This window comes from Poromitra crassiceps (assembly GCF_964638095.1).
Source record: "Poromitra crassiceps genome assembly, chromosome: 22".
Lineage (NCBI taxonomy): Eukaryota > Metazoa > Chordata > Actinopteri > Beryciformes > Melamphaidae > Poromitra > Poromitra crassiceps.
In genome coordinates, this window is record NC_139647.1 from 24,165,831 (window position 1) to 24,233,502 (window position 67,672).

The following is a 67,672-nucleotide window of genomic DNA, read 5'->3' on the forward strand; positions in this document are numbered from 1 at the left end:
CAACCATTCATGTTTTTCACACGCTGGTACAGGGAGAAAAGCAGGAAGTGACGTTCACTTTGGCCAGAAAAGGGTCTCTAGAAAAAGGTTAGAAATAAAATGTTGAGGTGACAGTCGTGTGTGTGTGTGTGTGTGTGTGTGTGTGTGTGTGTGTGTGTGTGTGTGTGTGTGTGTGTGTGTGTGTGTGTGTGTGTGTGTGTGTGTGTGTGTGTGCGTGCGCGCGCGCGTGTGTGTGTGCGTGCGTGTGTGTGTGTGTGTGCGTGCGCGCGCGCATGTGGTTGCAGATGAACCACTGTCTGTGGAAGACTATGCTGAGACCTCTAAGATGAATGGACCCACAGAGGACTGTGATGAACCTCAGTCCACCCCGACCCAGAACTGTGGAAATAAGGTAGTGCTATCACGTTTCATTGGGGGTGGGACAAAATATCGATATATCGATACATCGTGCGATACATCATGGCACGGTTATTGTGAGGTCATGCTGTGTGAACTGAAGGATGATGTTTCAAATACTGATGTTTCGATCTCAAATACAATAATCGCCTTCCCTGTGACTTTTAAGTTATTTATTTTGACTGACAGCGTGATTTCACTTAAATATCACTTAAAAGACTTTACTGGACATTTTACTTGGACATTATCCCACATTATCCCATGGCCACTATCCTAACCCCCTCCACCATATGTCATTTTAAAAGACTTTTACTTTGCACAGATTTCATGTTTGCTCCATCTTCATACACTGTAGGGGAGAGTGGGGTGAGTTGTGCCAGTGGGGAAGATGTGCCATCCCTTGTATCTAGAAAACCATAGAAGAAATTGGTCATGTGACCACACATTTTTGAAGAGGCATCCATTTTACTCACTCTGCAAAGAAGGGAGGCAGATGGCACAAGAGCTAAGCACATTTAAGTTAAAAAAACTGTTTTTTGCCTCTCAAAGTAATTTTTTTATGATCAAGGTTTATTGATTGTTGTGTCTGAACAATTATAGACAAGCTTGAAAACATTTCACGCATGTGTTAGTGTTTTAGTAAGCTACAATATGAGGCTATACTGTTAGCATGATGTTAGCTCCAAACCAGCTATATGATACAAGTTTGTTAAAATGGTGGGGATGGGGTGATTTGTGCCAAAAGGCCTGGGTTAAGTTGTGCCAGTGCAGTTGTAGTTGATTTAGTGAAATTTTATTTCATTTTGTTCTTAAATGTTTAAATAGACCTTGTTGAAGAATATTGCAGTATTGGCAAGTGTAGCCTGGCTCTGTGATAGTTGATTTTGTTCATTTTGAACATCATTTTTATTTCTGAAAATGTTAAATATGTAGGTCAACTGCTGCTACCGTTTAGCCTTGTTTAACCCTGTTATAGTACACTGGACTTTAGTGTTATCTTTATTTTGTCTTGCTTTGATATAGCATTACAGTATATGAGATGAAAATGTTCTGTTTTACTTCAGTAATCAATGGCACAATTTACCCCAACGTATTCTCTCCAAAGGCACAACTTACCCCGCACCGGGGGCAAGTTGTGCCAAGAGACCACTTTTTTAAGAATAGCCATATTTTTTTAACAGTTTATTTAAGATCCAAAGGGAGTGGTGCACAACATCCTGAAATATATTTACATATTGTAGTTGGAGGCATTACTGTCATGCCCTCACTTTAAAGACACCTCAAGTAAAAAGTGGCACAACTCACCCCACTCTCCCCTACTGCACGGAGACTAATTCCTCGTTTGTAATATTACTTACTATGGCTATTAAAATTAATCTTGAATCTGCCCCCAGGACATCTGTGACGCGGCGTTCTCAGTGGCTCCGTTCAGTGACTGCGTGGAGCGTCTGGATGTGGAAGCCTTCAGCAAAGCCTGCATGGCTCATCTGTGCCACTGTGAGAATGAGTTTTGCCTCTGCAAAAACGTCTCCGCGTTCTCCAGGCAGTGTGGCCACGCCGGCGGCACGCCCACACAGTGGAGGAGCCCGTCTTTCTGCTGTAAGGCCGTTAATGCCTAAGAAATAGAGAGCACACCCTTTTCTGCCTTTTCTTGATCAATGACTATGTATTCGGTAGGGCTGGGTATTGGCAAGGACCTCACGATACGATACGTATCACGATACATAGGTCGCGATACGATTGTGTCACGATACATTGCGATACAATACATATTGCGATATATTGCAATACTGTACATAATGCTGAAAATTTAAAAATAGAGGTAAAAATACAACATGCTGTGCACCACCCAGGTAGTGTAATAATATGTACATCACTTTATATTGATAACTTAGTGGACAAATTGAGTCAAAACTACAGTGTTGAGTGTCTTACTGAACGCACTGAAATAAAAAGTATTCTGATTGTGTCACTGAACACACGGCTGTGCAAAAAAATCGATATGGCGATATATCACAATATCTTTCTGAAATATCGATACAGTATTGCGGAAAAAAGTATCCCGATATATTGCCGTATCGATTTTATTGCACAGCCCTAGTATTCGGTAACGTGTCTGTGACTGGCGATGCTACAATAAAAAATTAATGATAAAAAATATTATGTTGTCGAATTAAAACCGTCTATAGTTGCCGTTGCTGTACACGTTGATGCAGATTTTGTAGTGCTGTTAGATTCTTGTGTCACTAAGAATTCAAACATTTTGTCTCTGCAGCCCGGAAATGTTCCCACAACATGGAGTTGTTTGAGTGTGGCAGCTCGTGTCCCAACACCTGCTCCAACCCCCAGGCCAGCCAGACGTGTGACAGTCACTGCATCGACGGCTGCAGCTGCCCTGCTGGTACACACACACATACACGCACGCACACGCACACGCACACACACACACACACACACACACACACACCCACACAAATTCCACTTACAATGCAGCCACAGTTGTTTTTCATTTCGTTCGACCACTGTGTTGTGGTACTGCTGCCGTGCCATGGCAGCAGTGACTCTGAGTATATTAGAAACAAAGTGGATTGCTCCATCAGATCTGGAGGTTATCCATTGTGACCTCAGGTGCCATCATCTTCCCTCTGCTCCTCAGGAACCGTCTTTAATGACATCGACGACAGTGGCTGTGTTCCGCTGACACAGTGTCCATGTGTCCACGATGACCAAGTCTACAGCTCTGGAGAGTCCTACTCCAGCAACTGTCGATCCTGGTAAGCCAAGAGAGTAACTCGTACTTGCTACTGGTTACTGCTAAAAAAAATAAGTAGAGTAAAATACAAAGTAATCTAGTAGATTACTAGTAGAGGCAAGAATCCTGAAACTCTACTAACAGAGAGTTTCAGGATTCTTGCCTCTTCTGGGCGTCATGTCCTCAAGCCTCACTTATAGACGACAAACATTAAAGGTTTTGCCTGAGGAACTTTCCTTCACCCCCGCTCCCCCATGTTTTAGTTAGCTTATGTGTTGGCCTATTTCCCACGGATTATCTCCCTAAATATATACTGTACACACACATACAGTATATACAAAGAGGTTACTACAGCAAAATAAATTAGTACTTATTTCCAACTATAATTGCTACGTACTTAAAGGATGGCTTTACCGGTAATCAACCGACTTTGTATCATTAATAATCTCAGTAATATAAGCACATGTGCAGTGTTTACCTTCTCTCTCTGTGTTTTCCTCACGGAGATCTCCCATTTCCTCCTCTGGCAAAGCGCTCCGTTGCGACGCGTTTTACGTCACAACGCATCACAATGGAGCTGCGGAAGTTCTGCTGGAGAGGCAGAATCTGCTCCGAGGGCGGCTGTTATTGTTTATTTTAAATTTTTTAAATATGCGCACATCCATGGAGAATTGCATGGAGAGCCTTAACGAGCCCTAATGACTTGCAGCTGGTGGGGGCGGGGTTTCTGCAGATACAGCAGGAGCAGGAGCAAATTCACCATGAGGTAGAGAGAAGGCAAAACACTGGCCATGTGCTTATTTTACCTCGATTATATGAGATACAAAGTGGGTTGATTAGCGGTAAAGCCATCCTTTAAAGGGACAGCTCACCCTAAAATCCAAAATACATATTTTCCCTCTCACCTGTAGTGCTATTTATTTAGCCATCGAGATTGTTTTGTGTTAGTTGCCAGAGTTTTGGAGATATCGGCCCTAGAGATGTCTGCCTTCTCTCCAATACAATGGAACTGGATGGCACTCGGCTTGTGGTGCTCAAATGGCAAAAAACGACATTTGAAAAACTCAACAGCAATGTCTCCAGAAGTCATGACTTATCCAAGCGAATCCAGCAGTTTCATGTAGGAACAATTTTCTTTCGACCTAACTACTACCGCTGGCTGCTGCTCTATCTGCTGCTAGCTGCAGTTTCATGTAAGAACTATCTAGTATCTAGCAGGTGTACTTTGGTGTGTTTGCCTGGTGTCAGTTTGTCTGTCAGCAGATAAAGTGTGCGTGTCCCCACAGTGTGTGTGACGGCGGCCAGTGGAACTGCAAGGAGGGGAAGTGTGCAGGAACCTGCTCTGTGGAGGGAGGAGCCCACGTCAACACCTTTGATGGTAAAACCTACACCTTCCATGGAGACTGCTCCTACGTCCTGGCCAAGGTAGGATACCACAGACACACACACCACTGCTGTAACACCACATCACTGCTGTTTAGTTTAGTTTAGGTGTGGTATAATGAGCATATATCACGGCCTGTCGTGATCTAGTGAGGTCTCCAGACCATATTTCAAGCAGAAGGCCACTCACGCATAATCCGATCATCCCCTGATGACAGTCAAGTTCTAGCATAACGTGGTCAGTCAAAAGTCCTAGTATGACGTCTGCTATGACGTCAAATATGACGTCAGTTAATCCTCATATATATAGCAAGGGTTCTACGTCACCTCTCTCTCTCTGGCCGATCATAGCAGCAGCAGCTCACGGCAGTCCATCCCCCTTGAAGCAGGCCTCCGAAGCGTTGTTTTGCTCCACATCTGCAGACCGAATCAGCATCCTCAAGCCTTCTCCACCCGTGGATATTCACCGCAGATTTCAACGCTCCCCACTCCATTCCGGTATGTCGAGTTCCGAGTCAGAGCTGTCCATGGATATCGACGACAGCTTAGACATCGCTTCCCTGTTCCGGACTGGCCACGGAGCGTACCTGCTTTCCGAGGCTTCTGATGAAGACGCTGGCGAAGCGGCTGGACCACAGGCTGCTTCTGATGAAGACGCTGGTGAAGCGGCTGGACCACAGGCTGCTAGCATAGCCCCGACGAGAAGGCCCAGCGCGCGTTCCCGTGGCACGGGGCGCGCCACTGCGACGGCCCGTGGACGCCCAAGAACGCGTGTGAGCGTGCCGGAAGGAGAGGCCGCTCGGCGCGGACGCGCGAGAGGCCGCGGGCGAAGACCAGTAGAGGCAGCCGCCCCGAGAGCTGGGAGCCGCCGGGGAAACGCAGGCCGCGGGGCCGCCGCGAGACGCCTCGTCCGTCCTGGTCGCACTGACCTCCAGGCCGCCGCCCCGGAAGCGGAAGCGGCCCCATTCGTAGCTCCGCCGAGCCGACAGGGGTCGTCAAGAGCCATCCTGCTGTTCCTGCTAGATGCGAGCAGAGCAGTAGAAGCCCGTCTGAGCGCCCTGGAAACCCCCCCCCCCATTCCCCCCAGGTTCGCAGCAGCCCAGCTGGCGCAGCAGCCGATCCTACCCCCGCCCATGCAGCAAGCCGATGTGCTCCTCACCACCACCCAACCCGCCCAGATGAACACTCTGGCGTCCGCCATGCCTGCCATCCCATTCGGTATGTCTTTTGTTTCTCCCTGTTCCAATATTTCGCCCAGGCTAAGGTCCAACATTTTAAAGGGCAGAGACATTAACTTAGTTAGCATACTCCTGCCATCTCCCGAGTGTAAAAGGAAGGCCACGGGTGACCCAGAGGGCCCTGTTTATTTAAAGTCGTCCGACCCCCGCCTGCCCAAAGACCTTTCCCTATGTGACTTCCTGAACACGTTTGGCGTCTACCGTGACGTGATCTGCGAAGTGTACCCAGAGCGCCGCCATGAGCTAGACAAATATCTAGCGCTAATAGGGGACCTCTACTCCAGCCACGGTAAACTATTTTACCAATATCATAAAGCATTCTCCGCTAAAGCCGCCCTGATGATCACTCGGGCAAATAGGCGGCTTGACTGGTCCATCATGGAGATGCAAATATTCACGTCACTGGTTAGCGGGCGGCCGGCGAACACCTGCTACTCATGCGGCGAACCGGGGCACTCCGCACAATTCTGCCCAAAGGCGGCCTTCCAGTCCGGCGCCGCCCCCTCCCAGGCGCCCGGCACCAGCAGGTCCTCCCAGGCAGGCAACCAGGTGCGTAACCACGGCGTCAAAACGCTCTGCAAATATTTCAACGAGAACGTGTGCACGGTCTCTAACTGTTCCTTCCTGCACTCATGTAGCTTCTGCGGGGACGCCCACCCCCGCTCCACCTGCCCGCGAAGGAACCGCCCCCCAAAGCTGAACCTCAAGAGGGAGAGAGCGGGCTTTCGGCAATACTAAAACTCCACCTCTCCACCCCCATCGACGTCCCAGCCCTAACACAGGAGCTCGGCCCCCCTGTTCCTCATCGCACCCTGTCACCACATGACAAGATCCTGGTTCACCCTGCACCTCAAGCAGACGCTCCAGCAATGCAACCTCCCAACAAAGAACTACTCCAGCCACTCCTTCAGGATCGGAGCGGCCACCTCGGCCGCTGAGCAAGGAGTGTCCTCCGCCTCCCTCCAGCAAATGGGACGCTGGTCCTCATCGGCATTCTCCAGCTACATCCGCCCGGAGCAGGCGGCCATACTGGCGGCCCAAAGAACCCTCCTCCCTTAAATCGGTGAGCATGGCAACAAACAATGTCCCGGACTTCCGTGCCGATAAAAATGTCTCGTTGGTGGTGGCTCCCCGAAAGCACGGCGCCCAGCAAGGCGCAGTAAACTCCCCGGCTCATTTTTGGGGGGGGATAGAGAAAGAGAGAGCAGAAAGTCAGGGCAGTTGCGCCAAGGCAGCCAAGTAGGCCACGCCGGGAAGCGCCAAGCTAAATTTTAATGTACCAAGATCGAAGGCCCGACCGAGTTGGGAGCGCCAGCCGCAAATAGCTGTAAGTCGCTAAAAAGGTCGAAGGCCGGAAAGTACAATCGCGAAGCGCCAAGGCGGCCAGGTAGGCCAAGCTGGGAAGCGCTATCGCGAGGTGCCCGACCGAGTTGGGAGCGCCAGCCACAAATAGCTGTAAGTCGCTAAAAAGGTCGAAGGCAGGAAAAGCAAGATCGAAGGCCCGACCAAGTTGGGAGCGCCAGCCGCAAATAGCTGTAAGTCGCTAAAAAGGTCGAAGGCCGGAAAGTACGATCGCGAAGCGCCAAGGCGGCCAGGTAGGCCAAGCCGGGAAGCGCTGTCGCGAGGTGCCCGACCGAGTTGGGAGCGCCAGCCGCAAATAGCTGTAAGTCGCTAAAAAGGTCGAAGGCCGGAAAAGTGCAATCAACTACTGGCGCCTGCAGATCTCAATTAACCTCCGGTAATCAGATCTTCCTTTTGGGGGATCTCCTAGCCTATGCAGGTGCCCTCCTCTTGCCTCAAGAGCAGCGCCACTGGCCAATGGAGTCAAGCGCCAAAGCATTTGCCATGCATACCGATTGCTAAATAAAGTTTGTCTAATCCTACCAACTGGCCTCTCCTGATTGAATTGCTTAATTATACCACATCACTGTTGTTATACCACCTACTGTACATAACGTTGTTATTATGTGACATACGGACCACATGGCACCACATGCAAACCACTGTTACACAAGCCCAAAGTCCAGCTACTCCAAGACCACCGACCACACTGGAGGGTAAAAAATTCCCGAGCCATTTGGATTATTTTTCCAACAAAACTCCATTTGAGAATAGTAAGGACCCTCCAACTTTTGGCCGGTGACCTTAAAGTGACTGGCAGAGCAGGGCGGACCATCTTAACAGCCGACATGACTAGTATTTAGATGGTGTCTTGGGTTTATTTCCCACAAAGTCTTGGTCTCTGTTAATTGACATCAGAGGAAGCTCCACATACAACATTAATCCATGATGGTGTGTCGTCTGTGACAAATAAAGGCGGGGGTTTGTTCGTCTGCGTCCGGTTTTATTCATTCATTCATTCATTCATTCATTTGATTTCATGATGACACTGACGCTGTGTCCCCATGTGTGTTGCAGCAATGCCAAGGCTCGCTCTTCACTGTGCTGGGAGACGTGGTGAAGTGTGGTGTGGCTGACAGCCAGACCTGCCTCAGAGCTGTCACCCTGTCCCTGGACAGCAAGTCTGTGGTACGACACACACACATACACACACACGCACACACACACACACACACACACACACACATACACACGCACACGCACACCACACACACACACACATACACACACACACACACACATACACACACACGCACACGCACACGCACACGCACACGCACACACACGCATACGCACACGCACACGCACACACACACACACACACACATACACACACATGCACTGAATCTGATTTTGTGATTGACAACTTACCAGATGCTATAGTAATACTGTAGTAATGGGTAACACTTCATAATACTGTAACACAAAAAATGGGTAGTTACTGAGGAACGAGTAAGGAACGAACCATTAGTTCATAAATAGTTAATGATTAGTTAATGAGTAGTTGATAGGTAGTTCCTTAATGGTAGTTACTTAAGAACTGACCATTAGTTACCATGTTAACGAACCAGTAAGTAATGATTACTTCCCTAAAAAAACCTTTTTTTTATTTGTTTTCATTCACTAGTTCATTAATAGTTAATCGGTAGTTCCTTAAAGATCCTTAATGGTAGTTACTTAAGAACTGACCATTAGTTCCCATGGTAGTTACTTAAAGGATGGGTTTTCCGTGGGGAATATGAATATATATTAAATCTCACGCCCCTAAGGTTTTCGAATCCGTTGAAATTTTTGAAATTGGAGGTTTACTCACAGAGATATCAACCGAAATCCACTCTGTGTGTGGGGGGGGGGGGTGGTGGGGGGGAGGTGCGGGTGCGGGGACTCGAAATACTACATTTCCCACAATGCACTGGGCTCGCGTGGCCTTCGTTTTTATTAGTGTCCTCTAGAGAGAGAGTGGCGTCAGCGGAGGACCAAAATGCAAGAATCATTAGCCAATGAACAGCCAGGAATGGGTCTCGCGCTACTTTTGCATGCTAAAATAAAGCCGATAATGTACAATTTGATTAATTTCAAGGGATGAAAAACCCTTTCAAAGTACAACACTGCCTATTTTGTTGCAACTCGACAGTGCTGCTTTTTTGACTCAAGAGTTCCACTTTCTACTTCCTGGAAAAAAACTGGTCCATTGGGGTGAATGGAGATGTCGGAACTCTTCTAATATACGGCTCTGGTTTTTATGCCCACCCCTCAGGCATTTGGCTGATATCAAACTCCAGTAGGTGGCGGTAATGCACATATATGTTTGCCAACCGCCATAAAACTCAAAGAAGAAGAAGAAGAAGGCTTCGACAATAAAATATACAAAGAACAAGAAATAAATCGAAAATAAAATTGCCTCCAAATTGCACCAAATGTAAACGGTAGTATATATGTCGGGAGATGTCTTCATAAAAAAAAATTCATGCAATTTAAGGCATTTTCGTAGGAGTTACGCGCATCTGATGTTGTAACTATTTTCTGTAAAAATGTGTAAAAACGGGTACATTGCTCAGCGTTGATTTCGTTACTTCAACCCACCTACTACTAGATGTAAAATTTGACGAGCTTTCCAATGCCGCCAGTCCCGTGTCGATTAGTGCTTCCGTTCCCGAGATAATGGTCTCTTTGCAAGGAACTATGGGAAGCTAATATTAGCTACAGCAGGCTAGGCGGTTGAAAAGATGGCTGCCTTTTGGTTTTTGTCAAGGCCTCTGAAGGGGCGTGGAGGACCTCTAGAGGCGGGACCATGGCCAACAACAGTTGTAGTTCATAGGTGCACGACTTCCGCAAGGCGGACTTAGGCCAGATGACGCGAAACGCGTCGGCTGGCCCAAAAAATATGTGAGAGATGCTTGATATCTCTGGGAGTGAAGCTCCAATTTCAAGAATTTCAACGGATTCGAAAACCTTAGGGGCGTGAGATTTAATATATATTCATATTCCCCACGGAAAACCCATCCTTTAAGAATTGACCATTAGTTACCATGTTAACGAACCAGTAAGTAATGATTACTTCCTTAATTTTTTTTTAAATATTTCACTAGTTGTTAAGTAATGGTAAAGTAAGCAGGAAGTAATGGTGTATTCCTTAGTAACTACTCAGTAAGATGTACTGCTTTACTTGAGGGGGCACAAACATGTTAACTAATGGTAAAGTAAGCAGGAAGTAACGGTGTATTTTTATTTTTATTTTTTTTTGGAAGTAACGGTGTATTCCTTACTAACAACTCGGTAAGATGTACTGCTTTACTTGAGGGGGCCCAAACATGGGAACTAATGGTAAAGTAAGCAGGAAGTAATGGTGCATTCCTTACTAACAACTCGGTATATACTATAGGAATACACCATTACTTCCTGCTTACTTTACCATTACTTAACATGTTTGTGCCCCCTCAAGTAAAGCAGTACATCTTACTGAGTAGTTACTAAGGAATACACCATTACTTCCTGCTTACTTTACCATTACTTAACAACTAGTGAAATATTTAAAAAAAATTAAGGAAGTAATCATTACTTACTGGTTCGTTAACATGGTAACTAATGGTCAGTTCTTAAAGGAGAATTTCGGTTTTTTCGAACCTGGAGCCATCTCCTGCCATTAATTATGATTTGTCCACTCACCAGGCGATCCCCGCGGCGTATCTGGGCGTCCTAGCGTTGTTTTGATATCAATAGCGTCCAAGTCAGTCGTAAAGTGGAGTTGATTTGGGGCCAAGTGTGAGCCTCTATTTCCTGCATCTAAATTTAGCTATTTTTCTTCCCTTTTTCGCCAAATATCGCCGTAATCTGATCCGTCAACATCCAGCCGAGTGTTATTTCACCCCAGGCTGTTTCCTGGAGTGCACAGGGATCAAATTACCTCAAACGTGATCTAGGTCACCAAGTCTCGTGAAGTCCCGCGATACTTTCCTGTCGACTGGCCAAATACAGGCAGGACGCTTTGCGGTCGTGGTTTTAGCGTAACCTATGTGGGGTTTGGCGTAACCTATGTGGGGTTTGGCATAACCTTCGTTATTTCGAAAGGCTACCACTTGGCCCCAAATCAACTCCATTTTACGACTGACTTGGACGATATTGATCTCAAAACAACGCTAGGACGCCCAGAAACGCTGCAGACATCGCTAGGTGAGTGGCCAAATCATAATTAATGCCAGGAAATGGCTCCAGGTTAAAAAAAAACGAAATTCTCCTTTAAGTAACTACCATGGGAACTAATGGTCAGTTCTTAAGTAACTACCATTAAGGATCTTTAAGGAACTACCGATTAACTATTAATGAACTAGTGAATGAAAACAAATGAAAAAAAGTTTTTTTTAGGGAAGTAATCATTACTTACTGGTTCGTTAACATGGTAACTAATGGTCAGTTCTTAAGTAACTACCATTAAGGAACTACCTTCTCAAATACACTACTGCCGCATGCGCTAGGACGTGTCATCAGTGATGTTATCTGGGGTCGTAAGGTGTTTCGGGTCTGTCAACATCATACACCCTCGCCCAGTAGACCCAGCCGAGGCCAATTAAGACCCCGACTCACGTCCCAGAAGCCGCTACGGATCAGCCTTACTACTCTATCTGCAACGTTGCCCGCGGGAGGGGTAAAAGAGAGAACCCAATCCGCTGCAATAGAGCTAGTGCTACGCCGCAGTATTGGCCCTTCGGTGCATGGAGGATCTAGGCTCTGTGGGTTTCTCCCGGCCGTGCTCCTCCTTCGTCTCACCAGACCCCCCTCATGTCAAAGGCAATCCAGAGGCTGAAGGGATGCCTCAAGGACGCCTCAAGAGGGCCTGTGCGCTGCACGTCATTTACCTGCGTCGAGCACCTCGCTCTAGCCTGGAGGACCCCAGGCCGCGCCGATCTTGCGCAGATTTTCAGGAGGCTAATCCGTAGCGTTTGTGGATTTCTCCCTCACGAGAGAGCCAAGATGGGGTGCTAATCCCATCCCGTACCGGGTTGCCGTCTCTCCGGCCGTCAACTGTCTCTCCAGCTCGTCACCAAACTATACTTGGTTGTCACCTAGTCTTTCCTAAGTGTCACTGGCCAGAGGCAAGCCAGGATTCTACATTCTCAAATACACTACTGCCGCATGCGCTAGGACGTGTCATCAGTGATGTTATCTGGGGTCGTAAGGTGTTTCGGGTCTGTCAACATCATACACCCTCGCCCAGTAGACCCAGCCGAGGCCAATTAAGACCCCGACTCACGTCCCAGAAGCCGCTACGGATCAGCCTTACTACTCTATCTGCAACGTTGCCCGCGGGAGGGGTAAAAGAGAACCCAATCCGCTGCACCTATCAACTACTCATTAACTAATCATTAACTATTCATGAACTAATGGTTCGTTCCTTACTCGTTCCTCAGTAACTACCCATTTTTTGTGTTACAGTATTATGAAGTGTTACCTAGTAAGGTAGTAGTATTAGTTCATCCTTGGCCCATGACCAACCTTTCTACAAAGTAGGGATGTGACGGTTAACCGTTAACCGTTTAACCGTCGAGAACGTCTCTGACCGGTTAACCATATTAATTTGAATACAACGTGTTGCCAATCTAGCTATCTTTTTCCTCCTTTGTGGGAAGCAATGTTAACCTAAGTATATTAAAACATGGCACAAGGGTTAAAACAAAAGCCTTGAATTATTTGCAAATACTGTTTGACCCAGGTTTGCTGTGATCTCAACGTTGTCTTTCCACATAACAGGTTCTCAAAGTCCAGGCGAGAGGGCGGGCGGGAGGGCAAGTCTATGTGAACCAGATTATTTCTCAGCTTCCGCTGTTCACACGTGAGTTGTTCTACCATGCCTCTTGTATCCCATCTAGTTTGAGTTAGTATCGAAGCTCACAGTTAACAACTGAATAGTACTGCACACATACTGTATGAGAGAGTACGGGAACTACGGGGAATAATTCTTCATAATGTAGAACTTGTTCATAAGACAGGATGGAAATGCCTGTAGGTATAAAGCTGGCATTATACGGGAAATTGCGATAATGTTGATAGGGTGATTATGGACTTTTGAAGTATCTTCTAACTGTTGCAGCGGAGCTAAGCGCCTTCCAACCATCCTCCTTCTACATCGTCATCACCACCAAGGTGGGCCTCCAGCTGATGGTGCAGCTGTCTCCTATGATGCAGGTCTTCATCACAGCTGCCCCTGCTCTTCAGGGAACCACCTGTGGTATGATGCCTCCACAACTTCTAGAAGAAGTCTAGAAAATGTTTCTTCTATGTTTTCCTGTGTGGCTTAAACACCTGTCCTCTCATCATGGAGTGGACAAATAAAGGAGGTGCCATTTACATTGAAATGGTTTAGGATAGTGTGTTTTTGATTATAATGTATGTATGTTTCCCATCGTGTATGTAAGGATGTTTCAGTAGTATATACAGATGTTGCCTGTTTCCAGGGGCACTATTGCTGCGGAGTAGTGTAATGAATTACTTTCTCCAGGGAGTAATTAAGTAAAGTAAATCATTACTTTTTTAAGTAATGTGTAATATAACAACCCCTAACACTGCTCTCGGGTGCCTCCCTCTCACCGACAGGTCTCTGTGGGAACTTTAACGACATGGTGACTGATGACTTCAAAGCCATGAATGGGCTGGTGGAGGGCACTGCTGTGGCCTTCGCAAACACCTGGAAAACCAGGGCCAGTTGCCCTGACGTCAAGGCGAACTTGGCACACCCCTGTAGCCAGAGTGTGTGGAAAGGTAAAACTGCACCTTCTCTGATACAATATGACTTGTTAAATATAGGAAAAATAGAATACCTTATTGTCACAACATAATAAATCACACCATACAATACTGCACCACACAATATTAACATATATCACACCATATAGCGTCACGGTATCCTATTTCGGACAGCCATGACAAAAAAAAAAATCACAAACATGTATACCAATATATTTCATCGCGGAGGTTTCTCATCAATTAGGAAATGCTCCATCTGTGTTTTTTGTTTGTTTTATATAATTTTTACCTCAACTTGTAAGTGATTTTCTTCCAGTCCCTGCAAATGGATGGCAGCACACCCATTTTTCCAATTCCGGACACTTACATTCGTCCATGTCGTTATATTCATATACTCAATATTAACGCTTTATTAACCCTTCCTGTACATTTACAATGTTATAGAATATATACTTATAAGACGTACAGGCTATGCACTCAAAGCTCTTACTTTTCCATTTATCAGAGAATACCGATTATCCACACAAAGTGATTGTCGCTGGGATTTAAACTGGCATTTAAGGCTCCAAAGGCTTTAAAGTGCGTAACTTAATGTTTTATAATACTTAAATGTGTAGAGATATTCTTGAAATTTGATACATTAGCTAGCGAAATATGTATGAATTTATGTCACTTGGCTTTCGGTTGGGAACTCCATATAGAAATGCGAATAAACACAGAGAATGTCTGCAATAGGATGCTGTCCAATTCTGTTATACACCACACCAAGATTCAAGATTCAAGATTCAAGTTTATTATTTGTCCCCGAAGGGCAATTTGTGTGCAGCAGATATAAAAGCATAGCGACGTAAGCATAACCACGTTTTCTAACAACTGTGTTTTGTATGTGTTTGTGTCTCAGAGCGTTTTGCCAAGCGCTGGTGCGGCAAACTGACAAGACCTAAAGGAGCGTTCGCTCCCTGCCACTCCGTCATCAGCCCCACTGTATACAAAGATGTAAGCACACACAGTATGTACACTCACAAACACACATGCTTAATATACACACACACACACCTGTTTGATGTCACCTGCCTCCTTGTGTCTCATCACAGAACTGCATGTACGACACCTGTAACTGTGTGAAGAATCAGATCTGCACGTGTGCTGCCGTCTCTGCCTACGTCCGTGCCTGCTCAGCTGCTGGCGTCCAGCTTAACGGCTGGAGGAAGGAAGGAAGGCTCTGTAGTGAGTAGCACACTGTAAACAACTATGTGTGGTGAGAAGCACACTGTAAACAACTATGTGTGGTGAGAAGCACACTGTAAACAACTATCTGTGGTGAGAAGTACACTGTAAACAACTATGTGTGGTGAGAAGCACACTGTAAACAACTATCTGTGGTGAGAAGCACACTGTAAACAACTATGTGTGGTGAGAAGCACACTGTAAACAACTACCTGTGGTGAGAAACACACTGTAAACAACTATGTGTGGTGAGATGCACACTGTAAACAACACACTGTAAACAACTATGTGTGGTGAGATGCACACTGTAAACAACTATGTGTGGTGAGAAGCACACTGTGAGAAGCACACTGTAAACAACTATGTGTGGTGAGAAGCACACTGTAAACAACTATGTGTGGTGATAAGCACACTGTAAACAACTATCTGTGGTGAGAAGCACACTGTAAACAACTATGTGTGGTGAGAAGCACACTGTAAACAACTATGTGTGGTGAGAAGCACACTGTAAACAACTATGTGTGGTGAGAAGCACACTGTAAACAACTATCTGTGGTGAGATGCACACTGTAAACAACTATGTGTGGTGAGAAGCACACTGTAAACAACTATGTGTGGTGAGAAGCACACTGTAAACAACTATGTGTGGTGAGAAGCACACTGTAAACAACTATCTGTGGTGAGAAGCACACTGTAAACAACTATTGGCCCAATTCCACAGCAGCTAGTGGCGCGGTCCCACTCCGCTCGACTCGACTTTTGGTTTCATCCCACCGTCAAAAACCGGCCCAGCTCGGTTTGATTTGAGGCCGAGTCGTGCTACTTTTGGTCCCTGCCTCGTCGGGGTACTTCGGGCTGGCGAGTAGGTCCCAAATGGTGACGTAAAACTCTGATGGCTACTGATTGGTCAGAGAGAATCGTGTTTACTCTGTCTACTGACTGTCAATGCAATGCTGGCGGCTGCATACCAGTTTAGTGGGCTTACCTTATCTTCTGTTATGTATATTTCCATCAGTATTTTGTGTCGCTGCCTTCACCTCCGGTGAAATAAAATCGTGGCGGGTGTTCAATTGTCTGAGAAAAAAGTCTGCTGCTCGCTCAGGGAGCTCTGTAGCTGAGTGGAGGCTGCAGTGCTCCGCTAGGCCGCAGCGGGTGTTTGGAAGCCCCGGTCTTGCCTGGTGAGAGGCTGCGGGGTAGAGGCTTCACTCTGTTGCACCTCTCCCGTCCCCACACAGCGCAGCGCATGCCTGTGATATCTTTCTCTTGGCCGATTGTCACATTTGCCCATGTACACTGTAGGTCATTTAGAGGCACCAGTATTTCATAAACAGTTTAAAAGTTCTGTGGATGGATTTAATTGTAACGTTATGTTATAGCCGAAGGACAGATATGCGGTCGCTATTTTTAGACGACCAGCTGTGGGCGGGGGGGGGGGGGGGGGGATGATCCGCGGTGGAAGCAAAACGTCCATAGGGCTGATACGATTAGAGCCGAGTGGTGACGAGCTGTACAGGGCAGTAAAATGTGGTGGAAATGAGCCATATGTGTGGTGAGAAGCACACTGTAAACAACTATGTGTGGTGAGAAGCACACTGTAAACAACTATCTGTGGTGAGAAGCACACTGTAAACAACTATGTGTGGTGAGAAGCACACTGTAAACAACTATGTGTGGTGAGAAGCACACTGTAAACAACTATCTGTGGTGATAAGCACACTGTAAACAACTATGTGTGGGAGAAGCACACTGTAAACAACTATGTGTGGTGAGAAGCACACTGTAAACAACTATGTGTGGTGAGAAGCACACTGTAAACAACTATCTGTGGTGAGAAGCACACTGTAAACAACTATGTGTGGTGAGAAGCACACTGTAAACAACTATGTGTGGTGAGAAGCACACTGTAAACAACTATGTGTGGTGAGAAGCACACTGTAAACAACTATCTGTGGTGAGATGCACACTGTAAACAACTATCTGTGGTGAGAAGCACACTGTAAACAACTATGTGTGGTGAGAAGCACACTGTAAACAACTATGTGTGGTGAGAAGCACACTGTAAACAACTATGTGTGGTGAGAAGCACACTGTAAACAACTATCAGTGGTGAGAAGCACACTGTAAACAACTATGTGTGGTGAGATGCACACTGTAAACAACACACTGTAAACAACTATGTGTGGTGAGAAGCACACTGTAAACAACTATGTGTGGTGAGAAGCACACTGTAAACAACTATGTGTGGTGAGAAGCACACTGTAAACAACTATGTGTGGTGAGAAGCACACTGTAAACAGCACACTGTAAACAACTATCTGTGGTGAGATGTCGTTCATTTTCAACATGGAAAATGGTCCTATCCCTACCTGTACCCTACCCCTGACCCTAAACCACCCACACACCCCTAGCCACTCCCCCTACCCACCCCTCGAACCTCAACTCTCTACGACCTACCTGTCCCTAGCTACGGCCCCTTTTCCCTAGTCCCACCCCCTTCCCTCACCACGCCCCTCCCACGACCCATATCCCCCAAGCCACTGCCCCTATCCACCCCTTGAACTCCGACTCTCTATGATGTTCCTATCCCTAGCTACAGCTACAACTTGATTGGCTGTCTCGCTGTCTTTCCTTCTTGAATTGGTCGATTTCAAATTGGCCCCTCCTCTCGTCACTGTGGTCCGCCGCCAGGTATGCCAGCATGCTTTGCAAGGCGATGAACAAGGTATCCAATACAAAATGACTTCCAGCGTCTGTACAAAATGGTAAAAAAAATAGGGTCTGTAACTAATTAGTCCCAACACTGACCCCTAAATCTCACACACTTGACAAACTCACTTCTCGTCTCGTCCACCAGGCTATTACGCGAAGTACTGCCCAACAGACACTGTGTACAGCTACGACATGACGTCGTGTGGGCGGAGCTGTCGCTCCCTGAGCCAGGCAGACTACGCCTGCCAGGCCAGCTTCACCCCTGTGGACGGCTGTGGCTGTGCCGAGGGAACCTACATGAACGAGGAGGGCCATTGCGTGGCCAGCGCCAAGTGTCCCTGCTACGATAAGGACACCATCATCCCTGCCGGAGAGACTGTCACCAACGAAGGCTCCACTTGGTAAGCACAGAGTCACCGCAAGATTGGCGCATTTATGTCCTTGCACACCAGGGGCGTTTTTGTGTGCGCGATTAATTCGCACGTCAATAATATTTTTCGAACCTATATCCAGCCAATGTAACCGTGCATACCAACAGCGAAATTCCAGTGAGCAAAAGTGCGGTACATATTTTTTCCGATATGAAAATTTGCCTCCGAAAAGTACATCATTTGTTGCTGTGATTGAGAGGTGGGTCAAAATTCACCTCACAATTTTGTGCTGTTTATTCAGGTAGCTCTTGGTGTGTAATAGCCTTTATGGGGTCAGGACTTACATTATAATAATCAAATACAAATAGCATTCTATCACAATTTATCAATGATCAAGTCTGGTCAGACTTTGATGGCGGCCGAACCACCATTTTACGGCCTCCCGTTTCCCAATATAGGTTGCTACGGCTACGATGATGATGCTTACTGTGTTCATGTCCTCTCCTCTTTTCATAGCATCTGCAGACAAGGAGTTCTCAAGTGCAGGACAAGACCAGGTAGGTTTCCAAATAGAAATAGGCCTCAAGTCAGGTTATGGCTCCATCACCATACAGAGGCTAGCGTTGCTGCGGTCTCCAGTTTAGCTAGCAAGTTGTGCAGTCAGCTGCTTTTTCTCAGCAACCTGAGTACCTGAGCAGCAAACTGGTTTTGCCATTGAAATCACCGTGAATTCTTTTGGCCAAGAAAGAAAGAAAAATCTGTCTGGAGCCGCAAAACATAATTGAACCTTATCATGAAGGCAACACAGACTATTAAGTCTAAATTAGCCTATCAACATTACTAATACTGTAGGTCTAAACGAGCATGACTCATCACAGGCAATTGAGTATGCTGGAGCTGAATTGGTATCCTAAATTTACTGACTGTTGCAATGTTCATGGCCCTGTCTTTGACCCCCGTCTCAAAAAATGTAATTATTATTCTAGGCCTGTTTTACAATTATGACATATTTTAGGTTACTACAATAATTAGGTACTCTTGATTTTGATAATTAATTAGGCCTACTTTTATGAATTTCAACCAAATTATGGGAAATTCTGCGCTATTCCATGTTTTTATTACCAAATTCCATGATTCTGTCCGTTTCTTCTGCATTGTGGAAATCATATGGCCCTACAATATGAAGGCAGTGATATTTATGGTATTTCATGCTTCTCAACCTTCCTCTGTTATTTCTCCATCCAGTCACACCCTCCTGTGCTGCTCCTATGGTTTACTTTGACTGTTCCACTGCCGATCCTGGTACCACTGGGACAGAGTGTCAGAAGAGCTGCAGTACTATGGACATGGCTTGTGTAAGTATAACAGAGCACACACAATGACACAAGATTATGGCTCGACCGATATGGGTTTTTCAATGGCCGACGCTGATATCGAGAAAGCAGGGCAGGCGATCGCTGATATACAATATTGGGTTTTTCTTTTCTTTTTCTTCACGTGATAAAATGCAACAATTCAATAATAACAAATGAGACACAAACTTGCTGAACTCAAATGAACATTTATTTAACAGTAATGCTGTCTGCATTGTGAAACAAATGTATCAACTACATAAATGTCCACAAATAATCAAAAAACTAAACTCTGTAAAAGAAAAAGAAAACATATGAATGAAAAAAAAAAACATTTAGTGCACTTAACAACAGCATTTATCAGTAGATAACTCTTTGTTTCTGAGAGAGAATGAAATGTGTCAATACACACATTAAAAAGATAAATAAATAAATACACAGGTAGAAGGTTATTGTGGATTTGGTGCAGGGGCTTTAACCCTAACACACACAGGCACATGCACAGACCCTGTTTGACTCATGTCCTTCCTTCCCATGTGTGCTGCAGATCAGTACAGCGTGCACCTCTGGCTGCATGTGCCCTGCTGGCCTGGTGTCAAATGGGACAGGAGGCTGCGTCAAGGAGTCCAGCTGTCCCTGTCTGCACAACGGCCTGCTCTACCATCCTGGAGAGACACTCACTGTGTTCTGCAACACCTGGTCTGTACACTACCTCTGTCCACTGTTGTAGTCAAGTCAGTATATGGGCCCTATCTTATGCCCGGTGCAAGGGCGAGCATTGTCATTGCTAGTTTCTAGCACTGAAATTCTCCCCTCTTTTGTTAAAGTCGAACTGAACCTGTTCGTCACGTGCATAATGAGTCCGTTTCAGACTGAAAACATAGTTTGTCTAAGATGACAGGTTGAGAGGCGGGTCATAGTATCACGTCGATGATTTTATTTGACAATTCTGGGGACTGGATTGGGCTTTGGCCAATCCTGGCGTGTTCCGCCTCCAAATAGAGTGGGATTCAGTGTGTCGTGGCGCTCCCCTCGGGAAGAGCCTTTTGACGGGAGGAGTGGAGCTCAGCGACCCGCAGGCAGCCAGCTGCCTTCGTGTTGCCGAGCGGAGAGTGCAGCACGTCGGCCTGGAATCTCCGAAGTGCGACACCTGACAACCAAGCTCTCGGATGCGCGCGCCATTATCGCTGCTGTAACGATAGGATATCCCTGGAATGCGCGTTTTAATGAGCCAGTTACATTTCTTTGCATTCTTAGAGATTATAGTTTTTGTTTTTTGTTCATGTTTCTAACAGTTGGCCAAGTTAGTAGTTAGTTTATGAGATAGGAATTCTGCCAGATGACAGGCACTAGGCGCCATTTTCGACTTCATTTGGAAGAGAAAATTATCCTGAAAAAGAAGATTTGATTGACAGCTGCATGTCGTGATATGTATGATAGGTTGAAATGGGGTAGAAATTTGATAGTACTAGGTGACGTCAGCAAACTGTACATTACTGTTATCAATGAAATCTTGAAAAATGAACTTTTGATGTGAAAAAGTGTGAAAAACTAAAGAAATTAGATTGTTGTGATTTTGTTTGCATACATTATTAAATAGGTGCACTGCATACCCAGGTATTTGAACTAAAAGAAAAGAAAAGTCATTTTTGGGTTCAGCTCGACTTTAACAAGTCCAAGCCCCTATCTCCAACTTCCAAGTCCGAATGCATGAATGCTGACGTCCAAGTCCAAGTCCGAGTCACGAGACCTGAAAATGACTTTCCAGGACTCTGACACGAGTCCGACTCAACTTGACTACAAGACTGCCTCAGTCACACCACACATACACACCAGCTTAACCACATGGACGTGCGCAGAAAAACACTCAGATTATATTTTATATTATCATGTTACATTACAAACATTTTGCAGATATTGCATAGTTTTGGCTGCTGTAAGTGTAATTCTGACAGCGTACTTGGATCAGATCAGATCAGATCACACTAGCAAAAGCATTCAATTAAATATGTTTTGAAATCATTCTTTAGCAAATGAAAATGTGCAAAAAGTTAAAAGTGCAATGTTTAAGATTTTGCCAGAATTTAAGTTCATAAGTTCAATTCAAACAACATTGAGAAACAACGGTTTCTAACTTTAAGTGTTCCGGAGATCTACTGAAATTAGCATTAGCACCAATTAGCCCCTAGTCCTTTCCTGTAATACCTCAAGAGGCACTAGTGAGCCACTGTAGCTTCGAGTCTGCCCTCAGTCCAGGAAGAGGAAGTAGAGCTGGGGAGACCTGGAAAAAGACTCCCGAGGCAAATGTTTTGCTACCATGTAATAAACTACCAAATCTACTTGACTAGAAAGCAAATATCCAAATATTACACATTGCACCTTTTAAAGAGTTAAAAATGTTTTTTTGTTTGAAAGTGTGTGTATGGTCTGTGTCTACGCAGCTATTGCAGTGACAGGAAATTCACATGCACCACCAATGAATGTGATGGGACTTGTGTCATCTATGGCGATGGACATTACATCACATTTGACGATAAGAGGTTTGACTTCAGTGGCCAGTGTGAATACACCCTCCTCCAGGTAAGGTCCTAGCTAGCCTCAGACGCAATTCTCCCCTCGCCTGGCGGCTACGCTGGAAAAGCTTCCTCTCAACTTAAACTTGTGGAATCCCGTGTCAGGCATTAAACTGACCTTATTTCTGCATTCTGAAGGTTTCGGTAGGGTCAGATGGAACAAACTTAACATATCGGAATCCTAGTTGCTTAAGAGGTTAGCAGTTATTGTTTTAAAATGCTAAGTTTGACGAAATCCGGCTAGTTGCTTTTCCAGCTTAGCCATCATGCGAGCTGAGAAGTTGCTAGGGCAACCCATCTCCATAATGTACAGAAAGAAGGATGGACAGACAGATGGGTAGGAATGGTGTCAAATATGTACTGTGTGTGTGTGTGTGTGTGTGTGTGTGTGTGTGTGTGTGTGTGTGTGTGTGTGTGTGTGTGTGTGTGTGTGTGTGTGTGTGTGTGTGTGTGTGTGTGCGCGCACGTGTGTGCGTCCTTCAGAGTGGTCAGTGAGAACATTCCCTGTGGAACCACAGGAACCACCTGCTCACAGGCCATCAAGATCTTCCTGGGGGTCAGTGCAGTAAACACAACACACTTACACTGTAGACACCTGGCTGTTTATACATTAGGTCAATGTAGCAATATAAAATTGTAGGAGAATTGAAAAACAGTTTAAAATCACACTAAACAACTAATTTGTTGTCATCCTTTTCTTGTGAGAATCTGATCCAGTTGACATGATTGGTTCAGAAACACACTTAAAATATGTTAATGTTCAATGGATTCTTCCAGGGTAATGAGTTCCAGCTCAAAGACGACGGCTTCCAGGTGGTAAAGGGCAGCAGCAAGGTCCTCCCCCCTCAGGTCCGAAAGATGGGCAACTCCCTGGTGGTGACGATCAGGCCGGGACTTGTGCTCATGTGGGACAAGAAAACCAGCCTGTTCATCAAACTCAGTGCAAAGTACCAGGTAAACAACTGGACCAGGTAATTCTAGTCTGAACAACATGCCAACATTTTGGCATATTCCTGATAGTAAGATGAGAAGATATACAGTATGTCCTTCTCTTCTCTGTGATCAGTGGTCTAGTGCCAATAGACCAATTGATATACAGTAGCAGTGAATTCTATATCTGGTTTATTCTTCCTTAGGGTCAAGTCTGTGGTCTGTGTGGAAACTATGATGGCAATAGTAAGAATGACTTCACCACGCGCTCCCTTGAGACGGTGGTCGATGTTCTCGGCTTTGGTAACAGCTGGAAGGCTTCAGCTAGCTGCCCCAATGCCCAGTTGGTCAGTAACCCGTGTATCTCCAACCCCTACCGGTCAGCCTGGTCCCAGAAGCAGTGCAACATCATCAACAGCATCACCTTCCAGACCTGTCATTCACAGGTAACTATGGCAATAACCACACACACACACACACACACACACACACACACACACACACACACACACACACACACACACACACACACACACACACAATAAAATAAGATAGAAAATAGATAGAAAATAAGATATTTACAAGATGTAAATACAAGCATTTCAGATGCCCCGCTTTATTCGTTTTCAAGTTGCAGTTCAAAACAAATGATCGTTCAGGCAAGGTAATCAAATCAGACTCATCAGGGTGACTTAAAAATAATATTTAAAGCATAAGGTCCAGGTTGCGAACCTGAAACCCTCGTTTTGGTAGGCACTAGGCAGGGAATCTACCGCTACACTACCCGGACGCCCGGCATCTTATTTTTTTTGCTCTCGTCTTTTATCAATGAAATAAACAATTCATCGTTGTGTGTTTAAGGTGGACCCTGGTCCATACTATGATTCCTGTGTGAGAGACTCGTGTGCGTGTGACACCGGTGGAGACTGTGAGTGTTTCTGCACTGCTGTGGCTGCCTACGCCAAAGCCTGCAATGAAGCTGGAGCCTGTGTCAGCTGGAGAACTCCAAGGATCTGCCGTGAGTTTTAATGCAAAAGGAGAGCTTTAAGCCAGAAGATGGCTAGAACACGGTTGAAAACCACCGCTAATAATATGTAGCTCCACTGTTGGGTGTCCCTGCTAGTGGTTAGTTATTAAGTTTAACATTAGTTTAACATTGTTTGTAGTGTAGGGCGATGGTTCTCAAAGTGGGGTCCGGGGACCCCCAGGGGTCCTTGAGGCGGTAGCAAAAAGTGGAATAATTTATTTTCACTATAATGCCATCCATAAGTAACACAATGACAGACTATGTTGGTCATGGGCTTCATACACTTTCTGTAATAAAACATCTAAAAGCAAAATATCTCATCAGATGGGGGACCCTGGGACATAATCTTGGAGGTCCATGGTGTTATTTGTGTCAGTTTAGTGGTCCTTGGAAAAAGTTTGAGAACCACTGGTCAAGGGTTCGACTAGCCAGCTAGCCGGTTAGCCGGACACTTAGCAATAGTGCTTGTCTGAGTGAACGTTAGCATAATGCAACCATAACTTCTCGGTGAGGTTGAAGCACATACCTCTGTTCAGCGCTCATAGTTCCCCCGGGTGGTGGTTGTCCGCCCCCTTGGTACAGCTTTCAGGGCCGCGACAGTACGGTCGGTACTGGTGGTGTTGTTTGATTTTAACTTCACAACGTGAGGAGGGTGGTTACTTAAGCAATATAGCATGAGAGCAAGTGTGTTGTGGAGAATATATCCCGCTGATAAGCTGTTATCCCACGAGGCCGCAGGCCGCAGGCCGAGTGGGATAACATCAGCGGGATATATTCCACAACACCACGCAGCTCGAGTGCTATATTGCTTTTATAAAACGGTTTCCAAGTATAATAATATAATAATAATAATACTATAAGTCCGACTGGCATCGTATTCTGATAGAGTCAGTTGAAACACTACTGTAAGGCGGGACCTCTAGCAAGAAGATAGACGTGCGGGTGATTTGATTGGATCGTTCTGGAGACTGAAGTTGACATTGGCCAATCCTGGCGCTTGCTGAGAAGCTGAGAGCTTTCTGGAAAGCCCGACAGGCAGCTCGAGCCGCAGCGCTGCATTCTCAGGGCTTGCTGAGAAGCTGAGTGCTTTCTGCAAAGCCCGACACCAACTAACGTTACGGGGTTAAATGCGGGGTTAACAGCCTTTTTTTTGCAAAGAAGACATTAGCCTGCATCTATTCTTGTACAAAACATAATTTTCTGCAAAGTATTAGTAAAGTTATAAGCGAAGATCGATTCACAAGGATCTGACAGCTGTCTCCGCCATTTGTTTTTTTTTACATTGTCATTGTAACCAAAGCCTTTTAGTAAGAGAGTTGCGTGGCCATGGGTTATGAGTTGCGTGGCCATGGGTTATTGGAGTGGGTTACGGGATTTATACGATGGCTGTGAACCAATCAGATTGCTTGATTTGAGAGAGCCGTTTTATAATTAATGATAACCTAATGGACTCACAAAAGGAAATAAACAATACGGATTATCTAGTTGAGTTGGTCATAGTCTTTGGTTAGGGGTTCTGGTTTCCTTTGCATCCTCGTGGCATGCAAGCAAGATATGGTGCCGCGTCTATGTGCCGACAGGCCGCAGTGCCGACAGGTCGCAGTGCCGACAGGTCGCAATGCCGATAGCCCACAAGCAGAACCAGCTGAGCGAGGCGGCGTGCAGCGTGTCGGTGGAGCTAACCTCTCCCAGCCCCCACGCCAAACCTAACCTCCCCCCATGCCTAAACCTAACCTCCCCCAGACCCTAACCCAAAACCTAACCTCTCCCAGCCCCCACGCCAAACCTAACCTCCCCCCATGCCATGCCTAAACCTAACCTCCCCCAGACCCTAACCCAAAACCTAACCTCTCCCACCCCCACGCCTAAACCTAAGGTCGGCATTGCGGGTGGTCGGCATAGCGGGTGGTCGGCATAGCGGGTGGACCCCGCAAGATATGCAGCGCCACCCAACTCTCTCACTTCCTACTTCCTACTGGAAATAACCCCCGACCATGCGGTCGGGCACGCCCTCAAGTCAGGTACATAGCCAATCATCCGCTCAAACATGTGACAAACATGGCTACTAACCAAACCGACCGTGACACTGTTACTGCTAGATTCAGTAGAATACCATTGTGTCTGTCTGTACCCTAATCATAGCAAGGGGTAACATGTTGGCTACTTATTTTGTCTCTCGCAGCTATGTTCTGTGACTACTACAACACCCCCGATGGCTGTGAGTGGCACTACAAGCCTTGTGGAGCTCGGTGTATGAAGACATACATACACTATAGACTTTCGCAAGTCAAGCCACCACAACCACTCCCCCCTGTTTATCAACGGGGAGGCAGTGGAGATCGTCACGAGCTGTCTTGGAGCGCCAACACAACCGCCATGATTGGCAAAGCACAGCAACGCCTCTTCTACTTAAGGAAACTTAAGCGTGAAAACCTCCCACAGAGGCTCCTAGTGAACTTCTATCGATGTGCCGTCGAGAGCGTGCTGACATACTGTCTGTCAGTGTGGTTCTCCAGCTGCACCAAAGCAGACCAGCACGCTCTGCAGCGTGTCATCAAAACGGCGGGCAAAATCATTGGGACTTCCCTCCCGGACATCCACTCCCTCTACTCCTCCCGCTGCCTGCGCCGTGCCCTCAGTATCATCAAGGACTCATCTCACCCGGCTCATCATCTGTTCGTCCTCCTGCCCTCAGGTAGGAGATACAGGTCCATCCGCTCTAAAACTTCCAGGATGCTTAACAGCTTTTTCCCACAAGCTGTCAGCCTGCTGAACACTACCCCTCGAAACATAACACAACCCCCCCCCCCCCCCCCCCTTGCTCACGAACTCTGTACAACATTCTGGACTCACTGTTTACATGCACTTCTGAACAGTCACTAACTCTGATGCCTTTATAGAATAATGTATTTATTTATTGTATGTATTTATTATTTGGGCCGATGCACTTTACCTGGTGTTGCACTGTACGTCTCAGGGAGATGCTTGTCTATATCTCGTTGTTGGAGCAATTTAACAATGACAATAAATATACTTGAACTTGAACTTGAACATGCAGGAGCCCATCAGGAAACTGTTCTAACCTCATCACAGCACTGGAAGGTAGAGTCTTAAAGGATGGCTTTACCAATAATCAACCGACTTTGTATCATTCATAATCTCGGTAATATAAGCACATGGTCAGTGTTTACTTTCTTTCTCTGTGTTCCTGTATTGCATTGTGGGTATTGTAGTCCCTACTGTTACAGTTACTGAGGTTGTTGATAATGTTCTGATGGTGTTACAGGCTGCTATCCCCAGTGCCCTCCTACCAAACCTTACTTTGATGAAGACACCATGAAATGTGTTGCCAGGGACCAGTGTGGTTGCTATGACAATCAAGGCAACCATTATAGTGTCGGAGAGAAGGTTCCATCAGAAAACTGTAACGACTGGTAGGTCTCACACAAACAACTCATCTGACTATCCTTGCTCTTCTGCGTAAGCACCTCGATAAGCCTGATGTGTGTCTCCCTGGAGATGGAGGTCTCTCCCGACCCGCTGTGTCAAAAGCAGCTGAATCTCAGCACTCTGCAACGGCCTTCTGGGGCGAGTGGCAAATGCCAAATGACAGCGCATGCGCGAGTAACATCTCAGTCTCCTCTATGATTGGATATCCCTTTATGATGGGATATGGTCATTTCTGAGCCCTAAGCACCGCCCACTTCAACCCCAGCCTCAGTAAACAGCGAAAACGGGGAAATAGCAATATTTAGGATTTGGGTTGAAACAAATATCTCCTACTTTTTAGTCTTACAATTAGTCACCTAAGACCCTCAATTACACAGTTGGAAGGTTTTGGTGCATTTTGTTTGCCAGGGTCTTTAAAATAATTGTGGCCCATTACCTTGCAGGATTTTTGAAGTGAACCTCAATTTCAAATACAATACTCTTCTGTTATTTTCTACTGTCACCCAATTTAACTTCTTAAAGGCCGGCTTTACCGTGAATATATATGAATATATATTAATTCTTAAAAAATCTTAAATTTCGAATCCGTTGAAATTTTTGAAATTGCTTGTTCACAGCCAGAGAAAAAAATAAATGAAAAAAAAAAAAAAAAAATGGGCCAGGTGACGCGTTTCGACGCGTCACCTGGCCCAATTTTTATATTCATATATATTCACGGTAAAGCCGGCCTTTAAGTTCAGGAGGACCACCATGTGTCAAGGGACTACAGTATGATCCAATACCACCCTGATTAGTTTAGTTTGAGCTGTTTGACGTTTTAGTTTTTATTCCCTTATTTGTGTAGGCAAGTCCTGCATAGAAATCAGTGTGGTTGTCAGTATGCTTACTGATTGTGCCAGACATGTAAGCTATTATGATGATGCAGCTTTTTGCATGTTGCCTGTCTATCAATGATCCTCTTTTTTTCTGAAATAATTGCAACACTCATGTGCTGTTCTCCATGCTCAAAATCTGAATTTGATACCACAAAAACAATATTACAAAGACCATTTTCCTTCTATTTCAAAGCTCCTGTACAATGTCTGGAATGAGATGCCAATACAATGTGAACAGTAAGAAGAACATTGATTTCAAACCCATTAACATATACAATCTACTTACATATACCAGTATATCTGCTACTGACAGAAACAATTATACTTTGAATATGCAGAGTGCACATGCTTCGTTAATGGGAAAACCTATCCATATGGGTCGACTATCTACAACACCACGGATGGGGTTGGAACTTGCATCACAGCTGTGTGTGGAGCCAATGGGACCATAACCAGGGACACGTACCCATGCGAACGCACCACAACCCCTGGACCTACTACAACCCCATTCACCACAGTTGCGCCCAGCACAGTTACAGAGATCTTCACGTTCTCCACACCTGGTAATAAAAAGGCCATTTTTTTGGAGAACACTATGGTTAGAGATACAGGTACTCCGGTAGGGAAGGAAAGATGTAAATATGACACAGAACATTTTGAGACTGTTGAATTTTTGTGCCCTGGAAGTTGGAAACATTTTTGAACTTTTCAATTTGAGGTAGACAATGGACCCTATATGGACCCTATATCGCAAAAGCAGTAATTTTGCGTTTGTGCTTGTTTTGCACCTGTTTAACGCCATGCGCAATGCAAATTGGGGGCGTGCATAAGCGCATTTGTATTCTCCCTGCAACGCTATTACATCTATGCCTGGTATAATTGTACTGGACATGCATGGAGTAGGCGTGCCACATGCCAAACAAGGCGTGTCCCCACAAAATGTGGGGACACAGATGGCATTCTCCTATCGTCAGCATGCGCGCAATTACTTTGCACTAAGATCTTTGAAAAGCACCCCGCTGCGCTTGAGCGCATCATAATCTCCGCGCTGTGCAGTGCAGTGCAGAGGAATTCCTTTTGGATACGTCATTACGCATGGACGTGACACGCCAGGACATCTAATTCTGCTCCTAAAATTGGGTATTAACAGATAATTCAGTGAGGCAATCAACTATAATTCACTGAGAAACTTTGATCACATTGCAAAGAGGGGTTAATGGCAAATTAATTGAGAAAACTTGTTGGACATTGTAGCCTCTTAGGCTATTCACCTTCACCTATCCCATAACCCGGAGGGTCGTTGGCACCACAGATGATCTGTTGACAAGCTCTCTCCATCTCTCTCTGTCCTCGACACGCAGCTCTCACTGTTTCACCGAGTTTAGATTTAGTCCACTCTAAATCCTCCCATCTTTTCTCTTGTCTCCGCCGTTTCCCCCCTGCAAACACGTTTCCATTTCCCGGTCAACAAAATAATCCAAATTGCATCAAATCACAGATGTTTTTAACAGGTATATGATGTGATGGTGTTATTGTGAGATAGGCCTATCCAAATTACGCAGGGAGAGAATTACAGCATATTGCATGCCTCAAGCAAACTGTATTACAGCGATTACGGGAATCTGATTTGGTTCGATTGATGTAACGCCCAAGGAATTGCCTGGCCACACCTGTGAATAATTCTGGTGCTTGAGACCGCCCAAATCCCATTTGCGCTGGCATTTTGCAGGGCTTGGCACGCCTGACTTGGCACCTCTCCAATTTGCGCCTGCGGGAGATGGCGTGCCCAATTCCGCCCCCCTGCCGAGAATTGCATCCCCACCATATTCAGGGGCTCTTTCAACTTCAAAAACAGGGAGGTCACATCTACCCAGACAATTATATCATTTTTAAACAGTTACGTTTCTCTATAAATCATTACAATATGCTCCCGTGAGGTGGGGATGCGTTTGGTGGCAGGGGTGCAAAACTCAGCATAACACCTAGACACTTGCGAGAGGCGGACTGCTATCATCCCTGCAGGGACGATAGCATAAGGCAGGCATTAAGGCACACAAACAGGTGTAGCGGATAGCTAAAAAACGGATAGCGCCTGTACCAAGATAGGGCCCAAACTAAGTGTCTATTTTTGTGATAATATGAATATGTTGGTTATTACTAATTAAGGGTTTGATCACAAAATGACACATTTGATTTTATCACAGCTGTTGAAACTACGACCTCACCAACTGTTGTTACCACAACTAGTGGACCATCAAAAACCACGAAGGGAACTACAGGCAAACCAGTTGAAACAACCACAGAAGAGGCAACAACAGTTGAAACCGTATCAACAAAGCCACCAAAGTTTAAAACTACTGGCCCAACTACAGCTGCCACTACACCTATTGTTGAAACTACCACTTCAGTACCTGAGGTTTTAACAGAAGGCCCCAAAACAACAGTTGTGACTTCCAAACCGTCTGTTGTTGTTACCACAACTAGTGGACCATCAAAAACCACAAAGGGAACCACTGCCAAACCAGTTGAAACCACAAAGGGAACCACTGCCAAACCAGTTGAAACCACAAAGGGAACCACTGCCAAACCAGTTGAAACCACAAAGGGAACCACTGCAAAACCAGTTGAATCCACAAAGGGAACCACTGCAAAACCAGTTGAAACCACAAAGGGAACCACTGCAAAACCAGTTGAAACCACAAAGGGAACCACTGCCAAACCAGTTGAAACCACAAAGGGAACCACTGCCAAACCAGTTGAAACCACAAAGGGAACCACTGCCAAACCAGTTGAAACCACAAAGGGAACCACTGCCAAACCAGTTGAAACCACAAAGGGAACCACTGCCAAACCAGTTGAAACCACAAAGGGAACCACATTCAAGCCTTCAACCTCTATTGGACCAGGTACTTCACAGCTGCCCACAACAACTGGAGTACTAATTACAACATCCAGCGTATGTACCTGTAACGTCAATGGAACATCATATCATCCTGGTGAGTGATATACCACTTTCTTGTCCAATTCACAAATATGTGTGTGTGTGTGTGTGTGTGTGTGTGTGTGTGTGTGTGTGTGTGTGTGTGTGTGTGTGTGTGTGTGTGTGTGTGTGTGTGTGTGTGTGTGTGTGTGTGTGTGTGTGTGTGTGTTTTGCTATATTGTCATTCATTGTTTTTGTTCATAGTTTAAGAACCAGTCTTCTTTCAATAGCATGCAGAATATCTTTGAAGAGTGCCTTGGTTCAGCTTTTTTTTTTATTACAGCATGCAGAATGTCTTGAATATCAGAGACATTTTGATATCTCTCTTTAGTGTCTCTTTTTTGTTCATATATTCCACATGTCTTTCATTTCCACAGGGGACTTGGTGTATAATGTCACTGATGGTTTAGGGTGGTGTTACAGTGCGTATTGTGGAGTGTCTTGCCAAGTGGAGACACAATCCAAGCCATGTTCCACAACACCCTCATCCCCAACACCCTCACCTACAACTACTGTAGACTGCACCCACGTGGATTCACCCAGAAAGGTACAATATAGGCCTAGATAAAATGTGGTTAGCTTCCAAGAAGGCTGTCAATACTTTATTTTCCTTTTATCTATGTAATGTATTTCAACTACCTAGAGTATTTTGTCTGTATAGGAGAAGAGCTTTGTGTAGCTACTGTTATGCTATGCAGACCCAAATCACTCAAAGTTTGTATATACGTTTGCACGTACTACGGTTCAAATATACTCTTGCATTGCCTGCAACCATCTATTAAAGATTAATTTTGTCAAATATTTAACACGTCTATTCATTTAAATGCTTGTTGGCAACCTGCGAAGCCATTTGAACTACATTGTATACCGTAAAACTTCAATTCAAAGGCAAGTCCCAAATTGCCGCAGGTCCCATATAGATGCGGGGTCTGGCTACATGTTTTGGTAAATAAACGCCTGAGCTATTAATTGAAGTTTTATGGTTTTACAGTACCGCGCGGTACCCCCGCATATTTTCTTCTTCTTTCTTTGTTGCATGGTTGAGTAACTGCTTGTTCATCCTCACCCAGGATGGAGAGTCCTGGCAGGTTAACGACTGCACCACAGCCACGTGCACCAAAGGCCAGGTCATTGAGACGCCTGCTCCCTGTCCCACAGTTCAGCAACCACTCTGTGCTAATGGACGGAAGCTTTTCAAGGTCTTTGATTCGTCTGGATGCTGCTTCCACTATGAATGCGAATGTGAGTTGTTAAATGTAACCTCAGAAGGCAGTTACTGTACTTTTTCCACTTTTGTCTTGGATATTTTGCATTGCCTCAATCAAATTACCTACAGTCTGCAACATATTTTACAAAGTTAGCTATACTATAATCTATGGTACGGTGTGCACCTTTCGACTATTGTACTATTTATACTACATGAATCTTCTCATCCTACAGGTGTGTGTAGCAGCCCGGGTGGATCACGCTACATGACATTTGATGGAAAATCGTACAGTTTCAAGGAGAACTGCTCTTACTATCTGGTCAAAGAGATCATTCCTAAAAACAACCTCACTATTATAGTGAACAACAATTACTGTGACCCCTCAGACAGCACATTCTGTCCCCAGGCTCTCATTATCGACTACCTGTCTTACAAGGTTGTCTTGACTCAGATGAAGACCCTCGGGACATCAGTCAATGTGGTGAGCAGCCATTAAACCTTGTCAACACATACTTTGTTTTAGTGTCAATATCTCACTTTATTATTGATTTGATCATTGATCGGTGAAAGATTAGTGTGTCAGTATAGGTCTATAGTCTGATTTTATTGTGTTTCAATTAGAGGTGTACAGAGACGCTCATTATCTGTATCTGCTCAACCAACAAAATGATCTGTCTCTGTATCTGTGGGCATGGTTTATACGGAAGCCACAGGCAATCCGGCAAATGTTGTATTTTCTTACCGAATATTTATTATTTCCACATCCTCATGCTGTACTCTCTCTCTCTCTCTCTCTCTCTCTCTCTCTCTCTCTCTCTCCCTCTCTCTCTTTAACTAAACTAGGTTTTATGAACTGTCTAAAGGCTTTTGTCTCGCTATGCTCCCGTATCTGACTCGGTGGGGGCCACTACAGAATAATGATCACTTTTCAGTTTTCAATAATGTGTAGTAAATGAAACGAGTGAAATCAAAGTCCTATATTGCAGAACAGAATGGGCCTTTTATCTTGTGGCCATCCACAATGACATAATGTAATGTAATGATATGAATTCATTTGAAGAAACTTAAAGGAACACTCCGCCAATTTTTAACCAGCTTTGTATCATTCCAAAGTCAGTAGTTTATCTGAAACCTGTAAACAGTTTTGTAGACATTCATTTTGTTTGACAGTTATTGAGAGTTGATTTGAGTTAAGTTATGAACCAGTGATGGAATTTGTGCATGAATGACATCACTGGTCCACAACTGCACTCAGATCAACTCTCAATAACTGTCGAACTAAATGAATGCCTGCCAAACTGTTTACAGTTTTCAGATATACTACTGATTTTGCAATGATACAAAGCTGGTTGAAAATCAGGGGAGTGTTCCTTTAACAACTGATGGACATGTCAAACATGGCCCATGGCATTGGGGTACATCCTTAGTCTCAATATATGGTATCAAATCTAGTTAGACATGCTGCTGGTTTTGGTAGTCCTAATGTGCTGTTTCTCTCCTTACCCTTCAGGTGTATGTGAACCAGAAGCGTATCTATCCTGCCTACAGCAATTCTGGCCTGCGCCTCACTAGCACAGATATGGTGATCACCTTGGAGATACTGGAGATCAAGGTGCAAGTGGTCTACAGGGGTTCCTCCTTCAGCATCGACTTGCCCTATTCTCTCTTCAACAGCAATACTGAAGGACTGTGTGGTGAGTTATAATTAAGTTACCCAAACAAAGCATATACAAGAAGAACAGAATTTGCCCAAGAATGGACCCTTGCGGCACACTAAACGTGATTGAGGACTGTGAAGACACATAGCCATGAATGGACTCAAATTTCCTGGACATCAAATAGTAAAGAGAGCCAGTCTATGGTGGATGCTGAAATGGCTGCCCTAGCTTCAAGTTGCTCATCTCTCCTCTCAATCTCCCTTCCCAGGAACCTGTGACAACTCCCAGGCCAACGACTGCCGTTCTCCCAACGGCCAGATCGAGGAGTGCCCAATCTCTGCAGGCGAGTGGCAGGTCCCAGGCACTCCCTGTGTCACCCCCACAGTCCCACCCACCAAACCACCTTCCTCCACCACTGCCAGTGCCTCCTCGGCACCCCCCATATCGACACCAGCGCCCTGCAAACTCTGTGATATCCTAACTAGCAGGTGAGGAGAACCAGCACAATATAGAGGGCTTTCGCCAGACCTACTCACCACATTCTATTGCTTCATGGAGAAGTTCACCCAAAAATGAGTTTCAGAGCAATACGCTGTTCCAGAATTCTCCTAAACAAAAAAACGATAAAAAAAAAAAAAAAACGATTTTCAGACGGCAGCCCGTCTTTATTGTCACACAACACACTACAACACATGCACGGAGGGCCACAACACACACATGTTGACGGTGGCCGGTGAAATTTGTCCTCTGCATTTAACCCATCCTGGCTTTGTCCTTTCCTCCTGGGGCAGGCCAGGAGCAGTGGTCGCTTTCTCGTACAGCGCCCGGGGACCGACTTCGGATGTTGTCGTCACTGGTCGGATGACGATGACGATCTGATCTTCTGCATGTTTTTTAGTGGGGGGGGTTATATACGGAGGAACCCCCCTGGGGGAGCACGGGGAGAACATGCAAACTCCACACAGACAGAAAGGCCCTTACGACGAGATACCCCACCTGGGCAGTAGGCACTGAAGATATGGGGGGGAACACAACCACAGCGCCCACAGTGTCCCAGGCGAGAATCGAACTCAGGACCTTCTGACTGCGAGGCGACAGCTCTACCACTGAGCCACCGTGCCCCTTGGGACAAGTGGTCCCAAAAGATTTTAAAGTCCTGTACGCCCTCAAACATTCAACCTCTTGGTGGCTGTATTTCCAGAGGGCACTACAGATTTTGTTTTTCTTGGCCTACCCCTGATGTGCGAGTACCCCTGGGTGTACGCATACCCCACTTTGGGAATGTGCCCTAAACAATTGAAGTGGATGGTGAAGTCTTCAGAAGCCCTGCGATTCCAAGTTCACTTGAAAATACATCATTTACACCGTTTTTAGCTGGAATATTGTAGCAGACTACAATATCCGCATCTTACTGTACCTTCTTAGAGCACATGGCTACAATGAAGATTGCAGGGTGTAAATTATGTACTTTCAAGTCAACTTGGCATCTCAGGGCTTCTGGTAACTTGGATTACACCAGATGAGTACCATGGAGTTTTTTTTTTTTTATGTTTGAAAGTTGGTCACCATCCACTTCAGTTTAGGAGAATTCTGCAACAGTGCTTTGCTCTGAAACTCCAAAAATATTTTGTGGACCAAAAAACGTCACCCTCCTCCTTCCATGGGGGTGTGTAGATCATGACTGAATTAGCATTTTTGGGTGACCTTATCCTTTATGGCTCAGAGATAATGCCAACCCAAGACCAATCATAATAACCATTCACAGAGACCATTCAAAAGCAGTTAAAATCGTTTGGAAAATGAAATTTGGATACTGTCCCTGACCATGCTAATACATTCTGTCCTGGTTTGTTTGCGCCCTCTAGTGTTTTCGAGCAGTGCCACGCATTTGTGCCGCCGGCAGCATTTGTGACGGCCTGCAAAGACAGCTGCACCTGCTGCAGCTTGGAGGCCTACGCCACGGAGTGCTCCAGTGCAGGAGTCTGTATCGACTGGAGGAACGCCACCAACGTGTGGTGGTGTGGTGAGACTTCCACTCTTTTTAATCATATTAATCGATCTTTTCAATCCCCTCTTTTCATATTTTTTCATGTACAACTAGCAGAATTTGTTTGAAATTGGTGCAGCATTGACCAAGCTCGCGGCCACTTGCCTCGGCAGCCTGCACGTACAGTACGTCCACAAAACAAGATTATTTTTGCAATGGTCACAGGCTCAGGCTTTAAAAAATACCGAAATTCTCCTTTAAGTCGATACCATTGATACAACGCCCAGTTGTTTCCTGGAGTTCTGAAAATTGTGTATAGCCTAATAATAATAATGCATGAATATATAATATCCGGGCAGAATGTTTTTTTAAACATAATTTCCATCCTACAGAGCACAAGTGTCCAAGCAACAAGGTGTATAAGGCCTGTGGTCCAGCTGTACAGCCTACATGCAATGACAGGTAGGCCTGATCCACTGATGTCATGTTTTTCCCCTGCGTCTGTCTGCATGTTCATACATCCATCCATCTATAAGCAAGATATCTCCAAAAGCTGTTACATTTGCATATGTTGACTGGCCAACAGGGGGTGTGGTGGTGGGCGTGGTCTATCACCAAACGGTGCATAATCGTACCACAGGAATGAGTCTGAAAGACCTTAATGTTAGCACTTACAGTTGCTACCTGTAAGTCAATGGGATTTGTGTATGGGGATTTTGGTTAAATGCTTGAAATGAGGTCTGTGGTTAACAAAAGTTTATGAAACAGAGAACTTTGTTTTCAGCAAGATAATCTTCACAAATGAGGTGGTCCTCAATTGAGAAGATTATCTTGCTGAACACAAAGTCAACTGTTGCATAAACTTAAGCATTCAACTGCCGTCTAGTTTTATGTGATAAGGCCCCCAAAATCTTAAAAAAAAAAAATCTACTTTTACTAATCTCATTTGCAATTTCCACATCAGGTACAACAAGAAGTTCGAGGCAGGGAAGCAGCCATCTACTAACAGCTCCAACACCCAGGAGGGCTGCTTCTGCCCCCCTGACACCACTCTGTTCAACACCGTCTATGACATGTGTGTGGTCTCCTGCGGTAAGGCCTGCCTCACACACGCTGCTCTGCATTGGCTCAAGGGAACATAGTCAGTGGTGGATGAAGTACTGTACCTGAAAAACTTAAGTAGGCTACTGTAACGAAGTTCACGAGCATTTGCTCTGTCTAAACTGCTATGCTGTCTAATCTATAAATACTTTCTTCTGTTTGCATTTCAGACTGCGTTGGACCTGATGGTAAACCTAAGCAGGTGAGAACTCTACTTAAAACATGAGTTCATACAACAGATTGTGATCTTTGTGATGTTTGTTTCTGAGCAGTTTCCTTCTGCTCTTCCTTCCACCAGCCTGGTGACACGTGGGTCAGTGGCTGCAATCAGTGCATGTGTGACCAGGACTCCATGAGCATCCAGTGCCAGCCTATCACATGCCCACTCACACCCAGCCTCAACTGCACCAAGCCTGGCCAGCACCTGGTCAACAAGACAGAGGACTGCTGCCCTGTCTGTGGTGAGTAACACAGCGTCTGGGTAGTGTAGAGGTAAAAGCACCGCGGAGACCCGGGTTCAATTCCCGGCGGCGGTACTTCCGGCTTGGCCAGACGCACCTACAGGCACAATTGGCCGTGTCTGCGGGTGGGAAGGGAAGCCGATGGGGTATGAGTCCTGGGCCGTTTCTCAATACCAAGAATGCATTCTTGTTCTTGTGTTCTTGGGGAGAACGTTCTTGGAAGAATGAACTTGCTAGGTCACAAGCACACATAACGCTGTTGGCAGTTTGAGACGATGCGTTCTTGAGGGTATCGCGCAATACCAGCGCAGAGGCCGCCTGCAGTACTACACAAATAAAAAGCTCGGCTGATTTAGATTCAGCCAATTGTGCTCTGGAGCTTTTTTGCCATTTTTCACGATAAATGTTCGTAAAGTGGCACTTATTGAAACCTACTACCCTGCTTGTAGGCATCAAAAGTAATCAGAAATTAATTTAGTGATGAAATAAAACTTTAAATTGTAAAAAACTTCCCGGAGCTTATGGCGTCTTCTCTGCTGCGTTCTGCCTCCGCTTATGCCGAAATGAATTCTGGGATATCTGCCTTGCCAAGTTGACACAAGTCACCAACCAGAGCATCCTCGGTAAAGTGGGCATGTCAAGAACACATCCGGGAATTTTAAGCGTTCTTGGCAAAATGTGAACTTTGTATTGGAACAGTACTTGGGCTGCGACTGATGACGTTTCACAGGGACACAAGAACGCAAGAACACACAAGAACGCTTATTGAGAAACGGCCCTGGTCTGGTCGCTGCACTAGCGCTGGCTCGGAGGGGAGGGGAGCTGGGGGGATTAATGTGACCCTCCCACACGTTACGTCCTGCCGGTGAAACTCCTCGCTGTCAGGGTGAAAGGAAGTGGCTGGCGACTGCACATGTATCGGAGGAAGCATGTGCTAGCCTACACCTCTCCCCATATCGGCAGGCAGAGGGGGTGGAGCAAAGACTGAGAGAGCAGGGGTGATTTGCCCAAGTACAATTTGGGAGAAAATGGGAGAAAAAGCCGGAGGGGGGGGGGGACTTTAGGACCCTAGGACCCTGAAGACACATTACATTTGCTGTAACTTCACTGCATGTTTACTCTGTAGTATGTAGTATGTCACTATATACACTTGGTGATGTACAGTAGAGGTGAATGACTAGAAAACTACAGCTACAGATGGAAAATGTGCCTCTTTATACACATTATTAACGTGAGGCTCAGGGCTATTTATTTAACAGGCTTAAAAATCCATGTGCACACAACTCTTCAGGCACTGGTCTACTAATTGTCCCGAGGACCAAATCAAAACATGGTGAAGCCGCGTTCTCCCACTATGCCTCTCATAACTGGAACAAACTCTCTGAACACATTAGATCTGCCCCTACTCTGCCTATTTTTAAATCCAAGCTAAAGACCTTTATGTTTACTCTTGCTTTTAACTGCTACTAAACTACTGCCTCTCTCGGCCTGTAATTTAAAAAAAGATTCCTGTACATTTCTAACAAATGGACTGTACATGTAATAATAATACTGAAGAGTGCCTTGTAACTTATTTAAAACAGAAATAATGTTTCATGTTTGTTAATTTGAGTATATATTTGAACTAAAACTGTCGGCTGTGTTTTTTATGTGTTTTTTATATGTGCATTGCTTTGCTGCTTGTTTTTTCGATTATTTTTTTGTAAAGCACCTTGAATTGCCTTGTGTATGAAAGGTGCTATATAAATAAAATTTGACTTGACTTGACTTAACTGGTGTAAAAAGTGTATAGCTATAAGCTAATGAGCTACACGACAGTGACATTCTTGATACTCATCCCGTCATTTTGCCCTCAACAGAGTGCGATGTCAATCTGTGTCCCACTGACACAATCACCTGCCAACCAGGGTTCCAGCTCAACATCACCAGGACCAGTGGCAGCTGCTGCGCTTCCTACCAGTGCGGTATGTGACTCCAATGTCGATGTACACTGTATATATATATATATATATATATATATATATATATATATATATATATATATATATATATATATATATACTGTATCTATATATATATATATCTGGCACATCACCTCTTTAACCTCCTCCCATCAGGCAGGAGATACAGGAGCATGAAGTCTCAAAACATCTCGCTTCAGAGGTAGCACCTACCTCCAAGCCATAAGGCATCTGAATTTGCACTGAATCATTATTATGTATTACCTCTATAGCACTTTACACTGGATACGATGCTGCTGGGTACTGCCTAAACTTTCTGGGTTTGATGTTTTTTCTTTACGTATTTGTGTGCTGCTGCTGCATTGTCTTGTCTTTGTCTGAGAGTGAACCAAGACAAATTCCTATCAACTATGTTGACATGGCAATAGATTTATTGAATCTAGAATCTTGCATTAATGTTTCCAGACACAAGAGGGCACTAGTGTTGTGTCTTTAAAACATTCTTCAGGAACAACAGTCACGATCAGTGTATGAATTCCCCTGACCTGGCTTCTGTTTGTCTCTCCAGTTCCTAAAGCGGTGTGCGTCTACAACAACACTGAGTACCAGGTAAGAACACAGTCAATATCCCTTGATTAATTAATTAATTAATTAATAAATAACCAGCATTCTAAATGAAGAATATTGAATTGAGCAGCAAGTTTGATCAGGCTGCATTTGTATTCCCAGCCCGGCTCTAAGATCCCACCATCAGGACCTGAGTGCTGTGAAGTCTGTGACTGCAGCAGCTCTGTGGACAGCAAGACCAAGCTGCACACCATCTCCTGCACACCTGTGGTCTGCAACAAAGACTGCTCAGAGGTACACACACACACACACACACACACACACACACACACCTGCACACGTGCTGTCTGCAACAAAGCCTGCTCAGATGTACAGCATGCTCGCTCATGTACCGACAAACATACAGACTGCATTTTACGTTTCATACTCTTACCCAAGTGCAATCATCATCTTCATCACCATCATCATCATCTTCATCATCATCATCATAAATAAAAGGGTGCAAGACGTGGGCTGCGATTTTCTTTGTCCCAGAAGTGGTGTCACTCAACTGGAAGTGATGATGTCATAGGCATTGTGACATCATCACTGATGTCATAAGAGCAAGCGCAGAGGAGAGAGACATTTCGAGGATGCCCATGAGTACCCACAATTCTATGCGCACGAATGAAAGATTGCTGCCTGCTGGCCAGTTCTGTGGCACATGTGTTCAGAGCTCTCACCTCATCTGCCTTGTCTCCTCGTCCTGCAGGGTTTTGAGTACCAGCCTGTCTCTGGCCAGTGCTGTGGGAAATGTGTTCAGAAGATGTGTGTTGTCAACCTGCCAGACAACACGACCACCACCATCCAGGTGAGTGTCTGTGTGACGGAACAGCAGATCTCAGAGAAAGCCTTCAGACATCATACAATGCATCATCATCATACAATACGATGCATATAAATGACTATACATATTCACGACTTCCAATTATTTCTGTGTTTGATGTCATTTTGATGCTAGACAGCAGAGACAGAGAGAGAGAGTGATGTCATTTAGTAGCAAAGTAATCAATGCACTTTGTTGCATAGCTATTTCTTGTTGTTTTGGGGTATGTGTAGTAGTGCTAGGTTAAAAAATATATATCGATACAAATCGATCTATAAATCGATATATAAATGATAGATTCATCTGAAGGAACTGATATCAATTCATAATTCGCAATATCGATCTTTTAATATAATGCCTTTTCCCGCTTGAAGCTTTAACCCTGTTAGACTCGCGTGGTTTGGTTCTTAGCGCAACGAGAGCTCATAAACATCTGTAAACATTCATATTTTTAATCATGCTAATGCATCAGGTTAGAGGGCTCCTTGTACAATCTACATCATTAGTTCTTTCAGAATCTCTTTCATATCCAAGCAAAATTGGTATTGTAACTGAAATATCGATATTGAATCGACTCAGGAAATCAGTGGCTTATGTTTAAAATGGAGTTTATGTTTCTCAGATACTCAGGGTAGCTGATGGATTTTGTGCCATACCTTGGCCTGGTCACGCACTGTGTGAGCGAGCGAGGCCCAGGACCTCCGTCATCCCTCTCTCCCACTATCTAATAAAGCCATTATGTGTTCCTCCTCTAACCGCATGGTGGTACAGGTGAACACGACTTGGTCGCCCCCTGATGACAAGTGTGTGAAATACACCTGTGAGAAGATTAATGGACAGCTCATTACCAAGGAGACCAAGACCACCTGTCCTCCCTTCAACCCACTGGACTGTGAACCTGTGAGTTCTTCTGCCTTCACCCACGCTAACAAACAATCCACAGCTCATAACCTGGACCTTCTGGACTGCATGCTGATATGTCTAACATGCAATCTGAAATCTGCCTTTGTTTTTCCAGGGCACAGTGACTACTGATTCTAGTGGATGCTGCAAGAGCTGTAAGTTAAAGAGTGTAGTGAAGAGATTTGAATACTACAGTGGCCTACTGTAGGTCAACGCACTGCAAACAATGCTGATTCATTTTGCACCTGATCTAACATATATCCGAAAACAAGTTTTGCAGACTTTGTCAGTGATGTCATTCATGCACAAATGACATCACTGGTCCACAACTTCACGCAAATCAACTCTCGATAACTGTCAAATTAAATGAATGTCTGCAAAACGTTTTACAGTTTTTGGATATGTGCAAAAATAAATCAGCATTGTTTTTCGGTGGAAGAGCATGCAAATAGACAAAACACAAGCAAATCAATTCCATCAATCTGTCAATCATCAACCTTTATTTAAACAGGCAAGTTAATTAAGAACAAATTCTTATTTTCAATAACGGCCTGTGCTGCAAATACAACTGCAATACATAAATATTGCATACACACAACACATTAAGTCTACTTGGTTGTCTTGTGTGTATTTGCAGCGCCTGTGTTGTAAAAATTGATGGTGTTCTGTCTAGTTGCACAGTGCGTTGACCTCTCTAGGCCACCGTAGTGAACATATACAACTGTATAAGTTCGAAAGATGTCATTTTGCCCACAAAGTTGTCTGTCACCACGTCATCTAGTGAAGCCTAACGCTGTGTGTGTGTGTGTATGTTCCAGGTACGGTGCGTAGCATCTGCGAGGTCCATACCAAGGAGACGGTCATCGAGGTGGACGACTGTAGGAGCCTGTCGCCTGTCAACATCTCCTCCTGCGCCGGACACTGTGGAAGCTCCTCCATGTGAGTCGGCCATCTTTATAGCACTACTCAGTCAGAACGCTGCTTTGCCAGGGCACCTTTCTGCAACTCGGTGTCTTAAACACGCCCCGCTCTCTCTCTCACACACACACACACACACACACACACCCCGCTCTCACACACACTTTGTGTTCCGGGGGCACCTTCTAATTCAGGACCGATTCAAGTCCGAGACGAGACCAAGACCGTCAAAAATCGATCTCGAGACCGGACTCGAGACTGAGACCGGACTGGAGTACTACAGCCCTGCGGGGCAGCATTGAGAGATAAATGGGACTGATGCAAGGGTAGAACTACATGCATCCTCCATGAGCTCCATCCTGATTCCAGTGGGAAGAGATCCACTGCTACTATTACTATTATTAGTCATGTTTTTATTACAGTTGTAACCCTCGACTATTAATATTATAGTTCATTATTACTGTCTCTCTCTCTCTCTCAACCCAACCACTCATGGCAGATGAACGCCCACCAAGAGCCAGGTCAGCTCAAGGTTTTCTTCCCCGTTAAAGGGGTATTTTCCTTGCTGCCACCAAGCACTGCTCTTGTTGGCTAACTGTTTCAATTGTCACATGACCTCACAGTATAATCGCCAGTGCACGTGAGAATTGTTTCCATTGTTGGGTCTAAAATAAAGAGCCTGGTCTTCTTACCTGCTCTATTTGTAAAGCGCTTTGAGATAACTCTTGTGCTATATGAATGAATATACAATTGATTCATTGATTGATTGATTGATTGATTGATGGATGACTGGTGGGGGACAACATTTTTACAACACGTTTACTATTTGCTTGTCTTTGCTTCGTGTGTGTGTGTGTGTGTGTGTGTGTGTGTGTGTGTGTGTGTGTGTGTGTGTTGTGAGCAGGTACTCTGCAGCAGCCAGCAAGGTGATGCACGAGTGTGAGTGTTGCAGGGAGACGAGCACCAAGACGGGGGAGGTGGAGCTGGCGTGTCACGACGGCTCCAAGGTCAAACACACCTACACCATGGTGGTGGCCTGCAGCTGCAGCGTGAGCCAGTGTGTGCCCGGTGGGTCCGGGGTCACGGACGGCGTGGGCCGCAGACGCAGGAGACGTTGAGACGAGAGCACACGTGACTGATGAATGTTTCCAGTGGATTGGAGCCAGATGCCTTACAGATGCTACACAACAGTGTCAGCTTTCATCATTGTACCCAATGACTTGTGGAGCACTTTTTCCAATGTCACAGAATATAATTGTCATATAAATGTATTGTAGTTTAGCATAATTATCATAGTAGTAGTAGTAGTAGTAGTAGTAGATTAATAAAATGAATTCCTGCAAAATGAACACTTGTATCTCTACATTCTATGTGGCCCTTGTACATATTAGCAAAGCACAAATATTCAGCAACATGGAGGTCCGGCATCAGGGTCCCCGGAGGTGGGAGAGGCAACTTTGAGCATCTCAGGGATACGCATCCTCTGGCTGATCCACTCTGTGAACTCCAGCTCAGAGTGGATACGGTTCCTCTCTGCCATCTCTGACCGTGGGGGCCGGGGAAGGCTGCTCCGTTCAATTGGCTGTTCCAACTACTTCTTGATTGTTGTAGATCTCTAACAGCTTGTTTCTGTCTCTAAAGATCTCTTCAGGCTCCTTTGGTATGTTGCTAGATGCCTCGATCTCCACGGAAGTGATTTACAAATAATAAAGGGAGGATTAGCAGGATATGCTACAAAAAAACACAATTACAGATGACTAGCTAGCAGGCATCTCCTTGTGTGGAGACAGGCACCTCCAATGTTACTGGACACCCCTTATAGCCTCTGCATTGCAGTGAAGGATTTATGACATCAATGTCACAGAGTCTATGACGTCATCAGTGTCTGTCATAAATCACCCATGTCACAGACAGTAACTAAACAGTGACATTATCTGTGATTTATGACATCACTGAAGATCTCACTAATAATGCCAGACATTGTGACATCAGTGACCCAGCAGTGACATCATCATCACTCACTGATGATACTCACTAATTTGTCATTTGCGATGGGACATGGGCTGCGATCAGTGGGCAAACTATGGTTTTCCTATCAAGACGTGGAAGTGTTGCTGAAACCTGTCGTTCCTCGAATGGCCACTTGGGGCTGGGTGCATGCAGTAAGCATTCACCCCATGTTAAAATGCCCGACTTTGGAACAGGATTAAACATGTTTCCAGTATGGGGGCAAAACACGGTTTTGGTCTGTCTACAGTATATAGTCCATGGGCCAAACACCAAAATTTCACATATCGGTACCACTCAAGTGAGCAAATTCTAATCATGATTTTTGAACATGTATATATCCATAGATGATATTTTAGTATGATAGCCTTTCCAGAATGGTAGCTTTCTCACGGTTATCAGCTCATGAAGTTAGCCAGCCCCTACAATAATTTGGATTCTAGGTGCTGATGCATATCCTATTCTAGGCTCTTTTTAGGACCTTTACTCATGTTTGATGAGAATATATTTGATAGAATTTTAAAGGGTAGCTTCCTAGCTTTCATTTAAGCTCAGTTTTGTGTCTCTCTGACAAATACAGAGGTCACAGGAGCTCCTCAAACTGTCAGTGACATTCGTTTTTCCACAATTTTCGTCTAAACTAGTTTTATTTCAGCACTGTGGCATCTAGGAACATCAGAGATACAAACAACAAACACTAGAATACTCACAGGACTATAAGGATTCAGAAAAGGTATCATGTGCCCATACTATCCCATCGTGAGGGGTGAATATGGCCCTTAAGGTAGAAGAATGACTTCTCAAGGGAAATGAGCCAGAGCCCTAAATTTAACAAATCGGTACCAGCCAGGTGGGCAAATTTTACTTGTGATTTTTTTAAATTCATATACCGTACATCCCTAGATTATGTTTTTATATGATAGACCTTGATGACTGGTAGCTTATTAGTGCTTATCCCCTCTTAAATTATGGACTGCTGTCGTTCAAAACTAGGAAAGTGCCCTCCCTGGAAATCATCTTTCTTTCATTATCCGTTGCCTAGGGTGTGTCTGGACTACTGTTAATATTACATAGATATAGGCAAACTATCCTATGATATTGTACATACTATACTATACTATACTAGATATACTATGCTTGTCTACTAAAGTGGCACATTTCTCAGTCAAAAACTGAGTAAATTGACACGTTTCTCAGTCAAAAATAGTTTTATTTGTGTTACATTATATGAACAGCCACATTCAAAATGTTTCCAGTCTTTCAGGACAATATTAGGACAATCTACCCTTCCTGAGACACCATGCCACCCACGAGGGCAACACCATCATCGTCATTCACATCTGAGTGTGCTGGTTGGCACATTTTTGTAGTTTGCACAGGTTTGTGCACTTCAGACCATTATTTAGACCTGTGCACTCTGGTGGTTTGCACGACCTCACACACTTGCAGGAGAGCAACTGCAAAACGGTCTGGTGCTGGGGAACCGCACATCCACTGGATTTCAAGCTGCCCCTCATCGTCTGTGGTCCACCCATGGTCCTTGGGGCTTGGTACAGATGGCTGGGTTTGAAGAGACCGTCTAGAGATTGGAGTCTGATCTTTTGCATGAATGGAATGCATTAATAGCCAATCCTCAAATGGTGGAAGCTGGCTGGACTCGACCTCCCCACGTCTGGTGCAGAAAAGTTGGTATCGGAGGAGGTTGACATCTGTAATGTGTGTAGAGGGTACATATACATGTGGCACATGATTTCCAGCAGCTTCTTGAAGAGCTCATTAGAGACATCCCAAGCACGGCCGAGCTCAAGGAAGGCTTCTTGATATGTCCTGTCTGTTCAGGGTGCCCACTTTTCCGTGTCCTGCAAATACGCTGACAGTGTTGCAGCCAGTGAACGTGTGCATGCCAATCAAGGCGCCAGCAATACTATCGCCGCGTGATTTGCATAGTTTGGTGATGTCCTGGAACATTGTCTTGTTCTGTCAGTGTTCCACATTTTTGGTACATTCATGGGATGTCCTTGCTCCAACCCAGAGTCAGTAGCAGGACATCTGTGTCTGCCATGATGATCATTGCCTTGAAGCCAGACTCTGCGACATGGAGAGCATGCATTAGCATGCAGGTGTCAGCTTCTTCCTGAGAGGATTTGAGCTGTGTTACCTCCTCCCATTGGTTCTTGTTGATTTTGAAGCAGACTACTTCACAGGTAACATATAAGGCCTTGTCTTGTAGTTTCTATCTGTGTTTAGGTCCTTTCCATTCCTCAAACAAGAATTTGATCAGACTGACTTTGCTGGCAGCGCTGTAGAGCAGTTTCCTCCACTGCTGGATGTTGTGGCTGGAATCATGCAGGTTGGCTACATCTGGCGGGGCAACAGTTGCAGTTGACGAGCTGACAAACTCATATTGATCTGGACTGAGTGGATTCACAAAGGAGTTTCCCATGATATCAACAATGGACTGTACTTTAAGGACCATAGGTGGACCACAGATGATGAGGGGCAGCTTGAAATCCAGTGGATGCACGGTTCCCCAGCACCAGGTGCCGTCTTGCAGTTGCTCTCCTGCAAGTGTGTGAGGTTGTGCAAACCACGAGAGTGCACATGTCTCAATAACGGTCTGAAATGCACAAACCTGTGTGTAACACTACTATCAGTTCAGAATGAGCACACCTCTCTGATTCAGTTAGAGAGAGTAGATCACCTTTATCTATGGACCGGGGTCACAGAAGCTCTAGGTCGCTCTTGGAGAAATGGGCACCAGGCAGCACACAGAACACGACACAGACTCAGCAGGTACGTTTTTAAAGATAACACAACATTTATTTACTTGTATTTCAGTTATTTCTTATTCTTTATTTCTTCAAGCATACCATTTCAACAATAATATTAATCAAACACAATTCTTTTTTCCCACTAAACTATTTCTCTTTCTTTCAGGTTTTGCATTCAACGACGGTGGGTCGACGACAGATGTTCACACATCAGGTAAGTAACTGTCTCTTTTATTTCTTATTTTATAAGAAACTATTTTGTTATTAGACAGGCACTCATTAATTTTTGTTAATTCCTATGTTGATTTATTATAATTCCATATAAATCCTATTTTAAAGTGCTTCTGACTCAACAGAGATACAGTCGCCGGTTATTATTATTTCGATTGGATTCGACCTTCAACCTCAAAAAAACAACCGTTCCTTCAATAGAACTCAATTACCCAGAAACAAAAACAATAGAACAAGTTCCCTTCAGGAATTCCATAGTATTGCTCTGGTTGCATTACTGTGTATTTCAGCAAGTAATACACAGCTGTATATAAAAATAGAAAAACTAGTTTAACACTGCTAAGGTTCAGGTTCTATTAAAGTACTTAGAAAACAAATCAATAACTCACGTTCAAATCAGGTGAGCACTATCAAATGCACACAGAGCAATACTCACAATGGACAATCGAAATAAATCACAATTATTATAAACAATTATCTAGATTCAGAACAAAACAAAACATTCAACATGTGCTGTAGTTTGGATCCACGAGATCAGTTCGACTCGGACAGTTATCCTTTGAATGGAAAAGTGCAAGGGGGATATTGTCTTCCCACTGTGATGGAAGCTCCGTGGGTTTGAATGTGTGGGGCAATGTGGGGCAATGGATACGATTGTCCTACCACTGTGTTAGAAACTCCATGAAATCCGTGGGGCAATAGATACGATTGTCCTACCACTTAGTTGACAAGGGATAATTCGATCATCTCTCCTTTCTCTCGATCCGGTTCAGGGCTTAGGCTCGCCACCCCAAGAACCAGCTGCACCTCTCTCCACGGGAAGCAAGCCGGGCTGGGGAATCCGGGGTCTGGTGGATTCAGACGCTGACAACAAGGACGGACAGGAAACGGGAACAAGGACCAAGGGCCAAGGGGGAGGAGAGAGAGAGGAGTGAAGACAGCGAGAGAGTAGTAAACGAGAGAGAGGAGTTAAGACAGCGACTGTTGAAGACATTTAGCTTGTGTTTACTCGAGCCATGAGAAGTTTTTTTTTAAACTCACACACAACCGAAGAGCACACAGCGACAGCAGTCAGTGTGAAATCATATCAGCAGTGATGATGAGCAGCATCACCTGGAGACCAAGGACCTGTATAAAGGGCCAGTCCAGCTGCCTGGATCCTATGTTTCTGGAGGGCGGCAGAGGCACTACGGGACACACGTCTAGAGGGAGCCCATACTGCAGACCCAACGCCGGACACGCATCTAAATGCAGCCAAAAGGAGAATGTGAGGACAGAGGCAGAGTGTCCGCGGAAGTGTCTCGAGACCCTTCATCCAAATGTGGCCAAACGACGCTGGACCAAGGAGGAAGACAAAATGTTGATGGAGCTGGTGGCTCAGTTTGGGACTGGAGCGTGGCGGGACATAGCCGACCACCTGGGCAGCCGTAGCACCAAGCGGTGCCGCGAGCGATGGCTGAACCACCTCAACCCTGCTCTGATAAAGAGCTGCTGGACCAGCGAGGAGGACCGCATAATCTGCGAGGCCCATCACAACCTGGGAAACTGCTGGAGTGAAATATGCAAGCTGCTGCCTGGCAGGACGGACAACGGCATAAAAAACAGATGGAACAGTAGTCTGAAGAAGAAGGTGGAGAGGGAGGGCTATCCTCCCCAGACATGTTCCAAGCCGGCCTCCAAGAGGAGCTCTGGGACGTCCTGCATCAAGGTGGAACACCCCAGCAGTCAGGTGGAGGACAGACGTCCCCCCTGCCCCCCCGCTGACTGTCCCCCCTCTCCTGGCTGGCTCGCCAATTATGTAACACTACTATCAGTTCAGAATGAGCACACCTCTCTGATTCAGTTAGAGAGAGTAGATCACCTTTATCTATGGACCGGGGTCACAGAAGCTCTAGGTCGCTCTTGGAGAAATGGGCACCAGGCAGCACACAGAACACGACACAGACTCAGCAGGTACGTTTTTAAAGATAACACAACATGTATTTACTTGTATTTCAGTTATTTCTTATTCTTTCTTTCTTCAAGCATATCATTTCAACAATAATATTAATCAAACACAATTCTTTTTTCCCACTAAACTATTTCTCTTTCTTTCAGGTTTTGCATTCAACGACGGTGGGTCGACGACAGATGTTCACACATCAGGTAAGTAACTGTCTCTTTTATTTCTTATTTTATAAGAAACTATTTTGTTATTAGTCAGGCACTCATTAATTTTTGTTAATTCCTATGTTGATTTATTAAAATTCCATATAAATCCTATTTTAAAGTGCTTCTGACTCAACAGAGATACAGTCGCCGGTTATTATTATTTCGATTGGATTCGACCTTCAACCTCAAAAAAACAACCGTTCCTTCAATAGAACTCAATTATCCAGAAACAAAAACAATAGAACAAGTTCCCTTCAGGAATTCCATAGTATTGCTCTGGTTGCATTACTGTGTATTTCAGCAAGTAATACACAGCTGTATATAAAAATAGAAAAACTAGTTTAACACTGCTAAGGTTCAGGTTCTATTAAAGTACTTAGAAAACAAATCAATAACTCACGTTCAAATCAGGTGAGCACTATCAAATGCACACAGAGCAATACTCACAATGGACAATCGAAATAAATCACAATTATTATAAACAATTATCTAGATTCAGAACAAAAACAAAACATTCAACATGTGCTGTAGTTTGGATCCACGAGATCAGTTCGACTCGGACAGTTATCCTTTGAATGGAAAAGTGCAAGGGGGATATTGTCTTCCCACCGTGATGGAAGCTCCGTGGGTTTGAATGTGTGGGGCAATGTGGGGCAATGGATACGATTGTCCTACCACTGTGTTAGAAACTCCATGAAATCCGTGGGGCAATAGATACGATTGTCCTACCACTTAGTTGACAAGGGATAATTCGATCATCTCTCCTTTCTCTCGATCCGGTTCAGGGCTTAGGCTCGCCACCCCAAGAACCAGCTGCACCTCTCTCCACGGGAAGCAAGCCGGGCTGGGGAATCCGGGGTCTGGTGGATTCAGACGCTGACAACAAGGACGGACAGGAAACGGGAACAAGGACCAAGGGCCAAGGGGGAGGAGAAGGAGGACCTGGCCTTGTACCCACAAAACCAAGAAAAGTGTCACTTAACGGATCAAATAAATGTTTTCTCTCCTGTGTGGACTCTAATGTGCAATGTGTAACCATTAAGCCAAATAAAACGTTACATCAAATAAACAAATAAAATTGTCATCACTCCTTTAACCATCTGTCATGTCATTTTCTCTTTTCTTTTCCATTCAGCATCAAAATACATTTTATATAGCAATTACATGAAACATAGTATTACAGTATGGCTAACAGAATATACAAAGTGACATCAGTTCAAGTGCATTCATTTCAGTAACTCCATTTCCTTGACCTAAAAGCTACAGTATACTGTATCACCACTGGTGTGCATTAAACACACTGCAACAGCTACTAATAAGCTTAACACTAGCAGGCTTTACACTGCAGAAATAAACACTGATTGAGGTAATGAAAAGAATAACGCTACACGCGATGCGTCATGGCTGCTCTACGCATCCAGTAAAACCACCGGGTGACTCTCACCCATGTTAGCTGAGGGTTTGCACGTTCAGCACGTTAATGTGCTAGCCACGGTAGCGTGGTGGATGCTAATCCGTGTTGCTAATGTTTGTAGCACTATTGCATCGAGTCAGCATGTTTTCAGTCTGCTAGCTTCATATTATCATTACAGCAAGCTGCAATAGCACTTTTTCATGTCGGGGGAAACTCACCAAGAATCTGCTTTCGGCAAATGGCAGCGTGATGGTCACTACCACAGGTCGCTATTTAGCAGCAATGAATCTGGTCGGGGACAATAATTTTCTTTACTGACGGTTTCAGAGAGATAACAGTTAATTATCGGTAAGCACACATATATTTTACTTACACGTGTCTCTGTGTTCTATGTCTCAACACGTATTTCTGTATTTCTGTTCTCCGGTGTCAACACACGTCTTGTCTGATATTCGTCCAGGTAGGAAAAGGAAGCGCTAGGTATTTTCACCGTCATCTTAGCTAGACTGGCGGATGCTGCGTAGCGTCTGATGTACTTTCAAAATAAGAGTCCTTCACCAGAATTTACCTTTTCACCTTCTGATATGCTTTCAAAATAAGAGTCCTCCCATTACTTCTATTATATTCACTGTTTATATTATGTTATATTCACAGTATAATTTATTACATTAAACATATTATACGGTTCTGGTAACCTGGGTTACATGTGCAAACTACAAACATGTGCCAACCAACACAGAAGAGCTTGCTGCACAGCTGACAGACTCAGATGTGAATGACGATGATGGTGTTGCCCTCGTGGATGACATGGTCTCAGGAGGGTAGATTGTCCTAATATTGTGTTGATAGACTGGAAACATTTTGAATGTAGCTGTACATATACCGTAACACAAATAAAACAATTTCTGACTGAAAAGCATGCCAATTTACCCTCTTTTTGACTGGGAAATGTGCCAATTTAGTATAGTATAGTATGGTATGGTATGTATAGTATCATAGGATAGCATGCCTATATCTAGACATGTAATATTAACAGTTAGTAGTCCAGACACCCCAGGGAGAGGATATAATGAAAGAAAGATGATTTCCCATAATTCACATAAGTCCATAATTTAAGAGGGGTGGTTAAGCACTAATAAGCTACCATGGTCATAGGAATTAAAAAAAATCACAAGTAGAATTTCTCCACCCGGATGGTACCGATATCTTACATTTTGGGTTCTGGCCCATTTCCCTCGAGAAGGCATTCTTCTACCAAATTCAAAGGGCAAAATTCACCCCTCACGATGGGATAGTATGGGTTCATTATGCTGAAATAAAGACTATAATTTAGGCGAAAACTGTGGAAAAATGAATGTCACTGACACTTTGAAGAGCCCATGTGAGCTCTTTATTTGTCAGACAGACTCACAACTGAGCTCAAATGAAAGCTATGAAGCTACCCTTTCAAATGTTGTCAAACATGTTCTCATAGAACATGGTTAAAGGTCCTGAGCCTAAAATAGGTTATGGATCAGCACCTAGAATCAAATTTATTGTAGGGGTTTGCTAACTTCATGAGCCGATAACTGTGACAAAGCTGCCATTCTGCAAAGGCTATCATACTAAAATATCATCTATGGATAACCTGTTCAAAAATCATGATTAGAATTTGTCCACTTGAGTGGTACCGATATGTGCAATTTTTGTGTTTGGCCCATGGACTAAATAGGGGAAAATAAGAAAATGTCCAATAAATATGAAAAGCTACTCCTGTGGAAAGGCTATCATATATTAATTTACTTATATTGACCCTATAAACAATTTAGTATAGGTAAAGTTTTGCCCACCCATATGGTACCAATATCTGGTCTGGCCCATGGACTAATATAGCTAATTTCACCTTTTCATAACAACCGTAGGGGGTGATTGACAGGTTGTTTTTGTTGTTTACAAAATTCAAGGGGTAACATGTAAGTTAACTTATTTCAACATGGTCCCTTCTCATCAATGCCCGCAGCTCCAGGCAGCATGGGAGAATTACTGTACTGAAAAACACACACCAAATAGCAGGTGGCACGGTCAAACCATATCTCTATACTGTATTCTTTACCCAAGTAATAGGCTACTGGTTTAAGTAAACAATTTGATACTATTTCCAATCTTTGCTGAGCAAGAATTTTGCGCAAAAGGAAACGCAGGTCCCAAATGTGCCGCAGGTCCCATATAGATGTGGGGTCCACATATTTTTGTAAATAAATGCTCGGCCTATTAATTGAAGTTTTACGGTAAGATAAAATTCAGGATACAGTAACAGCGGAGATATGATCATCCAAACCAAAAGTTTCCACTTTTTGTGTCGAGTTTATATAGAAATGAGTGGAAAAGACAAGATGAGAAGAGCATCTCTTGCCGGCTGCTGCCTCGCAAGTCAAACCATGTGACGAGTAATGGACAAGTCGATGCAACCCCTAGTGGTTGCATCGGTATATGTGTCATAGTGCGACCCCTAGTGGTTGCATCTGTATATGTGTCATAGTGGGACCCCTAGTGGTTGCATCTGTATATGTGTTATAGTGCCACCCCTAGTGGTTGCATCTGTAGGCTATATGTGTCATAGTGCAACCCCTAGTGGTTGCATCGGGTATGTGTGTCATAGTGCTCTGGGTATGATAGTGAATGGCAGAATGGGACTGCTGGCCTCCAGCTCCAAAGCGGTGAGGAAGCAGTCGGTGGCGGCGGCAGCATTGCCCTGAGCTTGCAACACCTCGCCTAGACTGTTCCACACATCGTGAGCCGTACTGTTGACCTGCACGGCGTCCCTCAGGACCTTCTCCGACAGGCTGTAGCGCTGCAGCTGCTGGAGAATCAGACCCAGTCGCTGCATGGTCTTGACGTGCGTGGGATTGATGGACAGGGCCTCTTCGTACCAACGTTTGGCCTCGTCTACGTCGCCCCTCAGCTGGGCGATCTGCCCCCTCGTGTGCAACACCTTGTGGGACGTGGGGAAGAGGTCGGCTGCCTCCTGCGTGCAGGCCGTGGCCTCGGCCAGCTTCCACATGCCCATGTACACCTCGGCTGTGTGCAGCCAGATTTGAGCCAGCATCGTCCAGGGGTGCAGCGGGCCGTGTTTGGCGGCGCTGCTCGGCAGGGAGGAGGCCACATCGGACAACGTCTGCTCCATGCGGCTGGCTGCTATCGAGGTAGCGTGGACCGAGCCCGTCTCGGCGTCGCCGAAGTCCGGCAGCGTCATGACGTTGAGCTGTCGTCTGTCTGCTGCGGCTCTGTCCAACGGACTGCCACGTCCCCAGTCACTGGGGTCTGTGAGGTTGTAAAAGCTCTTCCAGATCTGCAGCATGTGTTTACAGGTGAGTAGAGCCTCCTCTGGTCCTCTGCACAGCGTCTCCAACTTCACCTTGGTGTAGAGCAGATTTAAGTTCTCAGGATACTCGGACACGGCCAGCTCTATAATATTGAGAGCGTCATGGTAGTGTTTCTGAGCAGAGAGCAGCAGCGCCAACAGATGGAGGGAATGGACATTGTCTCCCTGAAGCTGCAAAGCCTGACGCACATAGCCCAGCGCCTCGGGGATCTGCCTGGATACAGCCAGCTGCAGTGCGAGGTAGAACACTGCTAGATGGTCAGTGGGAGACAGACTCTGAGCTCTCTGGAAGGCTCCCAAAGCTTTCCTCTGGTACTCCTCCTGTGTGCCTCGCAATGATGCATCGGTGGCCTTGAGGCTGAAGACCAGGCCTATAGCCAGGTAACCTTTGGCTCTGAACTCTTCTCTTTGGCTCTGAACTTTCTCCCCCATGTCTACCACCATCTTCGCAAAACACTCCCCCTCATCCAACCAGTGCAGGGGTCCGATGCACAGTTTGACAGCCAGCAGTGGGATGGTGGGGTCGTCGGGCTTCAGGCGGATACACTCCTTGAGAACCTTGATGGCCCGGGCCGATTTCCCAGCCGCCATCAGCGACAGAGCGAGCTGGTGGAACTCCTCAAAGGCAAACTTCATGGCTCTCTCCAAACACTCAGACAGCATCTCATACTGGCCTCTCCTGCCCAGAGCTATACTAAGGAGATCGTACACCGCAGAGGCCGACTGCAGGCTGATGATGCGATCGTTGTTGTTTTCAGGCATCCTACTCAGCACAGCATCACGTTTAGCCATGGACTCACAGATGAGGAGCAATAGCAAAGCTTCCTCTGTATTCTCCTGAGGACAAAACAGATTATCTCCGGCGTAGACTCGTGGGCGTCGGCTTAGGTTGTAGTTCTTGCTGAGGGCGTGTCCTTGTCGCGTGTGTTCGTCCAATGGGGACACCGTGGGTGGGTCTTCCAGAGGAGACCAGTAACTCTGTTCACACATCCCTCTGAGCAAGATCTCTGCTAGCTGCCTGGCTATGGTCATGCGTAAGTTCTGGGTGGTTCTGGTCTGCACAGCCCGGAGAATCTCCCGGAATCGGCCCACGCCTCGTGTCAGGTTACCGCTTTTGAAGTGGATGAGATGGGCTCCCTGCAGGCCCATCTCCAGGAAGTAGCCCAGTTCCTGGTCTTGGACCACTGGGCCGGGCTTCGGACTGCGATTCTGAATCCTTGCTGACAACGCCTTCTCGACTTCCTGCAGGTAGAGCAGAGTGATGTCTCCAGACTTCTCGTAGCAGGTGATGATTTCCTGGTAATGCTCTCCTGCACTCCTATTGGACAACGGAGTGCCTGCGTTCTTGTTGGACAGAGATGGCGAGGCGTCTGGAACCTTCTCTAGACACAGTCCTTTAGTAGCATATGCCTCTGCTATCATTGAGAGCCTATAGACAGGAGCTCCCACCAGCTGCAAGTCATCCAGATTGACCCCGCTGTAGTGACCTAAGGCATCTCTGTACTCTCCCTCCACATAGCAGAGCTTATCCATCAGCAGATTGGCCTCCTGGAGGTAGTCGGCCTTGAGGTTTCCTTTATCCAGGACAGAGGTGAGGTGTTTCCTGACCGTCACCAGTTTAGGCTGTGGTCCCGTGGGACTGGCTCCCTGTTTGATGGGATTCTCCTTCAAATAGGTTCTGGAGTTTACACTCCCCCAACAGCAGCTCCCCTAGGTCATCGTTTGATATTATTTTGGCCGAGAGCTGTCGTACTAACTCCGGTATCTTGTCGAATTGCGCCTCTGAGCGGCACCGCTCTATCTCAGCCTCCAGTCGTGACTTCCTCGATGTCATCTTCGGCACTGGGTCGACCAAAACACGACAAGCTGATCAACTCCACCTCTATGATGACATCACAATTGCTCAAATGACATCACTCACTGTCACTATTAGGACTTTTGGACTACTCAAATCAATCAATCAATCAATCAATCAATCAACCAACCAACCAATCAAAGGCTTATTTCCATTGTGGACTTTTTCTTACCCTGATATTAACCTAACCAATCATCACTCCTCATGCCTAAACCTAACCAGTCATCAAAGCATGCTTGTTTTAGTTGAATCCCAATATGAAGTATGATTGAATGTGGCAGCTCTTCATTTTCTGACCACTAGAGGGTAGGGCTGGGCAATATATCGATTTTATATTTATATTGTGATATGAGACTACAGTAGATACAGTATCATCTTAGATTTTGGATATCGTTATATCGTGATATGGCATAAGTCAAGTGGCATTACAGTAAAGTGATGTGATTTTCTGAACTTACCAGACTGTTCTAGCTGTTATATTCAGGGGTTTCCAATAGGCTAGTAGTGCATACACAGTCAAGCAGCTGCTCCTCTCGCAGCAGAGGGGGGGGGGGGGGGGGGGCTGCACTGTGTATGGGAAGTGCTATGATGTTCATCAGTTTAACATTGTCCTCCATGGTCTGAAAAAGTAAACGTCAACATGGTGGAGAGCGCTTCGCTCATAACAGAGCTATTTCATAGAAGTTGAATTCACTTGCACACAAATAGGAAAGAATGTATAGGGGTGATTATCGGAAAACTTGCCATTTTATGTATCTGGAACAACATTCCTCTGTAAATCTGAATAAACAACAAATAAGCAATACAACATTTTATAATTTACTTCCCCAGATATGTCTCTTAATAAAAACAAATTATTTCTTCATTTTGTTTTTAAAGAGTTTTAAACACTTTTATGTGTGAAGCATCTTGCAAAAAATGCGAAAATGACCTGTATCTCAGTCTGATCTTTCTACTTTGGCTAGCTATTAAGGCCAAAAGCCATCAAACTATCATAAAAAAACATACACCTATATAATGCCCCAAGTGTTGTTTCATTACTCATGAATGAGTTTTATTCTTAATATGTGTAAAATGATGAGAAAAAGAACAATATAGTCTTTTATCCATGTTGTCGTCAACCCTGTTACTTTTAACGAAAACACCCCTTCAGACATGATGGACTGTTCCAAAAGTTGTAGCATTTCCAGGAAGTGACATCACCTGCCTTTTCTTAAGATGATGCTAAGTGACATCTGCTTTTAATGAATTTTCTTCAAGTTTTGTAATGTCTGACAGAGGGGGACGAGCACGCTGTGTCAGCCCTGTTACCAGAAAAGCATACATTAAAAAGTTATTTGTTTGGAATTTTAAATGTAGATATATAAGATAATTTCGGCCTCTCATGAATGCACACCATGTGGTGTCACTGTTTGGTCACTGATGTCACAATGTCTGGTATTATTAGTGAGATCTTCAGTCATAAATCACAGATAATGTCACTCTTTAGTCACTGTCTGTGACATGGGTGATTTATGACAGACACTGATGATGTCATAGACTCTGTGACATTGATGTCATAAATCCTTCACTGCAGAGGCTATAAGGGGCATCCACTAACATTGGAGGTGCCTGTCTCCACACAAGGAGATGCCTGCTAGCTAGTCATCTGTAATTGTTTTTTGTAGCATATCCTGCTAATCCTCCCTTTATTATTTGTAAATCACTTCCGTGGAGAGGCATCTAGCAACATACCAAAGGAGCCTGAAGAGATCTTTAGAGACAGAACCAAGCTGTTAGAGATCTACAACAATCAAGAAGTAGTTGGAACAGCCAATTGAACGGAGCAGCCTTCCCCGGCCCCCACGGTCAGAGATGGCAGAGAGGAACCGTATCCACTCTGAGCTGGAATGTCTTAAAGTATCCATATCAACACAGTGTGGGGTCAGTCCCGTACATTATGGTATGTAACTGTGGAGAGACAGTCTCTTCACTCACAGAACCAAGGTTACCCTGTAACCAAACCATTCTTCCATGTTGCTGAATATTTGTGTTTTGCTAATATGTACAAGGGCCACATATAAGAATGTAGAGATACAACTTCATTTTGCAGGAATTAATTTTATTAATATACTACTACTACTACTACTACTACTACTACTACTACTATGATAATTATGCTAAACTACAACACATTTACATGACAATAATATTCTGTGACATTGGAAAAAGTGCTCCACAAGTCATTGGGTACAATGATGAAAGCTGACACTGTTGTGTAGCATCTGTAAGGCATCTGGCTCCAATCCACTGGAAACATTCATCAGTCACGTGTGCTCTCGTCTCAACGTCTCCTGCGTCTGCGGCCCACGCCGTCCGTGACCCCGGACCCGCCGGGCACACACTGGCTCACGCTGCAGCTGCAGGCCACCACCATGGTGTAGGTGTGTTTGACCTTGGAGCCGTCGCTACACGTCAGCTCCACCTCCCCCGTCTTGGTGCTCGTCTCCCTGCAACACTCACACTCGTGCATCACCTTGCTGGCTGCTGCAGAGTACCTGCTCACAACACACACACACACACACACACACACACACACACACACACACACACACACACACACACATACACACACACACATGAAGCAAAGACAAGCAAATAGTAAACGTGTTGTAAAAATGTTGTCCCCCACCAGTCATCCATCAATCAATCAATCAATCAATCAATCAATTGTATATTTAAGCAATATAGCACGAGAGCAAGTGTGTTGTGGTGAATATATCCCGCTGATAAGCTGTTATCCCACAAGGCCGCAGGCCGAGTGGGATAACAGCTTATCAGCGGGATATATTCCACAACACACGCTGCTCGAGTGCTATATTGCTTTTATAAAACGGTTTCCAAGTATAATAATATAATAATAATAATACTATAAGTCCGACTGGCATTTTATTCTGATAGAGTCAGTTGAAACACTACTGTAAGGCGGGACCTCTAGCAAGAAGATAGACGTGCGGGTGATTTGATTGGATCGTTCTGGAGACTGAAGTCGACATTGGCCAATCCTGGCGCTTGCTGAGAGCTTTTTGCAAAGGCCGACACCAGAGCCGTATGCCGACACCAAGTAACGTTACGTCTTATTTAGAAATGCGGGGTTAAGAGTGAGGGCGCGCGAGAGAGGGGTTAAGACATTAGCCCGCGTCTATTCTTGTACAAAACATCATTTTCTGCAAAGTATTAGTAAAGTTATAAGCGAAGATCGATTCACAAGGATCTGAAAACTGTCTCCGCCATTTTGTTTTTGAGGTAACCAAAGCCTAAGAGAGTTGCGCCATCATGCGTCTGGCTGCAAGCGAATAGCTTTTTGTTTTGACACTACTGTAAGGCGGGACCTCTAGCAAGAAGATAGACGTGCGGGTGATTTGATTGGATCGTTCTGGAGACTGAAGTTGACATTGGCCAATCCTGGCGCTTGCTGAGAAGCTGAGAGCTTTCTGGAAAGCCCAACACGGAGCTCGAGCGCAGGGCTGCCTTTTAGTAAGAGAGTTGCCATGGCAACCAATAACCCATGGCCATGGGTTATTGAACTCGGTTACTGGAATTATACAATGGCTGTGAACCAATCAGATTGCTTGATTTGAGAGAGCCGTTTTATAATCATTCATATAGCACAAGAGTTATCTCAAAGTGCTTTACAAATAGAGCAGGTAAAGCTGCGTTCACACCGACCTATTAAAGTTTGTTGCTGGCGTCGAGTTTACATACAAAGTCAATGCAAACGAGCGATTGAGCGTATATTCGCCTGGGAGAATAATTGCTGGGCGTCCGAGCGGCAGAGACAGAGCGACAGGGAGAAAATACGCTCGTCGCTCAAGATGAAATATTCCAACTCGAGCGAAAATACGCTGGCATCAGTCGCTCGCTGTTCAATGCTGATTGGCTGCCGTGTGAGAGCGAGTCAAGGATCAAGCTGGCTTGGAACAAACCGCTGGTTTATTGTGTGGCAACAAACCACATTGACAGGCTGACAGCTGACATGAAGTGAAGTCTGTACTACCGGTATGCAGCTCGCATTAGGAGCACGCTGATAGGCTTAGCTTGTAAATAATGACGGTGGCTCGTAGTGGACAAACAGCATGACATTGCGTAACGTTATATCCCCCACATGTCCGTCATTTCGTGTGCCTGTTGATGAGCGATTTAAACAGAGCGACAGAGCGATTCCAAAGGGTTGACTTGAGCGACAGAGCGAAAAATAAATATCTCGGTGTGAACGCCCCTTGAGAGGGATGAAGAGGGGGAAATCCCTCTAAACACTCAGCTTGCTCATTTCAAAAGCCAATTATAATATTTCCTCCTCTACATCTGCATTCTCTCTCTCTCTCTCTCTCTCTCTCTCTCTCTCTCTCTCTCTCTCTCTCTCTCTCTCTCTCTCTCTCTCTCTCTCTCTCTCTCTCTCTCTCTCTCTCTCTCTCTCTCTCTCTCTCTCTCTCTCTCTCTCTCTCGAGTGCGTGTTGGGAGCGAACGTGGTGAGTGCAGTGACTGCGGTCTGAGAGCGTGTTGCAGTGCGTGAGTTTTCAAACTCTTTATTTGTTATTTTTCTGGTGTATGTGCGCACTGGTGTTTCTCTTGCTTTATTGTTTCTTTCACGGGTTGCGGGGTGGTTTGGTAGCGCCAGCTGCCAGTGTCTGCTGGCAGGCAGCATGGCAGAAGCTGGAGGCTCCGGTTTAGAGACGTTAACGCGTCGGCATGCCATTAAGTTGGCTCCGGAGGTTAGATGTAGTGTGGAGGAATGTAGTCTGGCTGTGGGTGAGGTTGTCGGGTTTGGTAGTATTAAGTCTGCCTCCCGGATGAACAACGCTGTGGTTTTGTTTTTGGACAGCGTGGATAAGGTGAATCGCATGGTTGAGAGCGGGGTGGTTATTAAAGACACTTTCACACCGGTGTTTGCGCTGGTCAGCCCAGCTAAAAAAGTGATCATTTCAAATGTTCCCCCGTTCATTAGAAATGAAGCTTTGGCGAAGGAATTGGCAAGGCACGGTAAACTCGTGTCGCCTATCAAACTGATTCCCCTTGGATGTAAATCTCCCCAGTTAAAGCACGTCATGTCTTTCCGTAGGCAGGTGCTCATGATTCTTAATAAAAATGAAGATGAATTGAGTCTCGCTTTCAAGTTTAGAGTGGATAGCTTTGATTATACTATGCATGTTTCCACAGAGAATATGAAGTGCTTTGGATGTGGTTTGGAGGGACACTTCATTCGCTCTTGCCCTGATAGGGCTGGGGAACGGCAGCCACAGGCTGCTGCTGCAGCAGCAGCAGCAAGAAAGGCTCAAGGTGTGGCTGTGCCTGGGCCGTCAGGTGCGGTGCCTGGGCCGTCACGGGAGGTGCCTGGGCCGTCAGGTGCGGTGCCTGGGCCGTCAGGTGCGGTGCCTGGGCCGTCAGGTGCGGTGACTGGGCCGTCACGGGAGGTGCCTGGGCCGTCAGGTGCGGTGACTGGGGCGTCAGGTTTTGTTTTTGGGCCGCTACATGTGGCAACAGGTGTGAAGACGCCGGGCTCGGCGGTACCGTCTGGGCCGCTCCCTGATAGACAATGTAATGAAAATGTAACGGAGGAAAATGTTGTGGAGACAGGAACACGTAATTCACAAACTGATTTAGAAACAGGTTCAAATGTTGAACAATTAAATGGATCTCAAAGTCATGGGGAGGATAGTGGGAGCCCTGGGAGGAATGAAGTGAGCAGGGTGGGACAGGCTGCTGCCAGGGTGGTAGAGTCTGTGTTTGAGGAGGAGGAGGAGTGCATGGATGAGGATGTTTTGAAAGCTAGGATAACAAAACGAAAAATCACAGAGACCACACAAGATGCAAGCAGAGACAATAAAGTTTCAAAGAAAGTTACAGTGTGTTCATCCTCCCAATCTCAGTCAGAAGAAGGGGGGGGGGGGGCTGGGCTTGACGATGAAAGTGAAATGGATGAGAGCTTAGAGTGTGGATATTCCTTTGAAAAAATACAGAAGTTTTTGCAAAACACTAAGGGTCAAAGGGTTAAAATCGAAGAGCATTTTCCTGATGTACAACTTTTTCTGAATTCTGCTAAGGTTTACATGAAAAACACAGGAGAAGTTGGGAAGCCATGCTTCTCTGAGCAAGAGTTTTACAGGTTGAAATCAAGAATGTTAAAGATGAAAAATCAAAAAAGCTCTGATGAATAATGTCTTCGTAGTTTTCTTTTTCTATGTGCTGATATTACATCCCTGTTTTCTGATGTGTAGTTTAAACATTGGCACGTTAAATCTCAATGGAGCTAGGGATGTTACAAAGAGAGCTGCTTTGTTTAGTTTGATTAATATGAAAAATTTAAATGTAACCTTTGTTCAGGAAACTCACAGCACTGAGGATATTGTTTGTGAATGGAAGAGGGAGTGGGCTGGGGAGGTATTTCTCAGTCATAAAAGTAGTATGAGTGGTGGGGTTGGAATTTTATTTTCTAAAAATTTTAATCCCAATAAAACTGTTGTTGAGGAAGTGGTTGCAGGACGAATTTTAAAAGTGAGGGCTGAATTTGAAAAAGTAAAAGTGGTTTTCATTCATGTTTATGTTCCTACTGTAGGCACTGAAAGACTTTGCTTTTTGAATGTCTTAAGTGATGTAATTAAACAATGCAAGTCAGATGAATTTTTATTTCTTGGGGGTGATTTTAATTGCACTGAAAACCCAAGGCTTGATAGGAATCATCCAGAGCCACACTTGGCTTCTAAGAATTGTATGTTAAAGTTGAGTGAAACTCATGAGCTGAGTGACGTGTGGAGGGGTTTTCATAAAAGTCATCGTCAGTACACCTGGGTCAATATTAGGGATAATCGTGTGTCCCTAGCCAGGCTGGATAGAATTTATTGCTTTAAACATCAATTTAATGTTTGTAAAAGTTCTTTTATAAGTCCAGTTGGTTTTTCTGACCATTCCTTGGTGCAATGCTCTGTTTTCATTAAACATGTTAATTCTGGTAGCGCGTATTGGCATTTCAATACATCTCTTTTGTCAGATGAGAATTTCAAAGATGCTTTTAAGTTTTTTTGGTTAAAGTTTAGAAAAACTAAAGCCCTATACAGCTCTTTGCAACAGTGGTGGGATTTTGGGAAGAGCCAAATTCAGAATTTGTGTTTACAGTACACTTTCAATGTCTCCAGGGATTTGGCCAGGTCTATAAGAGCTCTGGAGAGAGAAGTAGTGGACTTGCAGTCTTTTGCAGACTCCACAGGAGAAAGAGGGCACATTGAGAACCTCAAAGCCAAAAAGGTTGTTTTGGCTGATTTGCTGGGCGTCTCCGCTAGGGGCGCTGTGGTACGCAGTAGGTTTCAGAATGTGGCTTTGATGGATACTCCTTCTCACTTTTTCTTTGGACTGGAGAGGAAAAGTGGACAAAGGAGACAAATGATGTCGTTGCGCTCAAATAATGGGCAGCTGTTGCAGGAGACTGCTGACATTCGTAAATTTGCTTCAAGCTTTTATAATGATTTGTTCAAGTCGGAGCACAACGATAATCTGCAAGTGTCGGAGGACTTCTTTGCTGAGCTGCCAAAGGTTTCGAAGGAGGCCAATAAAGGGCTGGGGAATGAAGTAACCCTGGTGGAACTATGTACTGCATTGCAGGGAATGCGGGGTGGAAAAGCTCCGGGCATTGATGGGCTGCCTGCTGACTTCTACAAAGTATTCTGGTTGGAGGTTGGTGAAGATCTCCTTATGGTTCTAAATGACAGTTTGAAGAAGGGTTTGCTCCCTCAAAGCTGCAGAAGGGCAGTCCTAACCCTCCTCCCTAAGAAGGGAGACTTGCAGGATATTAAAAACTGGAGACCGGTTTCCCTTCTTTGCACGGACTACAAGATCCTGTCCAAGGTATTAGCCAACAGGGTGAGAACGGTCATGGAGCAAGTTGTTCAGGTGGATCAAACTTACTGTGTACCTGGCAGATTGGTTACAGACAACATAGCTTTAGTCCGGGATGTGGTGGACCTCTCCAGTTCATTGGGTTTGGATCTTGGTTTGATTTCCATAGATCAACAAAAAGCTTTTGATCGAGTTGAACATGAATACCTGTGGCAAACACTCATTGCTTTTGGTTTCAACAAAGGTCTTGTAGCTCAGATCCAGGCTTTATATAGAGACATTGAAAGTGTTCTTAAGATCAACGGTGGTTTAAGTGCGCCTTTTAAGGTGGGGAGGGGGGTGAGACAAGGTTGCGCACTTTCCGGTATGTTGTACTCGTTAGCCCTAGAGCCATTTTTATGCAAGTTAAGAACACGGCTCTCGGGTTTTAATCTCCCAGGTGGTAACTCTGTGGTTAAGCTTTCGGCCTATGCTGATGATGTCATGATACTGGTCCAAAAGCAGAGTGATATTGATTTTTTAGTTGGTACTGTAGAAAAGTTTGGGTTGATTTCTTCTTCTAAAGTAAATTGGGGGAAAAGCGAGGCTCTCTTAGTGGGTGATGGCCTAAAGTCTCTTAGCTTACCTGGGGGGCTTACTTGGGGAAAAGGAGGTATCAAGTATCTTGGGGTTTACATTGGAGATTCCACTAATGTCGCTAAGAACTGGGAAAATGTTTTAGAGAAGGCTGAAGGTAGACTTAGGAAATGGAAGTGGATTTTACCTAAGTTGTCGTTTCGAGGTCGGGTTTTGATTATTAATAATTTGATTGCTTCTATGTTGTGGCACCGTTTGTATTGTGTTGACCCTCCAGTTAATCTCCTGGCAAAAGTCCAGACAGTGATCGTGGATTTCTTTTGGGATCGCCTTCACTGGATCCCGCAGAGTGTCTTGTTTCTATCTAAGGAGGAAGGAGGGCAAGGACTGATTCACCTGGCCAGTAGGGGTGCGGCCTTCCGTCTACAGTACATACAGAGATTGCTGACTGGGCCTGAGGATTTGGTGTGGAGGCCTGTAGCACGGGCATTCTTGGGTCGGGCTGGCGGTCAAGGATTAACCGAAAGCTTGTTTTTGATGGACCTCCAAAATCGGAAACTGAGTGGGCTTTCTGCTTTTTATCAAGGACTTTTCAGGGTGTGGAACTTGTTCAACAAGCATATGCTGCCAAGTAAAAGTTCACTATACTGGCTACTGAATGAACCCATCGTCTATGGACTACGCTTTAAAATGATAAGTGGCTTTGGAACTTCAGTGATGGAGAGATTCATCTCTTCCGGTGTCGTCACAGTGGGCCAGTTGGTTGGATTATGTGGACCCAGGCTGGAGACTGTTTCTGCGCTGGCTTCAAAGGTGGGAGTGTTTTCAGAAAGGCTCCTCACCAACCAGCTTAGAGCATGGAGAGAACAGCTCACACAGACTGAACAGAATCTCCTGGTCTCATATTGCCAGGGCTCTGTTTCTCCTATGGACTCTGATCCTTTTCCAAGGATCACATTGACTCCTGATTTTAAAGAATGTTCTGGTATTTTTTTGAACTATGCTGCGGGTGTGAAGTTGGATGTTGTAAGTGGAAAAATGATGTATCAGCTGTTGGTTAAGATTGTAAACAAGGCCAAGTTGGCAGATCGTGTTGATACACCATGGAGGTCTCATCTTGGAATGGGTGCAGAGGTGAGGCCTCAATGGAGATCGCTCTATAAACTACCGTTGGCAAAAAATGTGGGTGATTTACAGTGGAGAGTTTTACATGGTGTGTTGCCTGTAAATGCTTTTGTGTGCGTCTTAAATCCTAGTGTGACTGAGTCTTGTCCTTTCTGTCCTCAGAGAGAGACTATTTTCCACTGTTTTCTAGACTGTGTGAGGTTAATTCCTCTGTTCTTGTTTTTGGAGAGGGTATTCAGGGAGTTTGAAGAGGGTTTCTCCATGCAGAGTTTCATCCTGGGTTACAAATATTCAAGAAATCTTCGTGAGAAGTGTCAATTGTTCAATTTTCTGCTGGGTCAAGCTAAGTTGGCTGTTTATATTAGCAGAAAAAATAAATTAAATGACTCTTTGGATGTTGATGCTGTTGCCATACTGATTAGAATGATAACATACAGATTAAAAATTGACTATAATTATTATAGGATGATGAATGATCTGGATGGATTTGTATTTGTGTGGTGCTATAAAGATGTTTTGTGCTTCATTGTTGAGGAGGAGCTCTGTTTTGGACGTATACTAGGCTGACTTGTCTCGTTGTGTTACCATGATGTACTGTAAATAGTGAAGGTGTAAATAAAGGGTTTTGAAAATTCAAAAAAAAATTCTCTCTCTCTCTCTCTCTCTCTCTCTCTCTCTCTCTCTCTCTCTCTCTCTCTCTCTCTCTCTCTCTCTCTCTCTCTCTCTCTCTCGTCCCTGGAAACCAGAAATCTTTTTATTATTTAGCATTTTGAGTTCATCACATCACAGGACCCTATGTTACAGTTTTTCCACAATTGTTTAAACACATTAATTGGAACATCAGACACAATGTGCACAACCTGAAACTCATGTACCAACTGCCAAACCAATTCTGCTGAACTCCAAGCACATTTTCTGCTTTAGACTCAGATTCCCATTCCAAGCCACACATTTTTCACAACACTACACACAATTCTCTATATGTTGCACACTCTTCCTGAATTCCCTCTCTTGGTGTTCACACAGAACACACTGCCAATCACATTTCTAAACTCCAAAGGCTGTTGTGCAATTAGCAATCAGCAATTTGTGTTGTGTTTTTGCTTTTTGTCTTTATTTTGTTCTGTTTTATATGGTTCGTTTTTAACGTTTTGGTACTGCTTGAACTTTTCTCTTGAACTTTTGTTTTACAGTAATAGTAAAGACCTAACCAGGGACAGGGGTTGCAAATTAGCCTCGGCTAGAAACCTGTATGCGCATGACATCTGTTTTGTAGGTCATATGA

General features: G+C 44.9%; 1 protein-coding gene, 1 long non-coding RNA gene and 1 pseudogene across 3 annotated transcripts; 2 read left to right on the forward strand and 1 right to left on the reverse strand.

The window, feature by feature from the left end:
- Positions 1 to 22,612: 22,612 nt before the first annotated feature.
- LOC310796439 (mucin-5B-like) lies at positions 22,613 to 44,148 on the forward strand (the record flags this gene model as incomplete). The annotated part of the gene is made up of 25 exons (XM_083658620.1): positions 22,613 to 22,696; positions 22,918 to 23,094; positions 23,277 to 23,516; positions 23,932 to 24,088; positions 26,280 to 26,792; positions 28,971 to 28,985; positions 30,627 to 31,418; positions 31,780 to 31,949; positions 32,473 to 32,644; positions 32,843 to 33,090; positions 34,120 to 34,303; positions 34,536 to 34,755; positions 36,133 to 36,290; positions 36,647 to 36,716; positions 37,219 to 37,346; positions 37,526 to 37,557; positions 37,654 to 37,816; positions 39,676 to 39,780; positions 40,346 to 40,386; positions 40,507 to 40,638; positions 41,096 to 41,194; positions 41,981 to 42,109; positions 42,228 to 42,267; positions 42,931 to 43,051; positions 43,935 to 44,148. Coding segments are annotated over 25 exons (4,404 nt in total), but the record flags the coding sequence as incomplete, so codon positions are not given.
- Positions 27,420 to 28,965, forward strand: LOC310796021. Its single transcript, XR_014553660.1, has 3 exons — positions 27,420 to 27,531; positions 28,616 to 28,659; positions 28,761 to 28,965. It is a non-coding gene; the product is annotated as an uncharacterized lncRNA (long non-coding RNA).
- A 10,088-nt stretch (positions 44,149 to 54,236) lies between the features above and the next one.
- On the reverse strand, positions 54,237 to 56,799 carry LOC310795903 (tetratricopeptide repeat protein 7B pseudogene; annotated as a pseudogene). Its single transcript has one exon. The product of its transcript is annotated as a tetratricopeptide repeat protein 7B pseudogene (transcript).
- Positions 56,800 to 67,672: the final 10,873 nt, after the last annotated feature.